This window comes from Hyla sarda, chromosome 1, assembly GCF_029499605.1.
Source record: "Hyla sarda isolate aHylSar1 chromosome 1, aHylSar1.hap1, whole genome shotgun sequence".
Taxonomy (NCBI): domain Eukaryota; kingdom Metazoa; phylum Chordata; class Amphibia; order Anura; family Hylidae; genus Hyla; species Hyla sarda.
In genome coordinates this window covers 398,629,306-398,701,394 of record NC_079189.1, presented here as the reverse complement: position 1 = coordinate 398,701,394, position 72,089 = coordinate 398,629,306, and the positions used below count along the sequence as shown (strand labels likewise).

Sequence of the window (72,089 nt, the reverse complement as noted above, 5' to 3'; positions counted from 1 at the left end):
CCACTGAACTCTCCTGGAAAATACAGTGACCCCCCCGACCCCGATCCGACAGTGATATGAGAAATCTCCTGTGGTTACTCTTTGTTATAACAGCTCTACAATGTAAGTAACCTTTGCTTTTAAGCAATGGTTTTCTTGTTCTTTTGAAATACTGTCTCTTTATGTTATTCAATGTATAACTCTTAATTTCCAGGTGTCACTTCACAGATCTCTATGGTGGAGTCTGGTCCTGAGACTGTAAAACCATCAGACATATGATAATTTCAACATGCGATGGCCTCTCAGAGAAGGCAGCATCAACATACAATGCTTTTATATGTCGGGGCCATCGCATAAACGGCTATCTGGCAGCGCAGACTGCTTCAGCTGCCACCGGATAGCTGTTTACGGTGCCCCGTGTGCGGTGACGGGTCCGGAGCGGTGGGGACAGGTGAATATAACTTCCTATACTTTACATTGCACAGATCCCTCAACATATGATGGTTTCAACAAACGATGGTTAATTTGGAACGGATTACCATCATATGTTGAGGGACCACTGTAATGTGCTATAGTATCTTTCAACAATCAATTTCACAGTTGCTCAGCTATTTATGTGAAATAATAATTTAAATTCATGGTTATGCACCATTGCATATTCATTTTTATTTGGTTTATTTCTTGTTGCATATTTCACAGCGTATTCCATGGTTACACACAGGTTACTCACAGGAGTTCCCAGAGACAATTTACCCTTCAATATGTTTTTTTTTTCTGTAAGAGGGAGGAATATGGAGTACCCGGAGAAAACCAAACATATATTGAAAATATGATGCATTTATCTTGTGTAAAACTAATAGTCAGCCATTTCCTTTTTCTTCCCAAACTCTTTCATTTTACACTAGAGGCCTCAGTTGTCAATGTCAAGATTTTATGTATTGTATAATGTTACATAACACATAAACACTGTTCTTATAACATGGGTTGTGCCAGTGAGAGGATACTTTAATTCAAGTTTGCAGTGTTTATGTAAATATATTCAAATTCCTTCTTATTTAAATGGAGAACAGTCTCTAGAATATCTTCACTGAGCAGTATCCCTCACATTAAATCCTGATCAGAGATCCCCCGGTACCACAGACCAGATATGAGAAATCTCCTGTGGTTACTCTTTGTTATATCAGCTCTACAATGTAAGTAACCTTTGCTTTTTAGCAATGGTTTTCTTGTTCTTTTGAAATACTGTCTTTATGTTATTCAATGTATAACTCTTCATTTCCAGGTGTCACTTCACAGATCTCTATGGTGGAGTCTGGTCCTGGGATTGTGAGACCATCAGAGACTCTGGACATGACCTGTAAAGTGACTGGAGCCTCCCTGACTGATAGCGCTACCATGTATGCTGTAGTCTGGATCCGCCAAACAAATCAAGCAGGTTTAGAATGGTTGGGAAGACTAGATTATGATGAGTACAAAGCATACAATCCATCGGTTCAAGGTCGATTGACACTGTCAAGAGACACAAATAAAGGAGAAGTTTATTTCAAACTCACTGGAGTGAAACCTGAAGAATCTGGGAAATATTATTGTGCTAGAATGAAACACAGTGTAACAGATGAACTGAGGACATGTACAGTAACTAATGCATCCCTAGTATCTGAAAGTGAATATTCACCCTTTTTGTAATATTTAAATCTGTAGGTAGTAAGTCCTCAATAATGCCCTGATCTATTTTGGAACACATTTTTAACTGTTGAGACTCCCCATGGTTCTACCTGCCGATAGGTTCGATAAGCTTGGTTAAGTGTACCTATATTTTTCTGGTAACAATTATGCAGAAACAAAAGCAATCAGGCACTGCTGCGCTCCGCTAGCCAAAGGGTTAAGCTTCCTACACACTGAATTAACGAGTGAACCTCTTTGAGGGTGCAGACCAGGTATGGGCAAGCAGAATGACTTCAAAGTGAAAAAGGAATAAGTCACACTCACCCGACTGTAGTGAAGTTTAAATTCATAGCTTTATTCAAAGTGTGTCCAGATGTACAATATTGCAGATGTGGGGAGGGAGAGGAGACACTCTCGGACACGGGGGTCTACCACAAAAAGCTACTAGTTTCACGTCATGGAGACGCTTCTTCCGGTATACCTGGGCAGGAAGAAGCGTCTCCATGACGTGAAACTAGTAGCCTTCTGTGGTATACCCCCGTGTCTGAGAATGTCTCCTCTCCCTTCCCGCATGTGCAACATTGTGCATCTGCACGCATGCTTCGAATTAAGCAATTAATGTAAACTTCACTACAGTCGGGTGAGTGTCATTTTTCACTTTAAAGTGATTATATTTTCAGGTAACTTTCATGATAAGCTCTTAAAGGGGGTATCCAGCATAAGGTGATTTTAGTGCGTACCTGCAAAGCAGTAATGGACATGCTTAGGAAGGATCTGCGCTTGTCTTGGGCTGAACGGCTATGTTTTGAAATTACCAGAACACTGTGTCTAGCTTTCTGTGAACTTGTATTTCCTGTTTTCAGTTTTCTTGTTTGCCTACAAATCCCATGATTCCATTTTCCTCCTTCTCACACATCAGCTACCCCACCCTTTGAAACATAAATGAGCTGCAGACCTGTGGTCTTCAATCAGGATGCCTACAGCTGTTGCATTAGTTGCAGACAGGCTCCCTGTCATCAGCTGACTAGTGAGTCAGGTCTCTACCGCATTGCAAGCTGGGAAAAATCCGAGACAGCAGTCATTTTGTATGCTGTTAAAAATAAATATTGGGGTGAAAATCACATAAGAATTGTGAGAAAACCGTCGCACACAGGCAAAGACACTATATTATGAACTACACTAACTTTACAGCCCCTGTAGCATAGTCAAATAAAAAAAAATTCCCGGAATACCCCTTTAAGTGTGTATACATGAGGAGAAACAATGTTTCTGGTCATTATGTGTCTTATATATGGCAATATTTACCAGTGTCACATAGTACATAGTTACATAGTTGGTATGGTTGATAAAAGACACATTTCCATTAAGTTCAACCAAGGAATTGAAGCTTTGAATTTAATTTTAACCCCTTACTGATTAAGAAAAGTTACATTTTTCCTCCATTATCCTTCGAATTGCCATAACTATTTAATATACAGAGGTATATGAGGGCTTTTGTTTGCAGGACTATTGTACATCCTTCTTTTCACAGTAAAATATACTGAAGAAGAAAAAAAATACTTGTGAATTAAAACAAACATTTTCTTTAATTTGTGGGGGTTTTGTGTCATTCACTTTGATTCTTCAGGCTGGTACAATTACAATGATACCCAGTATATATAGTTTTCTCTATACTTTACTACTTAAACTGCCATATTCTGACCCCTATAACCATAACTCACCCCTATAGCTGCATATAACTGGCTGTATTAGTAGAGTCTATAAAAGACCCAGAGGCCTTCAGAAAACTTTTGGCGCCCATGATAAGCAATCAGCTCCCGGCAATTGCATTTTGGTGTAGTCAATCTGAACCCTGCAGCACCTGTCAAATCACCCTCTGCATGCAGAAAATTCTATTGATTATGACATCTAAAGGGGTAAACCGAAGTCTGATCCTGGCAGTTGCCGGCAAGTTTGTGCTATATATATATATATATATATATAGTGAGAAGGTGAAAGGTATGGTGGTGGTTGATGGGCAATATGTATCACCAAGGCTCCTGGCCTTGGTGAAGTAAGAGCCGGTATTTATTCAGTGTATGTGCTGTGATGCAGACTGACACTATGGCCGTAGTATGGCTGGAAGGCCAATCCAGGATGGCTCTTACTGGGAATGACCAAGTGCAAGGTGAGGATCATTCCCCACAATCAAGGCCGCCTTTTGTTTGCCTTAAAGGCAGCCTGTTTCACCAGCTGAGTGGGATTTTGCTAGTTGCAGTTCACACTGCCAGAGAGAGCTGAAAGTGGAGTTCTTCCCTGTGTTTGCTCCAAGGTTGGAAGCTGGTGAACAGTCTGCCTGGAGGCCTGGAAAAGACTTGCTTGATGCCGCATGGCATGGACTCAGGTGTGAACAAAACGCCTAAGGAATACAGGTGTACTTTTGTTACGGTTTCCTCTGTTCTGCATTTAAAGACTGTTTGCTGTGTGCCGAGTGTGAATAAAACATTGAACTTTGATTTGAAAAGTACTGTTTACTTATCTCTATACTACAACCGCACCTATCTGCAAGAGCGAGTCAGTCATCACAATATATATATATATATATATATATATATATATATATATATATACCGTATTTATCGGGGTATACCACGCACAGGCCTATAACATGCACCCTCATTTTACCAAGGATATTTGGGTAAAAAACAGTTTTTTACCCAAATATCCATGGTAAAATGAGGGTGCGTGTGTGCGTGTGAATACCCCGATACACCCCCAGGAAAGGCAGGGGGAGAGAGGCCGTCGCTGCCCGCTTCTCTCCTCCTGCCTTTCCTGGGGTCTAGAGCCCTGCTGCCGGCCCTTCTCTCCCCCTGGCTATCGGCGCCGCTGCTCGTTCTCTCCCCCTGACTATCGGTGCCGGCGCCCCATTGCCGACGCCGATAGCCAGGGGGAGAGAAGCGGCGCCGACAGCCAGGGGGAGAGAAGTGGCAGCGGCACCCATTGCCAGTGCCGCTGCCCTGTTGCCTCCCCCCATCCCCGGTGGCATAATTACCTGTTGCCGGGGTCGGGTCCGCGCTGCTTCAGGCCTCCGGCGTGCGTCACCTGCGTCGTTGCTATGCAATGCACGGCGCGGTGCACTGACGTCATGCGCCGCGCCATGCAGCGCATAGCAACAACGCAGGGGACGCACGCCGGAGGCCTGAAGCAGCGCGGACCCGACCCCGGCAACAGGTAATTATGCCACCGGGGATGGGGGGAGGCAATGGGTGCCGCTGCCCCTTCTCTCCCCCTGGCTCTCGGCGCCGCTTCTCTCCCCCTGACTATCGGCGCCGGCAATGGGGTGGCGGCACCGATAGTCAGGGGGACAGAACGGGCAGCGGCGCCGATAGCCAGGGGGAGAGAAGGGCCGGCAGCAGGGCTCTAGACCACAGGAAAGGCAGGGGGAGAGAAGCCGGCAGCGATGGCCTCTCTCCCCCTGCCTTTCCTGGGGGTGTATCGGCGTATAACACGCACATAGATTTTAGGCAAAAAATTTTAGCCTAAAAAGTGTGTGTTATACGCCGATAAATATGGTATATATATATGTATATATATATATATATATATATATATATATATATGTATATATATAGCCAGCACCTTCTGCATATGAAGCAGGTTCAGCTATTGAGCCTCCATATGCAGTGACCACCCAGGAATCCTAATGGGCAGTTACTAAGGGGTTAAGCTTTCCAAATGCATTTTAAAATCTGTCTTTCTTGTATTTGTATTATCCCATGTAATTGAATTTTTAAGTCATCTAAGTAGTTAATGTTATCTCTATAGGAGGAGGGTGAAAAACCAGTGTAGAGCAGTGCAGAGTAAGAAAAGATTGAGTCAAGACCTCCACTGTGTGACAGGCTCAAGACCAAGTTGCCAGAATCAGTGTAGTAAGAGCCACTTCACTCTTCAATAGGTCCACTTTACACTTAGGGGACAACAGAAGGGTCTAATGGGCCCCATAGTAACCACGGATAAAGGAGTGAAGATCCTTTGCTGCCCCTGTCCACTTAAGTCCACCCTGGCGGTGAGCACTCAATTTGGATGCTTAAGTCCTATAAAGCCCTGTATTGCATATGTGGTTCCTGAATTGAACTGTCTGTATAACCTTTCTGCAATTGTTGAAATAAAATTCAAGTGGTCACCTTAACCTGGCATTGGAGGTATTCTTTACCCGGCTCTTGACAACGGCAACCAATTCATCTTGGAGTGTGGTAGGTTAACACTCCTGGTGTCACTAACATTCACCTCAGCCTACCACATGTGCATGATACACTTGAATCCACTTCTGCACGTGAAATCGTGCACAAGCATTCTAGACCCGAGAATTTCCTGCAGTTATGACTTTAAGCATGAGAAAATCCTCCCTGTGGCCACTAGATGTCCCTCAAATAACATGTTCCCTGTATTAAACAATTCTATCACTTTATATTTCTAATACAACTCAAGATCCGCTTTATTAAAACTTAGTACAACACCCAATATGACTAATAAATACATAAGATTATTATTATTTGCACAACATTCTATATATTATATAATTAATTAATAGAAATTGCATAATTTTCAAATTATTAGACAAAAAATCTCCGGACAAAGTGCTTTATCCATGAAACACATGTCAGGTTGTGCGGGGTTTCTCCAAATGGTCACGAGCGGGATGTCTGTCACAGGTTATGGCCCTTTTGATTCTATGTGATTACAATGACTGCTTGTTATTTGTGATACCAATGCACTTTGCATTATATGCTGACAGATGTACCTCATGAGCCAAGTGCAATATAACAACCTGTGCAATATATATATATATATATATATATATATATATATATATATATATATATATATATATTATATATATTACATTTAGCTTTGTGATCTAATCCTGGGCTCTCTTACCTGGCCCTATACTAACAGAGACTTATTTACATATGGTGCACTTCCAGTTTTGGGGTTATATGCATTTTATGGGTTAAATTATCTTTTCCTTGTCTTGTATTTTGTGATAGTTTTAATAAAAATTCTAAATTTGTATACTTTGGTGGGTATTAGTAGCAAAATGTACTTTGAACACTGTTTATGTGGCTATAGTCACAAAGGTTACTGCTCTGTCTAGTCTGTCTCTTCACAGCTAAGGTCTATCTCTCTGAAGTGTATTACGTTATATGGCAAAGTTTCCACCTTAAATTTTTGTGCAAAAATGCTCAATTAAACACCAAATCTGTTGCACAGCGATACCTGATTGCACTGGAAGACTAGCTGTGCTACAGTCATGGCCGTAAATGTTGGCACCCCTGAAATTTTTCTTTCTCACAGAAAGGGATTGCAGTAACACATGTTTTGCTATACACATGTTTATTCCCTTTGTGTGTATTGGAACTAAACCAAAAAAGAGAGGAAAAAAAGCAAATTGGACATAATGTCACACCTAACTCCAAAAATGGTCTGGACAAAATTATTGGCACACTTAAAGGGGTACTCCGGTGCTTACACATCTTATCCCCTATCCAAAGGATAGGGGATAAGATGGCTGATCGCGGGAGTCCCGCAGCTGGGGACCCCCGGGATCATGCACACGGCACCCCGTTTGTAATCAGTCCCCAGAGCGTGTTCGCTCCGGGACTGATTACGGTCGACCGGCGGCGGCGTGTGACATCACGCCTCCGCCCCTGTGTGACATCACGCTCCGCCCCTCAATGCAAGCCTACGGGAGGGGGCGTGATAGCTATCACGCCCCCTCCCGTAGGCTTGCATTGAGGGGCAGAGCGTGACGTCACACGGGTCCATCCGGATTATCCTGTGTTGACACCTTTAATCAATTTTTCTCTTCCGTCCACACCCAGGAAGATTAGCTACAGTGCCATGGGTTGCAACGTCTTGATAATGTTGCACATTGGCCCTCATTTACTATTCTAAACCCGACCTCTTTTGTCGGGTTTTTTTGTCGCATATTTGTCTGCGCCAGTCTGCGACACGATGCAACATTTTTTCCCTACGGACCCGATGTGGATTCTCCCAAACCCGAAAAAGGGGCGTAACCCGACATTTCTGAGCTTTCCCACGTATTTATTAAGGTTTCCAACCCGAATTTGTTGAATTGTTGTGGATTTTTTCCCGAGAGCTCAGAGGAGTTGGAAACCAAAACCAACAAAACCCACGTGCCACAAACAGGATGCGACATAATAATAAATACCAGGGGAAAAAAGCAGTCGGGTAAGAAAGCAAGATAGACTTACAACCCGATTTTCTAAGTAAATGAGGACCATTGTGTACAAAGGCAAATCTAGTTTTCTGGAGATGGACATGTATCCTTGACATACTTATCCAAAATTCATACTTATCCACAATTTTGGTTCTCAAGTCCTTAGACAGTTCTCTTATCCTCTCTCTGTTGTCCATGCTTAGTGTGGCACACACAGACACACAATGCAAAGACTAAGTGAACTTCTCTCCTTTTTATCTGCTTTCAGGTATGATTTTTATATTGCCCACACCTGTTACTTGCCCCAGGTGAGTTTAAAGAAGCATCACATGCTTAAAACAATCTTATCCACAATTTTGAAAATGTCCCAAAAATTTGTCCAGCCCATATTTGGAGTTTGGTTTCACATTATGCCCAATTAGCTTTTTTTCCCCTCCCTTTTTTGGTTTAGTTCCAATACACACAAAGGGAATAAACATGTATACAGGAAAACGTGTTACTGCAATCCTTTTCTGTGAGAAATAATTAATTTTCTAGAAAAATTTCAGGGGTGCCAACCTTCACGGCCATGACTGTATTCCTACAGACCTGCTCTAGCTAGAAACATATTCATCCTTTCTGAATGTGCTCAAAAAAAGTTGTGTTTCAGAATACCCAAGGAAGGGTATGTAAGAGAAGGGATTCTTGCACAGTTCACCATGGACCACCTCCCCGAAGACCGCTGATAGCTTGCTCAGATAAATAGGACGTAAAGCTAGGAGAGTGTTCCAGTCACAAGTCAATTCTAAATCAATTTAACTAAGTTTAACCCTAAGTGGAGTAAAGAACAAGACAGGCTTCGCCAAAGAGGGAACATATATCACCCAGGGTTAACATAGCCTCTGAGTCTAGCACATACAACAAGGGAGAAACAAGTTTAAATATCAGTGGAACTACAAGTTTACCAATTGCTATTGTACTACAAAGTGTATTCCAAGTACTGTATCTCAAATCTGAACCTTTCCAAAGTGTTATTCTTACGTACTTAAATTGCATTTGAAGTAAAATTCAAGTTGTTTTCTATCAATTCTGCCTTTTTGAGTTATTTCCTAGGGCCTTGTGTATGGAGCTTTTTCGAAGTAGTGGTGTCACAAACTTTGACATTTGCGCAACCTAAACGTAAAGGCCTAATATTCATTCTACCTCACCACACATCATTGGACCAGGCCAGATTTCGGCAGTGAGATGACACTGTAAACACTTAAATCCCAAGTCTTGCTGTTAAATTATTTCTCAACCTTTACATGTTTTTAATGTGATTGAAAAGACAGCCACTAGGTGGCTCTGTTCTGTTCCCTGCGTCAAACAGTTCTGGCCAAGTCAAACAGTTGGTTTGGTCTCCTCCCGGCCTGGCGGGAGACCAAACTTAAGCACAGCTCTTGCAGGCTTCAGTGACAGAGCTTTTTAAAGCTCAGAATTTTTTTTAAGGGCAGGAGGGGTGTTAGGAGTAGTTAGGGAATATAATCTTAGTTTAGAAAATATGGTTTGATGACAGATACTCTTTACGTACTGGAATAACCCTTTAACCCCTTCCTACCCCATAACACAAATGTTCATCATAGTGATCCCCACCTGACAAAAACTTAGTTGCCAGTGGGTTTAGAGGTGGCCCAATAGGTCAAGATGGCAGGCGGAGGTAACCAACTTACCTCCATGACACCTATCGCTGTTCTTCTAATAAAGTCTGCCTCAACCAGACTATACTAGTAGAGTGCTGAGATAACTGATCAATGCTATGGTAAAGCATTGCACAGTAAAAGTAATTTAATGCTTGCTTATATTAGTCCTCAATGGGGAAAACTGCAAAATAAATAATAAAGTTTTCAAAAAATATACAAAAGCTCCTCTGCTAATAAATATTTAACCGCCTCCTCTTCTTTTCTCACTTTTCAAATAAAAAAATAAAAAAAAACAACAACAAACATTTGTATCACCATATGCGGAATTGTCTGAACTATTAAAATGGAATGTCTATGATTCCGCTTTGTGAACAGCAGAAAGCCCCCAAAATTGCAGGGTTTTCATAATTTCTCCCCACAAAAAACTATTTTGTTTATTGTGCTGTATATTTTATGGTAAATGTGTCATTACAAAGTACAATCACTGTGGATGGGCAAATAATAGAGTTGCCTCTTAAAAGAAACAAAATATAATAAAAAATTGAATATGGTTAAAACAAGCTGCGCCCTTGAAGGGTTAAGAAGTATGCATCTATGGCAGCATGCACATGAGTGTTTTTTTTATTATTATTTTGTCTTGAAGTGATAAACATAATTTCCAGACAGGCAAATTATATCTGGGAATGATATCTGGGAATCTCAAATTATATCTGGGAATTCCACTTGTACATGGAATGCTATAGCCCACATTCCCCAGGACCATAAAAATACCTAACACCTAAAATAAATACACATATTTAAGTTGGATAAAATACATCCCTGATCATTTTATTAAGGGGTCACCAAAGACAAGTTAGTTAATCAATACCTTTAAATAACTTATTCCATAAGTCCCTTTATTCCATATGTATTAAAACTTAGATCATGTCTAACCAATAGTGTTGCTCACGAATATTCGCAATGCGAATTTTATTCGCGAATTCGTGAATATTCGCGAATATAGCACTGTATATTCGTAATTACGAATATTCCTTTTTTTTTTCTCACAGTACACATCACAGTGATCATCCCTCTCTGCTTCCAGCTTGTGTGGTATAAAGAAGGCTCTAATACTACTACTGTGTAAGACTGGCGTGCGAATTTTTGCACATGCGAATTTTTGCTTATGCTAATTTTTATATATGATAATTTTTGCATACGCAAATTTCCGCATGCGAAAGTCAAAATCGTGCCATTTTTCTCCAGTAGAAGTCTATGGGAGTGAAAAAATGCCAAGAAAAACGATAAGTGGGTGTTTGCTGGGGGTTTATATTCTTTTTTGGACTTTAGCGATCCAAAAGAGTGATGGAGATACCTTTTTTTAATAAAATTCCGTAGGGTACCATAAAAAAAAAGATACAGTAGTAGAGGAAAAAATTGGATCTAACGAAATTAAAAAATTAATAAAAATTTTGTTATAAAAAAATAACTGAATTTTTATTAATTTTTAAAACAGGGATCAATTTATGTGGGCGGGTGGGGACCTAAAAATTTAGCTGACAATAATAAAAATGTAGTGTGTGTGTGTTTTTCACTTTTTTTCTTTATTTTTTATATTTTTTAGGTAGTACTACTACTCCCAGCATGGAACACACTGTTCCATGATGGGAGTAGTAGTACCTGTACTAATAGACAGATTGCCGTTGCGATCCTTCTGTATAATCTATAGATGCGGCCAGCCACTCTTCTATGGTCCCCTGCACTGCCGTATATATAAACATATTCATATTTCCCGCAGAGAGCTGTGATTGGTCAGATGGTTCCAGCCAATCACAGCTCTCTGGGGGAAATATGAATATGTGTATATATATATGTCAGTGCAGGTTACCATAGAAGAGTGGCTGGCCGCATTATACAGGAGGATCACAGTGGGTGTCAGGAGTGACATCCACTGTGATCTTTCCTTAACTGCAGGTACTACTACTCCCAACATGGAACACACACTGCTCCATGCTGGGAGCTGTAGTACCTGCATTAATAGACAGATAACAGCGGGTGTCAGAAGTTACACTCGCTGTGATCTGTCTATTGATGCCGCTACTACAGGTCCCATCATGGAGCAGAGTGTGCTCCATGTTGGGAGCAGTAGTACCTTCAGGTAAGAACAGATCTCAGTGGGTATCACTACTGACACCCGATGTGATCGTCCTGTCTATTGCAGAGATGTGGAGCGGCTTTCTCCTGCGTTTGTATCTCGCCATTATACTCCTGCCAGTGATGTGAATAGAACATGACTCATTCATATTTCCCGCAGAGAGCTGTGATTGGCTGCAAACATCCTGCCAATCACCACTCTGGGCGGAAAATATGTTCTATTCACATCACTGGCCGGAGTACAGAGCAGAGATGCGAGCGCTGTATAAAGCCGCTCCGCATCTCTGCTATATTATGGACGATCGCATTGGGTGTCACCACTGACACCGGGGGGGATATGTCTACTAGTACAGGTACTACTACTCCCATCATGGAACAGTCTGTTCCATGCTGGGAGTAGTAGTACCTAAAAAATTCAAAAAATAGAGAAAAAAAGTTTAACACTTTATTAAAAATTAATACAAATTTAGTTATAAAAAATATAAATTTCATTCAATACATATTTTTTCCATCCCTACTGCATCCTTTTTTTTTTTTTTTTGGTACCCAACAAATTTTGGGTACACAAAAAAACTGCCAAGGTGCAATTTCCACACAAATGAAAAAAACGCCAGAAAAAATGCCAGACGCAGGAAATTGCACTGGCATTTTTTCAGGCGTTTTTTCATGCATTTTTTTCAACCCAAAAAACGCAGGACAAAAAAACAAAGTAGAAACTTACGAACAATACACTGAAATACTTCTGTATTGTTGTGTATTATGATTCTATTGATCTACTATTATACCATACCTTTGGCATGGTGTTAAAAAAAAAGTACTATCATTGAGAGGCCTAGAGGTCCTCACTAGGCCTCTGCCTGCCATGATGATGAAATAGCTCCTACCACCATCAAATGGCCAAAATTGGTATTATTGGCTACCCCGATCCCTGATGACTACTGCTGTATAACATAGCCAGCATTCACTAAATTGGGAGTGGGCTCAACTTGATTTCCTCAGTGCTCCTCCATCATACATGTATGGTGAATGTCACTAAGAAGTTGGAAAAATCCCTGGATCAAAAAATATTTAAAGATTAGTAAAATGCAAACCAATGTATTACAGCTCTGCGTACATTCTGAGTTGTATAGGACAGTAATACAGAACCGATGGTTCTTCTGTACTATTGTGTGCTGCCAATGTTAGATGGTGTCAAAATGTTAGTTTTTTTTTTTTTTTTCAATTCCACAAGCATTGCTTTTAGGAGAGAATATTGGCATACCGCAGTGTCTTACGTTCTAGACACAGGTGTGAGAAAGAACGTCTGCGGCACACGTCAAAGGATCCAACAAAACTTTATTGACAGCTGATGCAGAGCACAGGCAACAATTGTTTCGCTTACAAAAGCTTCTTCACAGCCAGAGGCTGTGAAGAAGCTTTTGTAAGCGAAACAATTGTTGCCTGTGCTCTGCATCAGCTGTCAATAAAATTGTGTTGGATCCTTTGACGTGTGCCGCAGACGTTCTTTCTCACACCTGTGTGATTACCTCTGCTGCTGTTAGTCGGTTTTGAGCACCGCCCAGACCTTCGGAGCGACCACTCGCATATCTGCTGATTCCAACTTCTGACGGGGACTCTGACGGTAGTGCCAGCTAATCCTTTCTACATTTCTTTAGTTCTAGACATGAACCTATTTATTCAAAGCTCATATATTATCAGTTTTGACTTTACTTGACACATAATAATGTGCCTAAATATGTAAAGATATGCAAATGACCTTCACACTTTTTTTTATCTTAAACACAGTATATTAGCAGTTTTACCAGTATTGCTATTGAGTTCCTTCAAACAACACAATGCATTCTGGGACTTTGGTTTTCTTTGTGGTGTCAGCTCTACCATGTAAGTCAAGCTTATTTGTTCCCCTCTACTTGATCTGTATCCTGTTACTAACCATGTTACCATCTTCCTAGGTGTCCTCTCTCAGATATCACTATCATTCTCAGCACCTTCTGTGGTTAAACCTTCACAGTCAATGATGTTGACCTGTAAAGTGACTGGTGTTCTCATTACTGATGGAAGTAAAATTCACGCTGTTAACTTCATAAGACAAGACGCTGGACATAAGTTTGTATTTCTGGCTCACCTTAACTATGCTCAGGGCTCAGCTTACAATCCTTCACTAAGCAGTAGAATTACCTTGTCAAGAGACACAAACAAAAATGAAGTGTATCTACAAGTAAGATCACTGGAGACAGCGGACTCCGCAACATATTTCTGTGCTGGAGAGACCACAATATGTAAAAGGAAGGAAGAGACTGTACAAATCCCACATCTTGTGAAGGCTTCACACCTTATTCTTCATGCCTATTTTATTCACCTGTGGCTTATTCAAGTGTGGTCGTTATTAACCTTACATTATATTCACACGTTACATTCATATTACATTTTTGTAATTTTTTTGCAATTACAGTGGTACTTGAAAGTGTGTGAATTCTCTATTTTATATGTTTGAATATATTTAATCAGATTTGTATAGGGAAAATAGATAAAGAGAATCAAATGACGCAAATAATTAAATATATTACTAATTTATAAAGAATATGTAGGAAATCAGCTCACCAAAGGTTACAGAAGAAATCCCAGTGCACGGAATGCCACTGTGCAGGTGGTCAATCCAAATTAAGAAAGCAGTCCAGAGCTAGCAGGAATAGTGGTATAAAAGCTTCATTTTATTCTAAATGCAGTAAAATCAGCAAAATAGCAAATACAGGAACCAAGTGCAGGAATATAGCTTGACACGTTTTGTGGCAGCCCACTTTATCAAAAGCTTTTGCTATAACAAAACATGTCAAGCTATATTCCTCTCTGGTGACGTCTGGCGTGTCCAACCATCCGGCATCCAAATTTCCAAATTGAGACGCTGGATGAATGTAAACTGTCCCATTCAAATGAATATGATCAGTTGTAGCATCAGTTTCCCTCCGGTGCACGCCGGAGGGAAACTATGCCGGGTGCCAGACATTTGTGAACCCAGCCTAACAAAGTAAAAAAATTCTGATTTTTATTCATTTCATATGCCATAAAAAACTATTAAAAAGCTATAAAAAAGTCACTTCACAACGAAAATGGTAACAATAAAAAGTACAGATCACAACACAAGAAATTAGACCCCATATAGCCCTTTATGTAAAAAAAATAAAACCTATGCATGCCACACTACATTCAAATAGTTTTCTTAAATGAGTATGTAGTGCGCCACGGGTTTAGTGTAAGGTAGATGCGGGGCAAATGTTATGGCCCGAGGGGGAGATGGCATTAACCCCTTCTTTTCTTGACGACAGGGCGTGGTTTATCCTTATAACCACCAGAAGGTAGTACCGCTAATCCTAATTAGGCAGGGGCAATAAAGAGTCCAAGGCCAGGTTAAGGGTAATGATAGCTTTACTGAGGTAAGACAGGTGGTTCAGTCTATACAGTACAGCCAATATCCCAGAGAGGAGGCCAGTGACACAGAGAGACCTCGCAGGCTTGCTGGGACTTGCAGTGGTTAGACAGACTTTAGTGCAGGCTACAGTGTCTAAACAATAGACTTGACTTGACTGACTTGATGACTGACAATTAGATGGCCTCCAATGCTCTGGTCACACACACACTGAGACGACTGCACTGGACCTCAGGAACAAGAGAGAGAGTGCAGCTCCTCCCCTTGTTATAAAGGCGGGCTGTGCAAGGACCCATAGGTCACATGGGAGGTCACCTGGTCACTGGGGTTCTCTGGGTAACAATACAATCATGTGGTACAAAGATTTAAAGGTATATTACACTTATAATACACAACTGCACATAACTTGTAGAAATTATGGGATTTGCAGCAGGAGAGCCCCAAGGACACGCATGGAATCTGCCTGAGAGGGCAGAAATACAGTACAGAGCCACATCCCATACTGGGACATTACAAGTATAGATGCATTGCACAAAAAATGGTGACTTTTTGACCCATTGTGCAATTTTTTTTAACTTTTTACCACCAAAAGACATAAAACCATTGTGGATAAAATGGATGTGCGAATCCTGAAAGCAGCAGGCAGTCACTGGCGAGAATGGTAGCGGGAAGGTGGAGAAAAATGAGCCTCCTATCTAGGTGACAGAAGGTGGGTTGTCTGGAAGGCTAGTCCTGAACTAGACCACTAAAGTTTTCCAAGTTGTCACTTCAGGGTTGGCACTGATGCAGCAACACACTCCTGCTGACAAAGTGGGGAATGTCTACTCCTGTTATAAGTGGAATGGAAGTGTTGGGGAGACAGACAAGAGTTAGAGGATCAAATGAAGGTGGGTGAAAACTGTTCCTCATGTGACCACTAGTGTTGCTCGTGAATATTCGCAATTCGCATATTTGCGAATATTCGCGAATATAGCACTATATATTCATAATTACGAATATTTGTTTATTTATTTTTTTTTTTTTTTCCACAGTACACATCACAGTGATCATCCCTCTCTGCTTCCAGCTTGTGTGGTGTAAAGAAGGCTCTAATACTACTGTGTGATACTGGTGTGCGAATTTTCGCTTATGCAAATTTTTGTATATGCTAATTTCCGCATATGTAAATTTTCGCATACATGAATTTTCGCATATGCGAAAATAAAACGAGAATATTACGAATATGCAAATATTCGCAAATATATTACGAATATTCGTCCATATATTTGCGAATATTCGCGAATTCGAATATGGCCTATGCCGCTCAACACTAGTGACCACCCCACAGAGAAATAATGCAGTGACAATAAAGGGGAGATGTAGCAGATTCACAAAGGGAACGTTCTTAGCTACAATCAACAAGTAGAATGTTTGGTCGGTGGACAGCGAGTGCTGCTGTGCAATTCTATAAACCCAGGCCCTTGCATGTTGTCCTCCTCATGGTACTATTTCACAATTTTGTGTCTACATTGTGGGACAGCAGGTCACCTGTCAACCATCTGACCTAACCAAATGAAAAGTATTGGGAACCTGGTGTGGCACGGATAGGTAAGATGAAGTATATTAGTACAGCAGTGCCACCTAGTGGGAATAGATAAAATAGTGTATTCAAAGAAATACACAGGGCTTAGTGGGATTCACTAAAGGATGACTATGAGACCTTTCTGTTTCTAAAACAAAGGGGTGGGGTGTTAAATGCATTGAGAGAATTGGGAAGTGGGAAGTATTTATTACATACAGTATGCTATTCCTTACTACCTTATATTAATGCATATTTATCAAATTACCTTACAGCTTGAACACTTTATTTCTATCACTAGATGGAACCTGTGCTGCCTGTTTTATCAAGGCTGTCTTATAAGTGCATTATCAATGCCATTACTCATATATACAACATTTTCCCTTTACTTTACCTTTACTCTTGCACTTAGCTGCTTTGTTAGGCTGTGTTCACATGATGCAGTTTAATTGAATTGGCCACCAATAATCTAAACAGGCTCAGAAGGAAATAATTATCAGAATAATCTGTGTATTTTCTGAAGCAATTACCTTGTACTTGGTTAGTGGGTTATAGCTTCAGAAAATACAAAGACTATTCTAGTAATTGTTCAGGCCCATAAGACTAAATGTATTTTCCCCTTCTGAATAGCGGACACACCTATGTGGATGCGTCAACTTCCCCAAAGCGGACAACCAGGCTTATCCGCCGGCCCTACCTGTCTCTCTACTACACTAAAATGAATAAGCCTGCACGTGGAAATAGACTAGCCTGATAAAGCGGTGTTGGGCAGTTGGCAGCCACGTTAGATAGAGGAGAGGGGATGCAGTATGAATGGCATGGTGGGAAAGATGTGGGAGATGTGGGGTAAGGGACGCTGTGTTTTGCTTGCTGTAGTATTCGCGCCAACAACCGGATGAAGGAGAAACACAGAGGTCAACCATGCCCACCCCCACAAAAGTGATTAATGCTGAAGGAGAAGGTGAATATTATTTGAGAAAGTGAAGGTGCAAACATAACAAATCACTACTTTTCCTTTTAACTAAATAAATAATTGATAAGATTGTTGAGTTTTTTTGTTTGTTTGTTTTTCTAAGCCTTATTATAGTGACAAATTATCATTATTATTATTATTATTTTCATAATATTACTTTTTATTGTGTTTTATAGGTAACTACACTCTAGAGTGAGTACACTATTTGGTCATTTACCTCCCTGTGTTAAAGTTCTATTTTATTGCATTTATACTCATTATTTCTGTTAATGAACTCCCTCCATAGTTATTGCATTCTTGCAATGTTCACCCTCACTGTATCCCCACTTATGACTTTATACTATATACTGCCCTCCTCATCCAATGACTCACAAGTGACATCTTTTCTGATTGGAGTCCTCTTTGCCCTTTCTTCTGCTTCTGACATAGATGGCCATGATGACTTCTCCCAACTGTGACTTGTCTCTGCAGAGCATTGTGCTACCATTAGTGTACCATACAGTCATGAAGTCTTAATAAAGACATTTATTATAACCCACAACTATTGCCCCTACTGTAATCCTCTTCACAATAATGCTCCAACAGTACCCCCACTCATTACTAATGCCCTTGTGTCCCTGTGTAATGTCCTCCATACAGTAATAGTGCCCTGCTGTGCCTCTGTATATTTAAAGTGTCCCTATGCCTCCTTATTGTAACAGTTGGCAACTATGAGTGATGGCGGCGGGCTCCCACTTTGGCATTGGGCAGTGTCAGTCTGCTCCCTGTTCTAAGACAAGAGGTCAAAACAGGACCTATCCAATTAGCCAATCACTGGCCGAGACCGGACTCCGCTGCAGTCAGTGATTGGTTGAGTGGACAGGTCTTGTTCTGACTTTTTTTTATACGTATACTACCAGTTTGACTTTACTTCCCACATGATACTGTGCCCAAATATGTAAAAATATGCAAATGACCTTCACACTTTTTTATCTTAAACACAGTATATTAGCAGTTTTACCAGTATTGCTATTGAGTTCCTTCAAACAACACAATGCATTCTGGGACTTTGGTTTTCTTTGTGGTGTCAGCTCTACCATGTAAGTCAAGCTTATTTGTTCCCCTCTACTTGATCTGTATCCTGTTATTAACCATGTTACCATCTTCCTAGGTGTCCTCTCTCAGATATCACTATCATTCTCAGCACCTTCTGTGGTTAAACCTTCACAGTCAATGATGTTGACCTGTAAAGTGACTGGTGTTCTCATTACTGATGGAAGTAAAATTCACGCTGTTAACTTCATAAGACAAGACGCTGGACATAAGTTTGTATTTCTGGCTCACCTTAACCATGCTCAGGGCTCAGCTTACAATCCTTCACTAAGCAGTAGAATTACCTTGTCAAGAGACACAAACAAAAATGAAGTGTATCTACAAGTAAGATCACTGGAGACAGCGGACTCTGCAACATATTTCTGTGCTGCACAACCCACAATATGAGGAAGGAAGGAAGAGACTGTACAAATTCCTGCTTATTCTTCATGCCGCAGATTTTATTCATCTGTGGCTCTAGTGTGCCCTTTGCATTTACAGTGGTTCTTAAACATTTGTGAGCCCTTAAGAACAACTAAAACTAAATCAGATGTTCACAAAAAGGGATACAGACAATCTTCTTGACAAAGCCACAGCTCAGTGGCGAAACATGTTGAGGGGGGCAGTGTTGTGACCTTATCTCTTCAGGGTACTGTAGATGCATAGTGTTAAAGGAGTTGTCTGAGATAGATCAAAAAACAAACAAACAATAAAACAGGTTAAAGGGATACTTCGCCCCTAGACATCTTATCCCCTATCCAAGGGATAGGGGATAAGATGTCTGATCGTTGGGCTCCCGACGCTGGGGACCCCTGCGAGCTCCCTGCGGCACCCTGCGTTTGTTTATAGCATCGGGTGCTGCTCCGGAAGCTCGTGACATCATGATCACGCCCAGCTCATGATGCCACACCCCCTCAATTCAAGTCTATGGGAGTCACACTTGGCCGTGACATCACGAGCAGGGTGTGAGCATGACATTTAGAGCCTCTGCCTGACATCACCAATCATCCGGCATGGAGCATAGTTCACTCCGTTCGCTCCGTTCGGTGCCGCAGCCGACATAAGACCTCTTATACCCTATCCTTTGGATAGGAGATAGGATGTCTAGGGGCAGAGTACCCCTTTAAGTTCCAAACTAACCATATAGTGTGGCCTGCTGGCCAACACAGGACTATCATTCAAAATCCATGTCAGAGTTAAACTGAGAGGGCTGACACAATTTTTAATCTTGTGTGCAAAATTCAATAAACATAAATGTTTAAGTGGTGTGGGAAATATAGGTTTTTCTTTGGACTGTTATTTTGGGTCTATGAGTAAAAAGTGTAGCATTTACCCTCCATACCTGGTCTTATATTTGTTTTGTTGATAAAGACTCACCAACCTTGTTCCTGATGATATCATCACTAGAGGATGGGCTACACAGCAAGAGACTGGAACAGAAATGAGGGGGGTAGGTGGACATCTGCTCACTGTATACAGTATACAACCGTTTATATAATGTTTGTATATTGACAACCCCCTAAGCAGTTAACTAGCATTGCAAAGCACTGCTTGTTAACTCCTTTCATGCTGGACCAGTGCAGAGCTCTCAGTCCCACAAGACTGCCCAGAAAACAAGAACCTAAGGACCATGAATAACAAATGATAGACATAGAGAGGTTTTTCATCTTTTTGGTGGGTGAAGCTCAGCCACAGTTATTTATTACATAAACAATGTAAATATACTTAAAGGGGTACTCCAGTAGAAAACATTTTTTTTCATATCAACTGGCTTCAGTAAGTTAAACAGATTTGTAAATTACAAACAACAACAAAAAACGTGGTCTCAAATGGCTGGAGGTGCTCAACCCCAAATGCAGTTGTGCATATATACTGGGGGAGCAGATCCTGCCCTTGTAGTCCGTTGCTAGGGGCGATCCCCAGCATGAAAATGCATACAATGGAGGATGCCTGCAGCGGACTACAAGTGCCACAATAGAATCCTACACCAGATAAACGGTGTGGATGTGTAACAATTAGAATAATACAATACAGAAATTTAGGTGCACTACTGCATTTGGGGTTGAGCACCTCCAGCCATTTGAGACCACGTCTTTTGTTGTTGTTTGTAAATTTATATGTGGAGGTGTGTAAACTCCATATGTTAATGCGCCTTGAACATTTTCCAGGCAGCATTAGGGTTGCACCTTTGAGGCCATGCACCTATATCAGCCAACTTGGGTGGGGCTTGTAGCCTCTCTCCCCCCTTCCATTGTATGTGTGCTCAGTCACGCTGGAGGGAACTGGGAGCAGGCTGCATGTCGACCTAGTGCTGCTGTAATTGCCCACTGGCCCCTGGTTTTTTGCTTATTATGCACAGGTAGGTTAGCGTTAGGTCCCGTGCCATCTGAGAAACCTTGGCGTTGGTGTGCGGGCTCTGGTGTGTCCTTAATATAAGGATACACTGGCGAATGTCTCAATTTTAACATCAGTGTTGAGGGATTAGCCAATGTCATTGTATACATCTACCACAGTAGTGCACCTAAATTTCTGTATTGTATTATTCTAATTGTTACACATCCACACCGTTTATCTGGTGTAGGATTCTATTGTGGCACTTGTAGTCCGCTGCAGTCATCCTCCATTGTATGCATTTTTATGCTGGGGATCGCCCCTAGCAACGGACTACAAGGGCAGGATCTGCTCCCCCAGTATATATGCACAACTGCATTTGGGGTTGAGCACCTCCAGCCATTTGAGACCATGTTTTTTGTTGTTTGTAAATTTATACGTGGAGGTGTGTAAACTCCATATGTTAATGCGCCTTGAACATTTTCCAGGCAGCATTAGGGTTGCACCTGTGAGGCCATGCACCTATATCAGCCAACTTGGGTGGGGCTTGTAGCTAGGGTTGCCACCCTGACGGTATTTTACCGGCACAGCCGGTATTTCCATTCAGATTCCGGGCTGTGCCGGTAAGTTTGGATGAAAAATACCGGCCATGCAACTTCACCTGTGCAATGCTGTGCGGACGGATCTGCGGAGGGACGTTGCGGAAGTGACGTCACTCCGCAGACCCGGCAGGACGTCACGTCACTCGCCGAGACTGAGAGGAGATTGGAGAGGTGCTGCGGTAGTAGGTAAGTGTGTCTGTGTCTGTTACTATGTGTGTGTCAGTGTTTGTGTGTCTATCAGTCAGTGTTTGTCGGTCAGTGTGTGTGTGTGTGTGTCAGTGTTTGTGTGTCTGACACTGTCAGCCAGTGTGTGTGTGTGTCTCTGAATTCCACCCACCCCAATTAACTGCCTATACCTATGGGGAAGGGGGGGGGGGGTAACTGCCTATACCTATGGGGAAGGGGGGTGGGTAACTGCCTATACCTATGGGGAAGAGGGGGGGGGGTAACTGCCTATACCTATGGGGAAGAGAGGGGGGGTAACTGCCTATACCTATGGGGAAGAGAGGGGGGGGGTAACTGCCTATTCCTATAACCACCTGGGGGGGGGAAGAGAGAGGGGGGGTAACTGCCTTTACCTATGGGGGGGGGGTAACTGCCTATACCTATGGGGAAGAAGGGGGGGGGGTAACTGCCTATACCTATGGGGAAGAGAGGGGGGGGGGGGGTAACTGCCTATACCTATAGGGAAGAGAGAGGGGGGGGGGGTAACTGCCTTTACCTATAGGGAAGAGGGGGGGGGTAACTGCCTATACCTATGGGGAAGAGAGGGGGGTAACTGCCTATACCTATAGGGAAGAGAGAAGGGGGGTAACTGCCTATACCTATGGGGAAGAGGGGGGGGGTAACTGCCTATACCTATGGGGTAGAGGGGGGGTAACTGCCTATACCTATGGGGAAGAGAGGGGGGGGGGGTAACTGCCTATACCTATGGGGAAGAGAGGGGGGGGGTAACTGCCTATACCTATGGGGAAGAGGGGGTGTAACTGCCTACACCTATGGGGAAGAGAGGGGGGGTAACTGCCTATACCTATGGGGAAGAGAGGGGGGGGTAACTGCTTATACCTATGGGGAAGAGAGGGGGGTAACTGCCTATACCTATGGGGAAGAGAGGGGGGGTAACTGCCTATACCTATGGGGAAGAGAGGGGGCAACTGCCTATAACTATGGAGAAGAGAGGGGGTAACTGCCTATACCTATGGGGAAGAGAGGGGGGTAACTGCCTATACCTATGGGGAAGAGAGGGGGGTAACTGCCTATACCTATGGGGAAGAGAGGGAGGGGGTAACTGCCTATATCTATGGGGAAGAGAGGGAGGGGGTAACTGCCTATACCTATGGAGAAGAGAGAGGGTGACTCTGCCTATAGGGAATGGGGGGAAGGGGGTATAATTACCTTTCCTTTTGGGGGGCTACATAACTTTATACCTAAATGCCTAACTACTTACCTACATACCAGGCTATCTAACTATGTACCTGGCCTTCATACATGGCTGCCTAACTACCTACTTAGCCCCCTACCTACCTGGCTTGTCACCTACCTACATATCTGGCTTCCTGATCTACCTACCTAGTTACCTATTTACCTGGCTACCTACCTACCTGCCCTTTTACTGTGCAGGACACCAAGGAGGGCATTATTACAGTTTGTGGGCCTATAGATGGAAATATTGTAGAGGAGGGGAGGGCACTGAATATATGCAGAGTCTGACATGTTTTTCCTGCAGATGTTAAGAGATCCACATGGTGGTCTTATCCGGACGGAGAAGAAAAGGAAAGAGGACGCCGCTGATCAGAAAATATGTAATTGTGAGTCCCAAAATGTAACTGTAATCACTTTTATGGTATACACATCCTGTGTACAGCTGTTATCTACCACCATATGGTCCTGTATATAGTCACTTATATGGTATACAGATCCTGTGTACAGCTGTTATCTACCGCCATATGGTCCTGTATATAGTCACTTATATGGTATACAGATCCTGTGTACAGCTGTTATCCACCGCCATATGGTCCTGTATATAATCACTTATATTGCATACAGATTCTTTATAGTATACTGGTCTGTATATAGTGGTTTTATTCAGTACAACATTTTCAGTTTTCTACCTACAGAGCTATATGAGGGCTTTATTGGCATCAATTTGGTTTTGATGATTTTTTCATCCTCTTTTTTGTTGTTGGTAGTGCGTATACAGAGGAGCTGTTAAAATGTTTGCATTTGCACTATTTGGTGAGGTTGTCAAATGTATTTATATTATATTTATATTTTCTGGGTAACCCCTTAAATTTATTGCCTGTTGTTAAATAAATGTTATTTACAATTGTAAGTTTTACTCTCTAAATGTAATTTTTTTGTGCAATATAGGAAAGTTCCCCCCGCATATATATTGTATCCATCCCATCCCCCATGCCATTTCTTTACCCCCCCCATCCCCCATGACATTTCTTTACCCCCCCATCCCCCATGACATTTCTTTACCCCCCCATCCCCCATGCCATTTCTTTAACCTGATCCCTCGTCCTCTGTGCAATCGGCCCCTCCCCTTTTTTAGCTCCACCCCCACATAGCCACACCCACGGCCGGTATTTTTCTGAGGGAAAGGTGGCAACCCTACTTGTAGCCTATCTCCCCCCTTCCATTGTATGTGTGCTCAGTCACGCTGGAGGGAACTGGGAGCAGGCTGCATGTCGACCTAGTGCTGCTGTATTTGCCCACTGGCCCCTGGTTTTTGCTTATTACGCACAGGTAGGTTAGCGTTAGGTCCCGTGCCATCTGAGAAACCTTGGTGTTGGTGTGCGGGCTCTGGTGTGTCCTTAATATAAGGATACACTGGCGAATGTCTCAATTTTAACATCAATGTTGAGGGATTAGCCAATGTCATTGTATACATCCACCACAGTAGTGCACCTAAATTTCTGTATTGTATTATTCTAATTGTTACACATCCACACCGTTTATCTGATGTAGGATTCTATTGTGGCACTTGTAGTCCGCTGCAGGCATCCTCCATTGTATGCATTTTTATGCTGGGGATCGCCCCTAGCAACGGACTACAAGGCCAGGATCTGCTCCCCCAGTATATATGCACAACTGCATTTGGGGTTGAGCACCTCCAGCCTTTTGAGACCACGTTTTTTGTTGTTGTTTGTAAATTTATACGTGGAGGTGTGTAAACTCCATATGTTAATGCGCCTTGAACATTTTCCAGGCAGCATTAGGGTTGCACCTGTGAAGCCATGCACCTATATCAGCCAACTTGGGTGGGGCTTGTAGCCTCTCTCCCCCCTTCCATTGTATGTGTGCTCAGTCACGCTGGAGGGAACTGGGAGCAGGCTGCATGTCGACCTAGTGTTGCTGTAATTGCCCACTGGCCCCTGGTTTTTGCTTATTACGCACAGGTAGGTTAGCGTTAGGTCCTGTGCCATCTGAGAAACCTTGGCGTTGGTGTGCGGGCTCTGGTGTGTCCTTAATATAAGGATACACTGGCGAATATCTCAATTTTAACATCAGTGTTGAGGGATTAGCCAATGTCATTGTATACATCTACCACAGTAGTGCACCTACATTTCTGTATTAGATTTGTAAATTACTTCTATTATAAAAAATGTAATCCTTCAATTACTTACCAGCTTCTGTATGCTTTTGAGTTGTTCTTTTCTGTCTGACCACAGTGCTCTCTGCTGACACCTCTGTCTGTGTCAAGAACTGTCCAGAGTATGAGCAAATCCCTATAGCAAACCTCACCTCCTCTGGACAGTTCCTGACATGGACAGAGGTGTCAGCAGAGAGCACTGTGGTCAGACAGAATAGAACTGCATAACTCCCTCAGTAGCATACAGTAGCTGATAAGTACTGGAAGGATTAAGATTGTTTAAAAGAAGTAACTTACAAATCCACCGGAGTACCCCTTTAACATACAGTATATAACACAAAAATATCCAGATTCACCCTTCTCCAATGGACCACCACCACCAAGGAGCCTGTGTAGGCTTACTGACGCAACAGAAAGAGGACCATCTTGAAGGCCTGACAGAAAAATGTCAAGCCTTATTTCGGTTAAATGAACCCCATCCAGACACATTAAATGGGAGTTGTCACCCTCCAGTTGACGATGCCTCACTACAAACCCAGACCTGAAATAAAAAAAACAGGACACACAGGCACTAACTGTATGGGAAGCCAGCTACACCACTGCTGCATCATGAGCACCGCTACAGAGATGATTACCCCCGGCATAGACTAATAGTAGGACCTGTGGTGGACCTGCCAATACTGATGCTTGGGGAAGCATCTGGGACCACTGAAGGCCTCTATCAGTCTGCCAGGAGATGTTAACATTCCCGAATACAAGGTTCCAAAATTCCTCCAGGCCTGCAACCGTCCCTCTGAGAGGCTTAAAAGATGTAGAAAAGCCCTAATACCTATACGGCAGGATGGGATAGATCTGGAGAAAAAAAAATTCAGAGAAACAATTAAGAGCAAATGTAGCAAGCACAACATGCATAACCCCCACTTCCGACAGATCAGCCTGAGCCGCCTCAGTAGCAATAGCAGGGCGGAATGAGTGGTTGCCAAAATCGCGCCGTTCCACTCCCACGACCCCAAACAGCAATGAAAATCTGCTTTACATTGAAAATGGGTGAGAGGAGACCCATCTTTGTTCGAAAGAAAAAGAGGACTCTGGTCGAACAGCAAAAAATTCAGAGGTCAAGCAGACCAGGCACATTACACCCAAAACTGGTATTAAAGCTGTATAAAGGGTAGGGGGCTTGATAACAGCCTAACATGCAGAGGAGAAGAAGGCAACCACCATACATTTCAATTAACCTTTTATTAGTTATGAAAGCTCAGTTTGACGAAAGTGAATAGAGCCAAGCTGTAATACCACTCACAACCTGAGGACAGGTGTGGCACTGCTTTAAAAGAAGATAGCTCTGTTTTTCTTATACCAAATAACCTCTTTAAGTGGCAGAGTTAACCTAAAATGGTGCCATGGGGATTTTATATCCCTCATTGCCAAGTGAAGGCACCACATAAAAAAAACGAACCATCAGCATAACTCGACACACAAATACCAATAGGCCAAGCAGGGACTGCAAATCCTGAAGAGTAACTCTCACAACAGAAACCAATAATCAACTCTATAAATTTGAATAATTTCTGAGAATGCAGAAACAGCATTGGTACAGTATCAATTTCAATCCCCCAAAAAAGTGATCAAAGGACTAAAGGTCCTTTCTCTGGACACTGGAACGCCAGAATGATCCATTAAAATAAATAATGTATAAAGCAAAAAATTACAATAAATGTACATCCAAAAAGAAGGAACAACGGAGCACATACCAATGTTGCTGAAAGTCGTAGTCACTTTATTTCATATCTTCGGTTTCGGGGTATGCGATAGAGGGATAGGAAGGGTGGACCCGTGGCAGGAGGGGGAGCGAGCCGGACGTTCCCCCTCCTGCCACGGGTCCACCCTCCCTCTACCACATACCCTGAAACCGAAGATATGAAATAAAGTGACTACGGCTTTCAGCAACATTGGTATGTGCTCCGTTGTTTCTTCTTTTTGGATATACATTTATGTTATCACTTCATTGTTGTAACGTGAGCACTACCTATGCATGCCGAAGGGGTTTAGTGTCTAACTAGGTGTTAAGGATCCAGCAGCTTGATCACAGCAGGGGATCCACCTGTGTAGTGGTGCCGCTTGCATTTTATGCTATGCTTTAAAAAATTACAATAGCTTCCAGAGGCAACAAAAAAAAAACCATCCAAGTAATGGGTAAGAGACCTAAAGCCAGTCTCAATACACACCAACCACTCCAGAAAAGTACTATATATTTCAAAGTAATGGCCTGACCTATACAAGTTCTAAAACATGTCCATGTAAATAAACAACTCTATACAATATTCCGGATGCTTCTGGCCCGTCATGCATCCCAAAACAGAACAGGCCTTCCACCAATTGTACATTGATTTAGTCTGGTTTGGTTTAATTTGACATGGTCTATCTTCTTGTTGAGGGTGATGCTCCTTGTCTGCAGTGGATTGGTTAACTGAGCGAGGCGATGTCCACATAGTCATTATTCTATATTTTAAGAACAGGTAAAGAAAACAGGTAAGAAAACAGTTTGTGAAGTATGTATGGGACTCTAGTGGATTAAGGGATAGCTTGGTGAGCTGCTTCCATGAAACCTTAGTGGTGCTCTGACTTGACGTATAGCAATGGTCATATAGCAATGAAAAAAGAAAGAAGTTGGCGACTCACCGGAGCTGGTTTTCAGGCAATTTCTTCTTTATTAATACTCACATTCATGGGGAGAGAAAAGACGTACAGGGGGTGCAGCTGTCTGGCAACGGGGCCGTTTCACATGCTTAACATGCTTTGTCTGGCCTCAAGCATGGCCAGACGAAGCATGTTAAGCATCTGAAATGGTCCCGTTGCCAGACAGCTGCACCCCCTGTACGTCTTTTCTCTCCCAATGTATGTGAATACATATAGTATTAATAAAGAAGAAATTGCCTGAAAACCAGCTCCGGTGAGTCGCCGACTTCTTTCTTTTTTCATTGCTATATTCTATATTTTAACATACCTTCATCATCCAGATGAGCCCCCTAAGGACTCACCTCTGTCCTGATTGGGAGGGTTCTTGGCTACAACAGAAAATTATGAAGATGGAGATGAGATCTTCCCTGATGAACCTCCCACTTGAGACATATTGGCTTTTGACAAATCTCAAAGGTTCTGTGGGCCTTTTCTATGACTTAAAGATCTTCAGTTCTTTCCATAGATGTTCAATAGAATTTAAGTCAGATAATTGGCTGGGCCATTCTAGCATCTTTATTTTCTTTCTTTAAAACCATTTGAGAGTTTCCTTGGCTCTGTGTTCAGGATCATTGCCTTGCTAATTCCAGACTCTCCACAAGTGGTCCTAGACTCTTGGACAACACTTCTGATTATTCTTTTTTACATCTCTGTCAGAAATCTTGAAAGGAGCACCTGATTGAAGAAAATTTATGGTTAAATAATTGTCTTTCCATTTCTGGATTAGGGCACCAACAGTGCAACAATAAGAAGGTTAGAAAAGCTCCTGTAACCAATGCCATCAATATGTTTTGTAACAATTAGGTGGCAAAGTTCTTGAGACAGCTCTTTCCTTTTACCCATCATCACATGTGTCTTGTGTGTCACATTGGCAATGAAGTGGTGAGGGTCTTGAGACAGCTCTTTGCTTTTACACATTATGAGATGTGTCTTGTGTGGCACCTTGGCAATGAGACCTTTTTGTAAGTCATCAGTAGGGACTGAAGCAGCTGATATTAATTTGTACTAAAAGGGTGATGAATTGTTTTTTAATTACTGATAGATTTCAGTTGTGTCTTGGCTTTCCATGCCTTTTTATACCTTTCTTTATTAAGTCAATCTCTGTGTCATGTCACATTATTACTCAAGGGCAATTTCTGAGCCTATTTGTTTTGGTTTCTTTGTATGTATGGATTACTTGGATGGTTACCAACATCTGGCAAAAATTTGATGTCAATAGTATCTTTGGAAATATATTTAGTGGGAAAAATGGTGACGCATTCAAACACCCACTGTATAAAGGATAGGGGTCTTGATAACATCCTCACGTGCAGAGGAGAAGAAGGCAACCACCATACATTTCATTTAACCTTTTACTAGTTAGGGAGCATAACTGCAAGGAAAGGGTGAGGGATAAGATACACTGTAAACCCACACCTTGTAACAAAAAACTTAAAGGGGTTTTCCGGTGCTTAGACATCTTATTCCCTATCCAAAGGATAGGGGATAAGATACCTGATCGCTGGAGTCTTGCCGCTGGGGACCCCCTGGATCTTGCACACGGCACCCTGTTTGTAATCAGTCCCCGGAGCGTGTTCGCTCCAGGTCTGATTACCGATGACCACAGGGCCGGCGGAGTGTGATATTGACAAAAGAGTTAAGTTGCAATGCACAGCATCACAATTTAACTAGCTCTTTTTTATGGGATGGTGTAGAGTGTTCAGTCCAGCAAGGGGTTTCACAAAAAAAAAAAAAAAAATTTGAAAACATGAGTTTTTCTGGCTTTTTTTTTCCATGTGGAAAAACACCAAAATCTTGTCTCGCACTAGTAAAAGAATAACATATATAATATCTATAAGGACTACTTCTCACACATATATTTTTTCAGCATTTTTAAAAGCTAAAGTGGGCTTTTAGAAGCTATGTTTTGTAGCAATAACTCATAGAGGATGCATGGCATACAGGTATGCAGAGGCGTACCAAGGGGGGGGGGGGGCGGTCCGCCCCGGGTGCCACTCTCAAGGGGGGTGCCAGGGGCGGACTGACCCGCCGCCGCCGCTGCTGAGGTCCGGGACACTCGTCCCAGATCCCCAGCTGACAGCGCTACATTCTCCTGTATGCGCGATACACGCACATACAGGAGAAGGCGTCCCCTCTGTGTGAGCCGCATCTGCAGCTACACAGAGGAGACGTGACCTCCGCCCCCACGCAGCACGCAGTACAGGCGCCGGTGACATCACTCATCGGCGCCTGTACTGTGGAGGGGAGAAGATGCGGGCCCTGCAGCTGAGAAGATCGCTGCGTGGGACGTCAAGTGAGCATCCTTTTTTTTTTCTTTGCATATACCTACAGGGAAGGGAGGGGGGGTGCTCTGCATTTACCTATAGGGGGGGGAGAGGGGGGGTGCGCTCTACATTTACCTATAGGAAAGGGGGGGGTGCTCTGCATTTACCTATAGGGAAGGGGGGGAGAGGGGGGTGCGCTCTGCATTTACCTATAGGAAAGGGGGGGGGGTGCTCTGCATTTACCTTTAGGGAAGGGGGGGAGAGGGGGAGGGGGTGCTCTGCATTTACCTATAGGGAAGGGGGGGAGAGGGAGGGGGGTTCTCTGCATTTACCTATAGGAAAGGGGGAGAGGGGGGGCTCTGCATTTACCTATAGGGAAGGGGGGAGAGGGGGGGTGCTCTGTATTTACCTATAGGGAAGGGGGGGAGAGGGGGGTGCTCTGCATTTACCTATAGGGAAGGGGGAGAGGGAGGGGGTGCTCTGCATTTACCTATAGGGAAGGGGGGGGGTGCTCTGCATATACCTATAGGGAAGGGGGAGAGGGGGGGTGCTGTGCATATACCTAGGGCTGGGCGGTATGACCATATATGTGTATCACGGTATTTTTTTTAAACTTACGGCGGTTCCACGGTATATAACGGTATTCCCCCCCCCCAAAATCATGTGACCCGCCAGCGCTATTCTGCTCCCCCCAATTAATGATTAGCCCAGCGGGGTACTACTCACATATGTCAAGCACTGCCCTCCTCCTCTTTGTTGGGGGCCTCCGGCGATGGAACTCACTGTACGCCAGTGGTCTCCAACCTGCGGACCTCCAGTTGTTGCAAAACTACAACTCCCAGCATGGCTGTCCGGGCATGCTGGGAGTTGTAGTTTTGCAACAGCTGGAGGTCCGCAGGTTTGAGACCACTGCTGTACACTGTATACCTATGCCCGGGCTGCAAAAGATACAGAAAATAAACTTAACTCACCCACGTCGGCCGCACGCTGGGGACGGGAACGCCGGACAGCCGTCAGCCTATCACCGGCCAGAGCGATGTCCCGACCCTGCCAGTGATAGGCTGAGCCCACTGTCATGTAAGAAGCCGGCTTCATACATGACAGTGGGCTCAGCCTATCACTGGCCAAGGCGGGGCATCGCTCTGGCCGGTGATAGGCTGACGGCTGTCCGGCATTTCCGTCCCCAGCGTGCGGCCGACGTGGGTGAGTTAAGTTTATTTTCTGTATCTTTTGCAGCCCAGGCATAGGTATACAGCGTACAGCAGTGGTCTCAAACCTGCGGACCTCCAGCTGTTGCAAAACTACAACTCCCAGCATTGGCTGTCCGGGCATGCTGGGAGTTGTAGTTTTGCAACAACTGGAGGTCCGCAGGTTGGAGACCACTAGCGTACAGAGAGTTCCATCGCCGGCTGTCCGGGAATGCTGGGAGTTGTAGTTTTGCAACATCTGGAGGTCTGCAGGTTGGAGACCACTGGCGTACAGTATAGAGTTCCGGCGCCCGGCGGCCCCCAACAAAGAGGAGGAAGGCAGTGCTTGACATATGTGAGTAGTACCCCGCTGGGCTGATCATTAATTGGGGGGAGCAGAACAGTGCTGGCGGGTAACATAGGATTAGTTCCCCGATGTGGGGACAGCGCTGTGCTAGGCTGATAATACATTCCCGAGGGGAAGGGGCCCAACCGGTATTGCGGTATGGGGGAAAATCCATATCGTGCAGCCCAAAAAATTTGGTATTCGGTATGAACCGGTATACCGCCCAGCCCTAAATATACCTATGGGAAAGAGGGGGGGGGGGGGGGTGTAGCTCTGCATATACCTATGGGAAAGAGGGGGGTGTAACTCTGCATATACCTATGGGAAAGAGAGGGGGGGGGTGTAACTCTGCATATACCTATGGGAAAGAGGGGGTTACCTGGCTACCTACCTGCCCTTTTACTGTGCAGGACACCAAGGAGGGCATTATTACAGTTTGTGGGCCTATAGATGGGAAGATTGTTTAGAGGAGGGCACTGAATATATGCAGAGTCTGACATGTTTTTCCTGCAGATGTTAAGAGATCCACATGGCGGTCTTATCCGGATGGAGAAGAAAAGGAAAGAGGACGCCGCTGATCAGAAAAGATGTAATTGTGAGTCCCAAAATGTAACTGTAATCACTTATATTGTATATACATCCTGTGTACAGCTGATATCTACCGCCATATGGTCCTGTATATAATCACTTATATTATATACAGATCCTTTATAGTATACTGGTCTGTGTATAGTGGTATTATTCAGTACAGTATGGCGGTATTATCCAGTTATTGTGTGGTGGTATATATTTACTCCTTGTATACCAGTATTATTGGTCATTGAAATTTACCTACGTTAAAGTGTTTCTTATATATATAAATTTTAGTTTATTGTGTGTGGGATTTGGGTGGAATAGGAGCGTGGCAGAAGATTGACGAGCTGCAGAGCCTAGCAGGGGACCTTGCCTTTTTTTGGTCCGGGGGCCCCGAGTGTTGTCAGTCCGCTCCTGGGGGGAGGGGAGGGAGGGGGTGTAATTAAGGGGGGGTGCGTGTGTGTGTGTGTGTGTGGGGGTGCCAGACAAAGGGTCCGCCCCGGGTGCCAAATGCTCTAGGTACGCCCCTGCAGGTATGTCCGGTCCTGTACTTAGAAGCATGCTCACGAGCTGAAAAAACATCATAATAGGTGGGTTCTGGTTGCTATCAGCAACATTGATCACAGCATCTAAATGTGGGAAATTAGCTTGCCAGCTAGCTCAGCAGGCTGATCAGGACCACCGTGACAAAATCACAAGGTCCCAAACAGCTGAGAGGATGGCAGGAAGGTCCTTACCTACCTTCTTGCCATCTGATCGGTGCTCCAATGCTCCAAAGCCTCAGCAGCCTGGAGCAATGGAGCTCCCTTTAGGGACATTAAAAAATGTGTAAAAAAATGTAAATAAATGTGAATAAGCCCCCTCTGTAATAAGTTTTAATCGCCCCTCTTTTCCCAATTTATATATAAAATAATGTAAACAAAAATAAAGATATTTTGTATCACTGCGTGCGTAAATGTCCGAGCTAGAAAAAATATAGCATTAATAAAACCACATGGTCAATGTCGTACAGATAGAAAAACACCAAAGTCCAAAATAGAGCATTTTTGGACACTTAATATACAAGAAAAAAATGTATAAAAAGTGTTCAAAACTTAAATTGGACTGATAAAAATGTGCCCTCATATATGCCTGTATAAGGGGAAAAAAAAGTTATGAGGGTCAGAATAGGACAATTTTTAGCATACTAATTTTCCTATATAAAATTTACCGTATATACTCGAGTATAAGCCGACCCGAGTATAAGCCGAGACCCCTAATTTCAACCCAAAATCCCAGGAAAAGTTATTGACTCGAGTATAAGCCTAGGGTGGGAAATACCTCATCCCCCCCTGTCATCATCCAGACCCGTCATTAACCTCCTCATCATCATCCCCTTGTCATCATCCCACACATCCCCCCTTCATCATCCCCTTATCATCCCACACATCCCCCCTTCATCATCCCCTTGTCATCATCCCACACATCCCCCCTTCATCATCCCCTTATCATCCCACACATCCCCCCTTCATCATCCCCTTGTCATCATCCCACACCCCCCCCTTCATCATCCCCACCCCCCTTCATCATCCCCACACCCCCCCTTCATCATCCTCTTCTCATCATTCGCCCTCAGTGGTCTTCAACCTGCGGACCTCCAGAGGTTTCAAAACTACAACTCCCAGCAAGCCCGGGCAGCCATCGGCTGTCCGGGCTTGCTGGGAGTTGTAGTTTTGAAACCTCCGGAGGTCCGCAGGTTGAAGACCACTGCGGCCTTCAACATCATCCAGCCCCCTCTCACCCCCTTTAGTTCTGAGTACTCACCTCCGCTCGGTGCTGGTCCGGTCCTGCAGGGCTGTCCGGTGAGGAGGTGGTCCGGGCTGCTATCTTCACCGGGGGCGCCTCTTCTCCGCGCTTCCGGCCCGGAATAGAGGCGTTGCCTTGACAATGACGCAGAAGTACGTTGGCAATGAACGCACCTCTGCGTCGTTGTCACGGCAACGTGACTATTCTGAGGCCGGGCCCGAAGCGCTTAGAAGAGGCCTCCCCGGTGAAGATAGCAGCCCGGAACCACTATCCCACCGGACCACCTCCTCACCGGACAGCCCTACAGGACCGGACCAGCGCCGAGCGGAGGTGAGTACTCAGAACTAAAGGGGGTGAGAGGGGGCTGGATGATGTTGAAGGCCGCAGTGGTCTTCAACCTGCGGACCTCCGGAGGTTTCAAAACTACAACTCCCAGCAAGCCCGGACAGCCGATGGCTGCCCGGGCTTGCTGGGAGATGTAGTTTTGAAACCTCTGGAGGTCCGCAGGTTGAAGACCACTGCGGGTGGGGGAGTTCACTCGAGTATAAGCCGAGGGGGGTGTTTTCAGCACGAAAAATCGTGCTGAAAAACTCGGCTTATACTCGAGTATATACGGTACCTTGTTTTAAAGTAGTAAAATAAAATAAAACCTATATGAATTGGGAATAGTTGTAATCATATGGACCTACAGAATAAAAAATAAGGTGTCATTTTTACCAAAAAGTGCACTGCGTAGAAGTAAAAGTAATAAATTGGATTTTTTTTCAATTTCTCCCTACAAATTATTATTTTTTATTTGTTTTGCCATAGATTTTGTTATGTAATGATTAATGTCATTACAAAGTAAAAATGGTCTCACAAAAAACAAGCCCTCATATGGGTCTGTAGATAGAAAATGTAAAGCGTTATGGTTATTAGAAGGGGAGGAGGAAAAAACGAAAGTGCAAAAATTAGTCCTTAAGGGGTTAAAAATAATACTCTGAAAACAACCAACCGGCATATAAAGAGGATTCTGTACAGCAAAAGGTTAACCCTTTATAGAGATAAATCGAAACCTTTATTCAATTGGATACATTTATCGGTAGCGTTTAAAGCAAGCATTTGTTTGGAATTTATCATGTCCTATCAAGAAGCCTTTAACAAAAACACCATAGAAACACCACTAACAAAGGGATGAACACAAAATAAGTTTAAAGGGGTAGTCCAGTGGTGAAAAACTTTTCCTCTATCCTAAGGATAGGGGATAAGTTTGAGATTGCGGGGGGTCCGACCGCTGGGGCCCCCTGCGATCTCTCTGTACGGGGGCCAGGCTCTCCGGCCAGATAGCGGGTGTCGACCACCGCACGAAGCGGCAGCCGACACGCCCCCTCAATACATCGCTATGGCTCCGGCTCTGCCATAGAGTTGTATTGAAGGGGCGTGTTGGCTGCCGCTTTGTGCGGAGGTTGACATTCCCCCTTCCCACAGGCTGTCGGGCCCCGTACAGGAGATCACGGGGGGCCCCAGCGGTCGGACCCCCCGCAATCTGCAACTTATCCCTTAACCTTATTTACGTCCTCCGCGGTGTCCCCGATCGCGGTGATGCCCTGTATTAACCCTTCAGATGCGGCGATCAAAGCTGACCACCGCGTCTGAAGTGAAAGTGAAAGTATCCCGGCTGCTCAGTCGGGCTGTTCGGGACCGCCGCGGTGAAATCGCGGCATCCCAAACAGCTTACAGGACACCGGGAGGGCCCTTACCGGCCTCCTCGGTGTCCGATCGACGAATGACTGAGATCCAGGCAGGAGCAGTCAAGCGCCGATAACACTGATCACAGGCGTGTTAATACACACCAGTGATCAGCATGAGAGATCAGTGTGTGCAGTGTTATAGGTCCCTGTGGGACCTATAACACTGCAAAAAAAAAGTTAAAAAAAGTGTTAATAAAGGTCATTTAAACCCTTCCCTAATAAAAGTTTGAATCACCCCCCCCTTTTCCCATAAAAATAATAAAACAGGTAAATAAAAAAAAAAATAAACATATGTGGTATTGCCGCGTGCGTAAATGTCCGAACTATAAAAATATATCATTAATTAAACCGTACGGTTAATGGCGTACGCGCAAAAAAATTCCAAAGTCCAAAAAAGCGTATTTTGGTCACTTTTTATACCATTAAAAAATGAATAAAAAGTTATCAAAAAGTCCGATCAAAACAAAAATCATACCGATAAAAACTTCAGATCACGGCGCAAAAAATGAGTCCTCATTCCGCCCTGTACGTGGAAAAATAAAAAAGTTATAGGGGTCAGAAGAGGACATTTTTAAATGTATAAATTTTCCTGCATGTAGTTATGATTTTTTCCAGAAGTGCGACAAAATCAAACCTATATAAGCAGGGTATCATTTTAACCGTATGGACCTACAGAATAATGGTAAGGTGTCATTTTTACCGAAATATGCACTGCGTAGAAGTGGAAGCCCCCAAAAGTTACAAAATGGCGTTTTTTCTTCGATTTTGTCGCACAATTATTTTTTTTTCCCGTTTCGCTGTGAATTTTTGGGTAAAATGACTAATGTCACTGCAAAGTAGAATTGGTGATGCAAAAAATAAGCCATAATATGGATTTTTAGGTGGAAAATTGAAAGGGTTGTGATTTTTAAAAGGTAAGGAGGTAAAAACGAAAGTGCAAAAACTGAAAAACCCTGAGTCCTTAAGGGGTTAAAAGGTAAGGAGGTAAAAACGAAAGTGCAAAACCTGAAAATCCCTGAGTCCTTAAGGGGTTAAAGAAGAGAAATACAGTGTTCCAATGATCTGTAAAAGCTTTGTACTTGATTGTAAATTCATTAGAGATAGAGAGTTATCATGTTTTGTTTCTTTTGCTTTGACTGAAAAGCAAATATGTAAATATATGCAATGATTTTGCATTGAAATAGGGAACAGAGTGCAGGAAATGTTCACTGAGCAGCATCAGTGCCCACAGATCCGGAGAATATAGCTCCAGATGACACCAAATATGAAGACTCTCCTGGGGTTACTCAGTGCTGTCCTGTCACTTCAATGTGGGTCTTGTTTAATACAAACTCTTACGATTGTTAGTATGATAATATCTTTATAAAGTTTTAAGTTGTGTTTTCCTTTTGTGTGTTTTTCTTATTCAGGTGTCACTTCACAGATCTCTATGGTGGAGTCTGGTCCTGGGATTGTGAAACCATCAGAGACTCTGGACATGACCTGTAAAGTGACTGGAGCCTCCCTGACTGACAGCACTAACATGCATTGTGTACACTGGGTCCGACAACCTGCAGGGAAAGGTCTGGAGTGGTTAGGAAGAATATGTCATAATAATCACATAAATTATGCTGATTCTCTTCAGGGACGAATAACTCTCTCAAGAGACACAAATAAAGGAGAAGTTTATTTTAAACTCACTGGAGTGAAACCTGAAGAATCTGGGAAATATTATTGTGCTAGACAGAAACACAGTGTAACAGATGAACTGAGGACATGTACATTATTATTTATAGAAGGAAATTTAAAATAACTGTGCAATGAGACATGTAGACATGTTTATTTCCCCATTTTTCTAGCATCTGTCATCTGTACTCACATTTAAAATAGGGGCACTGATAGTTACTACTGATCTATATATTATGATTTTTTATTTATTTTTATGCATAAATATCATTAAGCTGCAGTTTTGGCTAAAACCACATTTAATTCAGATACAGTAGATAAATAGAAGGTCCAAAAAATATTGTAAACTGAGGCCATTGTAAAGTTGAGGGATGACTAAACATGTAATGTATATATTTAGTGCCATTGTAAATATTAGTGCTGTGATTGATTAAGAATCCTGATCCATGTTTCCCTCTGCTGCTGATGTTGATTATTTTGCAATACAAGCACACTTGTCATCTTATTACAGAAGGTCCAACAATGGATTTAAAGGGGTAGTCTGGCGCTAAACATCTTATCCCCTATCAAAAGGGGATAAAATGTTAGATATCGGGGATCCCGCGATCTCTCCTGCAGCACCTCCGTTTCTCAGCTGCACAGAGCGAGGATCACTCTGTGGTTGATGACAGCAGTGCAGGGGACGGCGTATCGGGATGTCATGCCCCCTTGTGATGTCACGCCCCACCCCGCCCCCTCAATGCAAGTCTAAAGGAGGGGGCGTGGCAGCCGTGGCGGCAGGTAAAAACGGGGTTCTGGATAGCATAAGGTCTGGATGCAAACAGAGAGAACGTGCTACACTTTTCTAACAAAAAAGCTTCTCAATTCACAGATGATCCAATATTTAAACTTATGATACATGTGCTTAAATGCTATGAAATTGAATACGAAAGAACTATAGTTGAACTGGTAAAAACAAAATCCGAATTGAAATCGCGTCTCACAGAACAACAATACAATCTGTGCCTGAAAAATAAAATTATTATACAACAATTTAATAAAAAAATATCCATATACAACCAAAAAAACTAAGAAATAATTGGACTACCAATTCGGATTTAAGTGTAGCAGAAGAATTAGAACAAAAAACACACACACACAAAATAAACCAGTTTATACTACTGTACATCTAAGGCAATTGAGAATATACAAATTAGTAACAGCCTACCTTTAGAAGATACACCCAAAGAGGTAGAAGACGACCCTATAAACACCTGGAAGAAACACTAAACAAACCTCTACAAATCATAAACCTTAGTAATGAAACCCTAATACAGCCACCATTACACTTCTGTCAAAAAGTTTAAATTACTGTCTTCCTTCCAAATTTAATCTAGTGGGCTTCGAGATCGATCTGTACAAGAACAGAAAAATAAATCTTCAAAAATTCTTTAAAACAAAGAGAAAAAATGCAAAATGTGAAGAGAACATCAGAATTAAAATATATTAATCAAGAAAAAAAATTTCTGCTCAAAATATCTATGCAGATATCGATCAGAATGACATCCGGTTATTATTAATCTCTTAAGAACGCAGGGTTTACCTGTACTCCCTGAGTCCACTCCCTTTCTATAACGCGGAGCCACAGCGTCATAGTGGGTCGGGCCTGGCTGGGACCCGTGGCTAATAGCGCACAGCACTGATCGTGGTGCCGCGTGCTATTAACCCTTTAGACGCAGCATTCAAAGTTGATAGCCACGTCTAAAGTGAAAGTAAACTACTGCCGGTTAGCTCAGTGGGCTGTTTTGGGACCACCACGGCGAAATCGCAGCATCCCGAACAGCTGGAGTACACCAGGAGGATCTCTACCTGCCTCCTGCGTGTCCGATCGCCGAATGACTGCTCCGTGCCTGAGATCCAGGCATGAGCAGTCAAGCTGCAGAATCATTGATCAATGTTGTCCTATGGGATAACAATGATCAATGTAAAAGATCAGTGTGTGCAGTGTTAAAGCCCCCTATGGGGGCTATAACATTGCAAAAAATAAGTGAAAAAAAGTTAATAAAGATCATTTAACCCCTTTCCTAATAAACGTTTGAATAACCCCCCTTTTCCCATAGAAAAAAAAAACTGTATGAATAAAAATAAACATATGTGGTATCGCTGCATGCAAAAAAGTCAGAATTCTAAAAATATATCACTAATTAAACCACACGGTCAATGGCGTACGCGCAAAAAAAATCCAAAATAGCGTATTTTTGGTCACTTTTTATATCATGAAAAAATTTATGAAAAGCGATCAAAAAGTGCTATCAATACTAAAATGGTACTGCTAAAAACTTCATATAACGGCACAAAAAATTAGCCCTCCTATCATCCTGTACGCAGAAAAATAAAAAAGTTATAGGGGTCAGAATATGACAATTTTAAACGTATACATTTTCCTGCATGTAGTTATGATTTTTTCCAGAAATACGACAAAATGAAACTTATATAAGTAGGGCATCATTTTAATTGAATGGACCTAGAGAATAATGATAAGGTGTCATTGTTACTGAAAAATGTACTGCGTAGAAACGGAAGCCCCCAAAAGTTACAAAATGGCATTTTTTCTTCAATTTTGTCCGTTTGTCCGTTTCACCGTAAATTTTGGGATAAAATGACTGATGTCATTACAAAGTAGAATTGGTGGCGCAAAAAATAAGCCAACATATGGATTTCTATTTGCAAAATTGAAAGAATTATGATTTTTTTAAAGGTAAGAAGGAAAAAACGAAAGTACAAAAACGGAAAAACCCTGAGTCCTTAAAGGGTTATGTTTGAATGAACAAGCAAAACAAATCCTGGCAAGTAACAAGTCATCTTTTTGCCTTCCTATTGCACCAGGCTCCAGCTTAGATATCTTTTATCATCATTCTATCAAGTCATTAATGACATCAAGGTACTCATTTACTCTGAAACCCCCTAATTTGGAAAAAGAAGAATACAAAGCACCCCTAGAACTAAAGACCGTAAAGATCTTATCATTAAAAGATCAGACAACGGGGGAAACATTGTCATAATGACACATGAAAAACCACTTGGCGTTTTTCAGTTTGGCTTTTTTTAATCCTTTTGGCATTTTTTCACTCTTTTTTAGCTTCTTTTTGAGCCAATGGCTTTTTTTTCATAGAAGTCTATGGGAGTGAAAAAACGCCAAGAAAAATGCCATGTGGGTTTTAACTTTGGCGTTTTTGAAGGTGTTTTTTATTCTTTTTTGGACCTTAGCGATCCCAAAAAAATATGTAGATACCTTTTTTAATAAAATTTTGTAGAATACCATAAAAAAAATAAAAATAAAAAGATACAGTAGTGAAGGAAAAAATTGTACCTAATGATATTTATATTTTTTATTACAAAATTTGTATTCATTTTTAAAACAGGGATCAATTTAGGTGGGCGGGTAGGGCACTAAAAATGTAGCCGACAATAATAAAAATGTAGTGTGTGTGTTTTTCACTTTTTTTTCTTTATTTTTTAATTTTATTTAAGTAGTACTACTATTCCCAGCATGGAACACACTGTTCCATGATGGGAGTAGTAGTACCTGTACTAATTGACAGATCGCCCCCGGTCTGTTGTGATCCTTCTGAATAATTTATAGATGTGGCTGGCCGCTCTTCTACGGTCCCCTGCACCTATTCATATTTTCGACAGAGAGCTGTGATTGGCCAGATGGTTCAAGCCAATCCCAACTCTCTGTGGGAAATATGAATAGGTGTATATATACGTCAGTGCAGGGGACCATAGAAGAGCGGTTGGCAGCATCTATACATTATACAAGAGGACCACAGCGGGTGTCAGGAGTGACATCCGTTGTGATCTTTCCTTAACTGCACATACTACTACTCCCAACATGGAGCACACTCTGATCCATGCTGGGAGTTGTAGTGCCTGCATTAACCTCTTAACGACAATGTACGTAAATGTACCTCATGGTGCCGTGGTACTTAACGCAACATGGCGTACATTTACGCTCCGCCATGACCGCAAGCATCGGACCAATGCTTGCGTCATGCGCGGCAGGTCCCGGCTGCTATCAGCAGCCTGGGACCCGCCGGTAATGGCGTACATCCGTGATCATGCGCATGTCCGCCATTAACCCCTCAGATGCTGTGATCAATACAGATCATGGCATCTGCGGCAGTGCAGTACTTTAAATGGATGATCGGATCACCTGCAGTGCTGCCGCGGCGATCTGATCATCCAGCATGGCTCCCGGAGGTCCCCTCAAGTGGCTCCGGCCGTCTCCTGGGGTCTTCTGCTCTGGTCTGAGATCGAGCAGACCAGAGCAGAAGATCACCGATAATACTGATCAGTGCTGTGCCCTATACATAGCACTGAACAGTATTAGCAATCAAATGGTTGCTATAAATAGTCCCCTATGGGTACTATTAAAGTGTAAAAAAAAAATTTTAAAGTTACAAAAAATGTGAAAAATCCCCCCTCGATAAAAATGTTAAATGTCCCTTTTCCCATTTTACCCCCATAAAGTGTAAAAAAATAATTGCATACACATTTGGTATCGCCGCATGTGTAAATGTCCAATCTGTTAAAATATAATGTTATTGATCCCGTACGGTGAACGTAAAAAAAAAGTACAAAAAATTGCTGCTTTTTTGTCACATTTTATAAAAAAAATAAATAAAGATCATGTTGCAAAAAATTATCCCTCATACCGCCGCTTATTCGGAAAAAAGAAAAAGTTACAGGTTGTCAAAATAGATGGATTTTAAACATGCTAATTTGGTAAAAAATTTTGCGATTTTTTTATAAGCGCAACAATAATAGAAAAGTATATAATCATGGGTATCATTTTAATTGTATTGACCCACAGAATAAAGAACACATGTCATTTTTACTGTAAATTGTACGGCATGAAAACAAAACCTTCCAAAATTAGCAAAATTGCGGTTTTCATTTAATTTCCTCACACAAGTAGTATCTTCTTGGTTGCAATGAAAATGGAAAAATAAAATTCAGAAGTTACACTCGCTGCAATCTGTCTATTAAAGCAGGTACTAGCAGGTAGCAGAATGGGCTCCATGTTGGGAGTAGTAGTACCTGCAGTTAGGAACAGATCGCAGCAGGTATCACTCCTGACATCCGCTGTGATTGTCCTGTCTATTGCAGAGATGTGGAGCGGCTCTATACAACGCCCGCATCCCTGAACTATACTCCGGCCAGTGATGTGAATAGAAATAGAATTCATATCCCTCTGAGAGCTGTGATTGGGAGTAGTAGTACTACCTAAAAAATTTTAATAATAGAGAAAAAAAAGTGAAACACAAACACACACTTTATTAAAAATGTATAAAAATGTTGTTATAAAAAATATAAATGTTGTTAAATACATTTTTTTCCATCACTACTGCATCCTTTTTTTTTGTACCCAAAAAATTTTGGGTACCAAAAAAAACGCCAAAGGGGTCAAAAATGCAATTTACACTCAAAAGCAAAAAACGCCAGAAAAAAACGCAAGAAAAAAATGCCAAACACAGGAAAATGCTGTGGCGTTTTTTCTGGCATTTTTTTCTGGGGTTTTTTTGGGCCACAAAAAAAAATAGTAGAAACTTAGCCTAAGGAAGAGAGGGAGGGGCGAGGACAGAGCACAGTGCTGCCTGTGACTGTAAGCAGGGGAAAGCTCTGCAAAGGCTGTTCAACATGGGGACAAAAAAGAGGATTTTTTTTTATCTGTTGTGGTAGCCCTTGGGGGGTGTATGGTAGTTGGGGTGTTGTTTAGGTAGATGAGGGGTTAAGGTTAACCCTATAGTTCGTGACGCCAGGCTGAGGGCTAGTATGCTGAGGTAATTCTCAGGCCTATCGCCGCCCTTCCCAGTAACGATAGGTGCATGCACAAAATGACTGAAGGTCCACAAGGTAGTTGAATTTGAACTTAGATAACCTTACTTAAATGCTTGCGGTACATCCAATGAACAGTAACAGTCTCATGCAAACAGTCTCTATATAGGCCAGTGACTGATAGTTGTTGCGGACCATGACTAGTAATACAAGTCTCAGAATTTAGGGTAATTTGCGAAGATCCATCTGGATTTAGGGGATAGATAAGGTCCGGTAATCTTGCAGAGTGCTTAGGGATTGACACACTCACGATTTTGAATAGATCAGCCGTCGCCGCAAGGCTCGGGCCTAACTCACTGCGGAAGATAGCTGCACAGATCCTGCTCGTTTGACAACCCGGGAACAAGAGAGATGCTTACTGCTTGGCTGCACAGGAACAAGAGAGAGATTAATGGCTGCAGCTCCCTTATATGGGCAGGGGCTGAGCCGTTTTGGATTGGTCCAATCAGCTGTCACTCACTGTTACAAAGCATGGTGGGTGCAATACATCACAGGGACCTCCAAAGGTCCTTAAGCAAAAACCATAGAGTTTACCTGATCACATGACCCGCAGGTCCTGCTACGCTCCGGACAGGTAATTAACTAGTTATATACATTAGTACTAATATATTTACATAAATCCTGAATAAACTATTAGTTTAATGACTATTTAGATGAGAGGTGACAAGGGGCAGACCAGACAAAAAGGACACGGGGTCCTAGGGACTCTGGCTATGGGGACCTATATACACAGGTACCGGATAGGATGCGGTATCGGGACACCACACTGTTAAGGACCCATGACGTACCCGTACGTCATGAGTCCACTCCCGATCTATAACGCGGGGCCACGGCCGGGACCCTTGGCTAATAGCTCGCTATTAACCCTTTAGACGTGGCATTCAAAGTTGAAAGCCGGGTCTAAAGTGAAAGTGAAAGCATGCCGGTTAGCTCAGGGAGCTGTTCGGGATAGCCGTGGCGAAATCGCAGCATTCCAAACATCTTACAAGACAGCTGGAGGATCCCTACCTGCCTCCATGCTGTCCGATCGCCGAATGACTGCTGAGTGCCTGAGATCCAGGCATGAGCAGTCAAGCGGCAGAATCATCAATCTGTGGTTTCTTATGAGAAACCACTGATCAATGTAAAAGATCAGTTTGTGCAGTGTTATAGGTCCCTATGGGAGCTATAACACTGCAAAAAAAAAGTGAAGAAAAAAGTGAATAAAGATAATTTAACCCCTCCCCTAATAAAAGTTTGAATCACCCCCCTTTTCCCATTAAAAAAAACTGTGTAAATAAAAATAAACATATATGGTATTGCTGTGTGCGTAAATGTCCAAATTATAAAAATATATAATTAATTAAACCGCACAATAAATGGCGTATGCAAAAAAAATTCCAAAGTCCAAAATTGTGTATTTTTTGTCACCTTTTAGATCATGAAAAAATTAATAAAAAGTGATCAATAAGTCCTATCAATGCAAGAATTGTATCGCTAAAAACTTCAGATCACTTCAGATTCAGAAAATGAGCCCTCATACCGCCCCATACGCAGAAAAATAAAAAAGTTATAGGGGTCAGAAGATGACAATTTTAAACGTATTAATTTTCCTGCATGTAGTTATGATTTTTTCCAGAAGTACGAAAAAATCAAACCTATATAAGTAGGATATCATTTTAATCGTATGGACCTACAGAATAAAGATAAGGTGTAATTTTTACCAAAAAATGTACTACATAGAAACGGAAGCCCCCATAAATTACAAAACAGCGTTTTTTTTTTTTCTATTTTGTCTCACAATGATTTTTTTTCCGTTTCAACGTACATTTTTGGGTAGAATAACTGATGTAATTACAAAGTAGAATTGGTGGTGCAAAAAATAAGCCATCATATGGATTTTTAAGTGCAAAATTGAAAGAGTTATGATTTTTTAAAGGTAAGGAAGAAAAAACGAAAATGCAAAAATGGAAAAACCCCGGGTCCTTAAGGGTTAAATAAGTGTCCCTATATGTATATATGTGTGTGAGCATGTGTGTGTGAATATAAATGTATGTGTGCATATTTGTATGTCTATGTAATGAGCCTATTTGTGTGTGTGTTAGGACTCTGGATGCATATATAAAGTGCATGTGTTCTACACAAAGTGTGTGTGTATGTAATGTGTACAGTATGTGCATTATTTGTGTTGTGTGTGTATATGATGTATGCATGTACAGTATGTAATGGGTACAGTATGTGTTGTGTATATAATGTATGCTTGTATAGTATGTAATGCGTATAGTATGTGTGTTGTATGAATATGATTCATGCATGTACAGTATGTAATGTGTACAGTAGAGCCCTGCGCAGGACTGATTTTTCTTTTTTCAATTCAACGAGAAGTTTATTGAAACATCATATGCAAACAGAGTAAAGTACAGGGATAACAGAAAAAATACGGCCTTGTGGGCCGATACAGCAAACCAAATGGATTATCAGATGGCATGAACATCAAGTGCATACACATAAAAAGAAAACGAATTGCGTTAAGTCTAAGGTACTGGTGCAGACTATCAATGCACAGTCGTACCGCATCTGCAGGGACACAAGAATGGGTGATGCTCAACGCAATACAGACAACAGTTATGGTATGCAGTGACCATATGCAGTGAAACAAACAAGGTAGGCAGGGGAACAAGGCAGGGGGGAATACCCCAGGTGAGGACAAAAGAAAACATAGGGTTGACGATTATTCTAAAGACTGAAGAAGGGGGGCACAGGAGATAGAGTACAGGCAAAGAGACAGATCACAAATAGACAAACCTTGAAAGACGCAGCCGAGGCGGAACAGCGGGAAACCTTAGGCAGGCGAACATCTCCAGCGAAGCACAACCCCATGGACACAGATATGGATCCCAGTGTGCTAACACAAGGAACGGAATGCAGGTGAGGAGCAAAATTCAGACCACGGGAGCCAGGTAGCTCCAAACCTAGCGACATCATCGGGCTGAACCGCAAGGAGTTCTTCCATGCGGTGCACCTGGGCTATTTCCCCAATCCAGTCAGACAGGGAGGGGGGCTCTGGGGACTTCCAGTTCCTGGGAATGATTGTTTTGGCTGCTTGAAGTAAGTGACAGGCCAGGGAATTTTTGTATTTCGCCTGCGCCATTGGGAACATGAACAGGAAGTCACCTCCGGGCACCAGGGAATCTGAACCCCGGTGGTCTCCCGAACAACACAGAAAAACGCAGTCCAGAAGGGCTGCAGTTTAGGGCATCCCCACCATATATGGACCATCGTCCCCTCGCCAGCACCACACCTCCAGCAGGAGCTCGGCACGCTAGGGTACCAGCGATGGAGAACCGCCGGGACTCTGTACCAGCGGGCCAGAATTTTATAACTGGTTTCCTGAAATTTCGTGGCTATGACTGCCTTGTGAGTCAAGAAGAAGCAACGGACCCACTGTTCAGGGGGAAAGGATTTACCTAGCTCGGTTTCCCAGGCACGACAAAATGTCGGGAGGGAGTCTGTCTTAACAGACAGTAACAGGCCATAAATGGAGGAGATGGTGTGGCGGGGAGCCGATGAGGCCAAGCATAACTGTTCGAAGGGAGTTAATGAGCGGTGTAGCGATGGGCGGTGTTGGAGGTGTACGTAAAAGTGGCGCAGCTGTAAATATGCAAAGGGGGCCCGCCTAGTGGAAGGGCGATCATGTAGAAGAGCGTGTAAGGGTTTGAGTTCCGCACCGGTCAGCACGTGGTGAAAACGGAGAGGTTCTAGCAGGGACGCACCAAAAAAGCTTCCGGAGGAGGAACCCGGAGGAAACCCAGGGTTATCCGTGATGGGGAGCAGGGGCCAGTACAGTCTACCAGGGCATCCGAAAGCCCAGAGTTGGCCAAGCCGGCTAGGGTGTGGCGGGTGGAGAATGACAAGTGGGAAGGGAATTGAGCAGGCGTCGTCATAGTCCATGGTAGTGTAGAAAGAGCAAGGGGGCATATGTCTTGCGCTAGGCGAACCCACAATTTGGAGGAAATATTATGAAAATAATCCAAGACCCGGGCATGGACACAGGCCAGATAGTATGAGCGACAGTCTGGGAGTCCCACCCCCCCTTGCGACTTGGGGCGCACCAGGGTGAGTCTATTTAACCTGGGGCGAGCACCAGCCCACACAAAGGAGCCAAAGCATGCCTGCATCTGCTTCCAGTAGGAAGAGGGGATGTATAAAGGGAGTGTCTGAAGTAGGTACAATAGGCGTGGCAGCAGAGTCATTTTGAGAATTCTTTGGCGTTCCACGCCGCCAGGTCTGTACAGAAACGGGCCAGCAACGGGGAAAAATTGAGGGAAAAAAGGCGCGAGAGGTCCGAGGGGAGTACAGTTCCTAGGTAAGAAATGCCACCAGGGGGCCATCGGAAGGGGAATAGAGACTGGAGCTGGAATACTGTACGTTCTGGCAGCGAAACATTCAGAGCTTCAGATTTAGAATAGTTGATTTTAAAGTTCGAACAGTGGCCAAACTCAGATAAGCGGGCCATGAGGCTTGGGAGGGACGTTAAAGGATAAGAAATGTAGACCAGGAGGTCATCGGCAAAAGCCGAACATTTGTAGGTATGGGGTCCAATCGTCACACCATGAATGTCAGGGTCCGCCCTAATACTAGCCATCAAATGCTCCATCACCAGAACGTACAGGAGGGGGGAGAGGAGGCAGCCCTGACGAGTACCATTATGTATCGAGAAGGGATCAGACAACGAACCATTAATTTTAATTACGTGCAGAGGGGGCGTGGTACAGTGCCATAACTTACCCTATAAAAGAGGGGCCAAGGCCAACATTCCGTAGGGTTTGTGCCAGGGAGGACCAGGAAACCCGATCAAAAGCCTTTTCGGCATCTAGGGAGAGGATCATGAGAGGTAATTTGCGAGATTGAGCATAGTGTATAATGTCAACCGTTTTGATCGTATTGTCCCTGGCTTCCCTCCCGGGCACAAAACCAACCTGATCAAGATGGACAATGGATTGGAGGATTAAATTGAGCCTGTTGGCTAACAATTTAGAATAGATTTTCAGGTCAACGTTCAGTAGGGAGATAGGTCTATAGCTACTGCAGGTGTGAGGGTCTTTGGCCGGCTTAGGCAAAACAATGACATGGGCTAGGGTGGAAAAAGGGGGCAACGGGTGCTCAGGGGAGACCGAGTTGAAGGCCCTCAACAAGAAGGGCAGGATGGGCTCTAGCAGACACTTATAAAACTTGGCGGTAAATCCGTCCGGGCCTTGACTTTTACCACCTGGGAGACCGCGAATCACAGAAGCAATTTCCTCAGAGGAGAAGGGGGCGTCCAGCGCCTCCCGCTCATACCGGGAAGGGGGGGGGAAAGGAGAGGAAGGGGCTACTGGGGTAGGTGACACGGCCGGTGGTAGATGGTACAAATCAGAAAAGAAAGATTGAAATACGGATTTAATTTCCTCTGTGGTGTGTACTATCGGCCCAGCGGGGGATTTAACGGATGGGATATGTGTTTGGGATAAATGGGTCCTCAAGGCCCTGGCAAGCATCCGACAACTCTTGTTCCCATATTCATAAAACTTACTTCTACCCATTTGAAGCCAACGACCCCAGGAGGCCTCTAAGAGCGTTTAACCTCCAGGCAGGCCAGCTGTAGATCCTGCAAGATGGGTTGCGAGAGTGATCGGTTGTGCGCCAGTTCCAACGAGGAAACCTTCGCCAGAGCCTACCGAAGAGCGTGGGCCTTTTCCCGTTTTAGACGAGCGCCATGTCTAATCAGGATGCAGTGGAGAACGCACTTTAGTGCCTCCCATTGGATAAAGAGAGCCGTGGGGTCCGAGGTATGAGTGGAGGCGAAGTCAGAAATGCACCTGGTCAGATCTGCTGCACATGCCGTATCTAAAAGAAGAGATTCATTCAACCTCCACAACCAGGCCGACTTAGTCAGGGATGGAACACGGAGGGAACAGAAAACAGGGGCATGGTCCAACCACAGGATGTTTCCGACACTCGACCCAGTCAACCAGGGAAGGGCATCATGGTGAACTAAAATGTAGTCCAGGCGACTGTAGGAATCATGCGGAGAGGAATAGAAGCTATAATCCTGATAGGACTGATTTTTTAAACTCGCTCCCGCTGCATTTTTGACCATTGCTGCCCGCTCCCGCAAAGTGTGTGTTTCACTCCTGCCCGCTCCTGCATCATATGTGTCAAATCCTGCTCACTCCCACTAACGTGTATGTCCTGTCCTGACCACTCCTGCTTAAATGTTCCCCATATCCCCCCTGTGCTATTTTATTTCCCCCACCCCCACTTTACTATGCCATTTTAATGCCCTCCGTGCCATTTTAAACCTTCCCCTCCCCCTGCCATTTTAAACCTTCCCCTCCCCAATGCCATTTTAACCCCCTTCCTATGATCCTCATGCTGTTACCTGTGCTTTCCTCTCCAGTGGGCTGCCGCAGGTTTAGATGCAGGGCAGGATCTTAGCGGCAGACATCCTCTGCCATACCCGCCGTGTCCCTGCCCTGCATCTAAACCTGCAGCAGCCCACTGGAGAGGACAGCACAGGGAAGTAACAGCATGGGGATCAGAGGGAAGAGAGGGTGTGTGTGGGAACTAAAATGTGAGTGCGGCATTGATTTAAATCTGCGGTGTGGGATTTGCGGGACCCACAGTCATAGCGCGTGACTGCCCACTCCCACCCGCAGCTGCCACCTGACTGCCTGTGCCCACATGATTTTCATTGGGTCCCGCGGGATCCCAATCCCACTGCAGGGCTCTAGTGTACAGTATGTGTGTTGCGTGTATATGATGCATGCATGTACAGTGGGTAATGTGTACAGTATGTGTGTTGTATGTGTATATGATGCATGCATGTGCAGTTTTGTGTTGTGTTTATGATGCACGCAATGTACATAATGTGTTTGGTATGCGTGTTGTGTGTGCAGTGCTGCAGTCAGGTAGTAAAAGTGTGGTAAAGAGGGCACTTTTTTACTGTGATTTGCATAATTGTGGTAAAATATCACATTTCACATTCCCAACATTTTCCACAATGAGAAATCACAGCAAAAACACAGGCTCAGAGGAGGTGTATAACAACTATATGTTTTCTGATTTCATAGATATAAAGTCGGGATCAAAAGTTTGGGCACCCCAGGTAAAAATTTGTATTAATGTGCATAAAGAAGCCAAGGAAAGATGGAAAAATCTCCAAAAGGTATTAAATTACAGATTAGACATTCTTATAATATGTCAACAAACGTTAGATTTTATTTCCATCATTTACACTTTCAAAATAACAGAAAACAAAAAAATGATGTATGCAAAAGTTTGGGCACCCTTCAAAGTTAATATCTTGTATCCCTTTGGCAAGTATCACAGCCTGTAAACGCTTTTTGCAGCCAGTCAAGAGTCTTTCAATTCTTTTTTGAGGTATCTTTGCCAATTCTTCCTTACAAAAGTCTTCCAGTTTGAGATTTCTGGGCTGTCTGTCATGCGCTGCTCTTTTAAGGTCTATCCATAGATTTTCAATTATGCTGAGGTCAGGTGAAAAAACTTTCAGTTTACGCCTCTAGATGTAATCCCCTGTGGATTTCGAGGTGTGTTTAGGATCATTATCCATTTGTAGAAGCCATCCTCTCTTTAACTTCAGCTTTTTCACAGATGGCATCAAGTTAGCATCCAAAATTTGCTGAAATTTTATTGAATCCATTTTTCCTTCTACTCGAGAGATGTTCCCTGTGCCACTGGTGCAATACAAAATTACAACCAAACCCCACACCTAAAGTTACACTCCAGGTGGGGGTGCAAAACCCTACAAAGAGCACCCTCCCTAAAACTTCACTTTTATTAAGAATTCATGTTAAAATATTATTGGGGTATAACAAAAAGGTTTAAAAACCCAGCAGATATTGTCAACCATCTATTTGTGTTGTTCTGTTTAGTGTAACAGATAGGATACTGTCCCGTGCCTGCAGTGCTACAGGACCTGTACTAAAGACACTCTGCTGTATATTAAAACCATACACACACTGCCTCCCCTACATGTTTCGTGACACCAGTCACATCATCAGGGGTGTGAGGCATATGACACGCGGTGGCCCTTTGTTTGTCCTTTTATAGATGTCAATGAACCCTCCTACCCAGAGCGCTCCAATCAATTCCAAGTTTGTTCCCAAGGTAAATCCCTCTATCCAATCCATAAAAAGTTTCTAGGATTGTCCTGCTTACCTCACATATGCGCCTTGTTGCACCTGGCTCCGTTCTTCCTGTCCGTCATCTCATACTTTCCCCTCCGGTGTCACATAAGACCCGTACTTCCTGTTCGGGCGGTCACGTGATCTCTCTCAGTGACACTTCATTCACTCATTGGATGGACCAGTCACATGGTCCAGCCTCCTCAGGATTGGTCCATTCTCTATCAAAACAAACCACGTAATAGTTTCTGACACCTCCGCTCCTCGCGCATGCATGCAGACTTAGAAAAATCTATGCTTCTATAACAAACTTGTTCCAGAGCCTATCAACTGCTCGCGCAAGCGTGAGAACTTAGACATTTGTTTAATATGACACCTGATTCACAGGTTTATTCTCTCTGTTGTTGGGCAAATTTATCACTAACAATTAGTGTAATATATGATTCTGAATAGTAGTTAAATACACTTATCACAACATATATCACATTTAGATGCTAAGTCCACAGGGGTCACCCATATCTTAATTTATATGTGTGTTAACATCATAATATTATTTATTTATCTACTTATTTACTGGTGACAGGTAAGTAACAGGTAAGTCAGGTGCAGCATACTTATGGAGTTTGAAAAACCAAAACAATTGTATATTCCATAGGTCAAGCATTTAGAGGGATATCAGCTTTTTTTTATTATTTCCTATAGTTTTTACATATATCTTTTTATGGAGAGGAATAAGTCTTGATGTAATTGATAAATGTTGGGATTATAATTCACTTATTTTGTTATATAATTGGAACAAACTGGAAGAATATTGTACATTGTATAATTTCTATCAACAATTGTATCTTAATGGCAAATAGGGCTATATACTGAACATTGCCAAATAGGTAGAAGCAGGGTTGATTAAAAGTATTATCCACATCTCTGTTAGAAATCTCTATTTAATATATATTCATATATATATAAATCATATTAAACTCTTCTTTATTAAAACTTGGAACCATTTATAAAAATGTAGAAAAAGAAAAATCCTCATTAAGTCCGAAAGGGCTCTTGTTCCCCAATCTAAAAATCCATCTGGATTCCTCCTTTAGTAGCAATTTGTCCATGTTTCCTTTACGTTGCCCCAGATGTTTTTGACAGATACCCAAAAATTTAATATCGAACATGTTATCTCTGTGTACTGTCCTCATATGCCTTGCCAGTGGTGTTTCGATATTTGTCCGAATTGTACTCAGATGTTTTGAGATACGTCTTTTAAACTCTTGGGTGGTTTTGCCTACATATAATTTTGGACATTGGCATTGTGCTATGTATACAATGTTTCTTGAGGAACAGTTCAGAAATTGGCATATTTGATATGTTCGCCCATCTGTTGGATTAGTAAATTCTTTAATTTTGGGTATGAATCTGCAAAATTCACATTGGCCACACGGGAATGAACCAATCACTCTGGTACACCCCCCTCTGTCTATATCACTTGGATTTCCCTCCGGACTGAAGTGGCTCCGTACTAAAAGATCCCTTAAGTTTGGGCCATGTCTAAAGGTCAACATGGGTCTATCTCCTACTACCTCTTGTAAATCATGATCCGCCTGGAGTAAAGGTCAGAATCTCCGCATGATGTTCGTGATTCTCGTTGCATATCCATCATAGGAACCCACACATTTGATGATATTCTGTGTGGGGGCTTGTCTACCTGGGGAGAGAAGATCCCTTCTCCCACTCTGGGTAGCCCTCTTTTCAGCTCTCTTCACATGGTTTTTGGGATAACCCCGGGCTTCGAACCTCCCAGATTATTCCCTACACTCCTCTCTAAATGTCCTCTGAACAGTTTATTTTGGCCCTTAGAAACTGTCCCACGGGGATACCTTTCTTAAGTGAAACAGGATGCCAGCTCTGCCAATGTAAAAAGCCATTTGTGGATGTCGGCTTTCTATAAACCTGAGTCTGAATTTTATTCTCATGATCAATATAAATGGATAAATCCAGAAAATTAATGTGCCTACCCCCTATTTCATGTGTGAAGTGCATCCCAATTGTGTTGTGATTGAGAGCTTCCATAAATAAGGTGAATAAAGTGCTATCCCCATCCCACAAAATCAAAACATCATCTATAAAATGCCCCCAAAATAAAATGTGCTCAGTGTATTGTGAAAACTCTTCAGAAAAAACAATTGTGTCCTTCCACCACCCCAAAAAAAGATTTGCATAATTTGGTGCACAAGTGGACCCCATAGCAGTGCCCTGTGTCTGAAAATAAAAAGTGTTGTTAAATAAAAAATAATTATGTGTAAGGACAAATAATAATAAATCAATTACAAAGTTGGTGTGTTCTTTAAAGTGAATATCCCCAAATCGTGTCTAATATTTGAGTATAGACTTTCCACGTCTATACTCATTAACATGGTGGTGTTAGTGACTGTGATATCCTGAAGTTTGTTCACTGTGTCTTTTGTGTCTTTGAGATATGAGGGTAATGATGAAACTAATGGGGCAAGAAAAAAATCAACATATATGCTGGCACCCTGTGTCACATTGTCGCTCCCCGAGACTATCGGACGCCCTTTGAGGGGGCGTGCACTCTTATGAGTTTTCGGGAGAGAGTAGAAGGTAGCTATGGTTGGATGTTTATTATATATGAATTTAAATTCATCCATTGAGATTAAATGCTTCTCTCTCGCTGCTGTAAGTAGTGTTCTCAATTCATTAAGGAAGGACACTGTTGGATCTGATCTCAACCTCTGGTATTTCTCTGTGTCATCTAGGAGGGTCATGGTCATCCCAATATACTCATCCTTATCCATGATCACTATATTGCCGCCCTTGTCTGAGGGCTTGATTATTGGTGCAATACAACCCCAAAGCATAATTGATCCACCCCCATGCTTAACAGTTGGACAGAGGTTCTTTTCATTAAATTCTGTTCCCCTTCTTCTCCAAACTTACCTTTGCTCATTCCGGCAATAAAGTTCAATTTTAAATTCATCGGTCCACATAACTTGTTTCCAAAATGCACCAGACTTGTCTATATATTAATTTGCAAAGTTAAAACGCAGATTTTTGTGGTGAGGACATAGAAGAGGTTTTCTTCTGATGAATTTGGTATCTCCAAAATTTAAATAGAATAACTAAATTTAAGCTGTTAAGGGCCCAGGGCGTACGGGTATGTCCTGACACCCTGGTGCTTAAAGGTCAACTGTAGCGGTACACTTTTATATATGCCCGTGCCCGGGCCTCAAAAATAAACAAAATAAACTCATACATACCTTGCTACGAGCCCCCTTTGGTCCGGCAGTGCTGACGTCATTCCACTTCCTGGGGACGCCGCAAAGCTGTCAGCATATCACCGGCCGTAGTGATGTCCCGCCCCGGTCGGTGATAGGCTGAGCCCACTGTCATGTAAGGAGCTCTGGCTGGCTTCTTACATGACAGTGGGCTCAGCCTATCACAGGCTGGGGCGGGACATCGCTATGGCCGGTGATACGCCAACGGCTCTGCGGCGTCCCCGTCCCCAGGAAGTGGAATGACGTCAGCACTGCCGGACCATGAGGCCTGTGCCGGACCAACGGGGGCTCGTAAGAAGGTATGTATGAGTTTATTTTGTTTATTTTTGAGGCCCAGGCACCCGCATATATAAAAGTGTACCACTGCAGTTGTCCTTTAAGGACCCAGCACGTAACTGTACTTGGGAATTTCGGTCCCCGCTGCACGCTGGGCGGGGAATGGACTGGGGTGACTGCTGATATCGATCAGGGGTCATCAGACCCCCCCATGTCGGCGATCGCCGCAAATCGCCGGTGAATTCACGCGGTCAATTTGCGGCTATTCCGGGTCAAACAGATCTATGGTGACCCGGAAAATAAGGGGGATGGGGGTTGTCCAAGACACCCACGATCTCCCTGAAGGGATAGGAGTGAGGTGGCAGGGGTGCCACCCCTCCTATCCCTGCTATTGGTCATCTAGAAGCGACGATCAATAGCAGATCGGGGGTGGGGGGTTACCTTTCAGTTTCCCCATTCTGCCCACCCACAATAGGCCGGGCAGAATGGGAAAACCGTTGAGGACCGGCACCGAAGTCCACTTACCCATCGGCGGCGGCGGAGGCGGCGATCAGCTGCGGTGATCGGTGGGCGGCGATGTCGTGCGGCTGGCTCCCTGGATCCTACAGAAGCCGGTGAGTTGCCTAGCAACATCTGGAGGGCTACAGTTTGAGACCACTATACAGTGGTCTATAAACTGTAGCCCTCCAAATGTTGCAAAACTACAACTCCCAGCATGCCCTTGTTACAATCCTTGAGGGGTGTAGTTTCCAAAATAGTATGCCATGTGGGTAATTTTTTGCTGTTCTGGCACCATAGGGGCTTCTTAAATGTGACATGCCCCCAAAAACTATTTCAGAAAAACTCACTCTCCAAAATCCCACTGTCGCTCCTTCCCTTCTGAGCCCTCTACTGCGCCCGCCGAACACTTGACATACACATATGAGGTATTTTCTTACTCGAGAAACATTGCGGTACACATTTTAGGTAGATTTCTCTCCTTTTACCTTTGTAAAAAATAAAAAATTGGGTCTACAAGAACATGCGAGTGTAAAAAATGAAGATTTTGAATTTTCTCCTTCAATTTGCTGCTATTCCTGTGAAACACCTGAAGGGTTAACAAACCTTTTTAATGTAATTTTGAATACTTTGAGGGGTGCAGTTTTTATAATGGGGTCATTTATGGGGTATTTCTAATAAGAAGGCCCTTCAAATACACTTAAAAACATGTCAACTTTATGATGGAAACATAAAGTAGACATATTGCATATGTGAATCAGTATATAATTTATTTGGAATGTTAATTTTTCTTGTAAGCAGAGAGTTAAATGTTCAAAAGTTCAAAGTAAAAATGTTCAATTTCTTCATCAAATTTAGCAATTTTAGCAATTTTTCACCAAGAAATGATGCAAGTATCCGCCTCCTCATCCTCCACCATGTCCTAAGCCTCCACTGCCCAGACAAGTCTCAGTGGCCCTTCATCGTACCATGTGTGCAGGGCACGGCGGTGTCACGCTGTTCTTCACATGGTTTGCCTTGGCGAACGGAGTCACACAGGGGAGGAACTGCTAAAATGAATTTGTCAAAAAAACGGAGCATGGCTTACTCCTCAAAAACTGGAAATGGGAACCATGGTGAGCGACAACGGGAAGAACATTGTGTCCACAATGTGACAAGGAAGTGTGAAACATGCGCCATGCATGGCACACGTGTTGAATCTGGTTGTCAAAAACTTCCTGAAGTCTTCACCCCAGGGGAGGAAAAGTCATTCATAAAGAAATCGGAGCATGGCTTAACGAAAATTGGAAATGGGAACCATGGTGACTGACAATTGGAAGAACATCTCTTATGCGCTGCGACTGAGAAGGCTGAGTCATAAGCCCTGCATGGCACACGTGTTCAATATGGTTGTGAAGTGTTCCCCCCATTTGCAAGACATCCTAACAATGGGAAGGAAACTTTGCATGCCCTTCAGCCACTCGTACACCGCAAAGCACACCCACCTTGAGCTGCAGTGTCAGAACAATATCCCCCAACATAGTCTGATTTGTGATGTTGCCACACGTTGGAATTCCACCCTCCATATGTTGGACTGACTGTGCGAACAGAGAAAAGCCCTCACCAATTTCTTGATTATCCAAGCGGATAGGGGTGCTTCCCTGTGTAACTTCAATGTGAACGAGTGGCAGCTCATACGTGACACCTGCCGTTTGCTAAGGCCCTTTGAGAAAGCCACATGGTATTAACAATTAAAGGTACATTACACTTTTAATACCAAACATATGTACAATGGGGGTAACACTGCAGGGGGCCCAGGTGACACGAAGGGACACCACTGCCTGACAGGGCAGGGAAGGTGCGGAGACAACACCACACCATACTGGGCCACCTCAATTTTTTGTATTTTTTTTTTATTTTATTATTTTATTTAAAAAATGGGATAAGGGGGTGGTATTCAAACCTTTATTAGGAAGGGGTTAATTCACTTTTATAAAAAAAAAAAAGTAACACTTTCATTTTTTAGCTCCCATAGGGGGCTATACAATGCAATCTTTTGATTGCATATACTAATCAATGCTAGGGGTACTCTGCCCCTAGATAAGATGTCTGATCGCGCGGTTCCTGACACTTTGGATAGGGAATAAGATGTCTAAGGGCGGAGTACCCCTTTAAGATTCACCTCTTTCCCCAGGAGAGGAGGTTGGACTGGCTCCTGCAATGATTGGAAAGGAGCTTACATGTGACCAAATCATCATTCAGTTGTACAATTAACTAATTAGCAATATTAACCCTCTGCAACTTAGTATATGCTTTGTGTTTCGATTTTAACTGTAATGCAGAAAATATATTTGCATTGTAAATATACAGTGCATGTTTTACACAATATGCATCTAGTAAACCTTTTGCATCTGAGCCAACTGACATCTCTCTAGTGGGTAGCAGCAGAAAAAATGTATATACAGTTGAAACCAGAAGTTAACATACACTATATAAAAAGACACATATTCATGTTTTTCTCATTATCTGACCCGAAATAAGATTAAACCTTACCTGTTTTAGGTCAATTAGGATTACCAAAATTATTTATATTTGCCAAATGCCATAATAATGAGGGAGAGAGAATTTTGTAAGGTATTTTTATTACTTTCTGCAAAGTCCAAAGTTTACACACACTAGGATTACTATGCCTTTAAAAATTTGGAAATAAAAAGGGGAAGAGCGCTCCTTGGTGTAATAAAAGAGACAAATGTAATATAAAATGTAAGTAAGTAGCCGCTCACCCCAAGTAGTTGTGTAACAGCATACACAACAATGGCAAGCACATCAGGTAACAAATGGTATCCGCTGCTCTTCGGCTGAACAATAGTGGAAAATCGGTATGGCTTCAAGGTAAACGCCGGTTCCACGAGGCGCAGGATACAATCAAGGTGAAGAAGTAAAATAAATAATTTGACATGTGGATACATAAAATACATGCACAATACATATACAATATGTATATATTTATATATGTTTGTATTTTATGTATCCACATGTCAAATTATTGAAGTTTTCTGATAATGGTATATCACTATTACCTTTTTTAGGTAATGATATTGTATGTATACTTTCTATGATATTAAATATGGAATTTATTATATATGTTAACTTTTTCCCCATTACTTTACTGACAAGGTTAATTGTTATCCCTGTAAAGTAGCAACTCACATGCTTCTTGTTATGCCTGATGAAGCTGCGAACCTGCAGTGAAACGTGTTGCATCTTGGGAATTAAACTACCTATGATTTTACTTCTCCTTGATTGTATCCTGCGCCCCTTGAAGCCATACCGATTTTCCACTTTAAACAATTTGGGACAGTCCCTATGATGACGTCTTTGGAAGCGTCTGATTTATTGGCAACATCTGAGTTAATTAGAGATACACCTGTGGATGCATTTTAACGCACACAAGAAACCTACTTCTTCTGTGTGTAACATTATGGGAAAGTCCAAAGAAATCAGAAAATATATCAGTAAGAGAACTGTGCACAAGTATGGATCATCCTTGGGTGCAATTTCCAGATACTTGCAGGTGCCTCGTTCATCTGTACAAACAATTATATGCAAGTCCAAACAAAATGGGAATGTCCAGCTATCATATCGCTCAGGAAGAAGACGGGTTCTGTGTCTGAGAGATGAATGTTCTTTGGGCCGACAAGTGCATATGAACCCAAGAACAAAAGCAAATGACCTTGTGAAGATGCTGGAGGAAGCTGATAAAATTGTGTCATTATCCACAGCGAAATAAATACTGTATCAACATGGGCTGAAAGGCCACTCTGCCAGGAAGAAGCCATTACTCCAAAAGAAACATATAAAAGCCAGATTAATGCTTGCAAATGCACACAGGAAAAAAAAACCTACATTTTTGGAGACATGTCCTGTAGTTTGAAGAAACTAAAATTGAACTGTTTGGTCATAATGAGTATCATTACGTTTATAGAAAAAAAGGAAAAGCTTGGAAGCCTAAGAACATCATCCCAACTGTGAAACACAGGGGAGTGGCAGCACCATGTTGTGGGGTTGTTTTGTTGCAGGAAGGACTGGTGCACTTCACAAAATAGATGGCATCATGAGAAAAGAAGATGTGGCAATACTGAAGCAACATCTCAAGACATCAGCCAGGAACTTAAAGTGCAACTGTCATGATTTTTTAGCCCCCCAGACTACTACAATGTTATTACAGATGTCCATCACATGAGTGTAATCATACCTTTATCGCTTCTCTTCCTTCTTTTACAACTTATAAAATACATTTATCCAGCAGTCAGGCACAGTTGGATAGGTGTGGCTTGGGGTTCGCAAAGCCCCACTGCCACGCCTATCCTCTCCTTTCAGCACTGGGATCGCTGTGTAGTAAGAAACAGCGCATCCACAGCGCATGCGCCCCTCCTGACGTGTGCGCGCCACCACCCTGCATTGACAGAGAGAAAGGGAAGGGTGCATGCACTGCGTCTTAATACACAGCAGTCCCAGCGCTGAAAGGAGAAGATAGATGGCAACGGCGGGGCTTTGCGAACCCCAAGCTATGCCTATGCGATTGTGTCTGACCACTGTATAAATGTATTTTATAAGTTATAAAAGAAGGAAGAGAAGTGATAAAGGTATGATTACACTCACGTTATGGACAGTAACATTGTAGTACTCTGGGGGCTAAAAAATCATGTCACTTGCTCTTTAACCCCTTAAGGACTCAGAGTTTTTCAGTTTTTGCACTTTCGTTTTTTCCTCCTTACCTTTTAAAACTCATAACCCTTTCAATTTTCCACCTAAAAATCCATATTATGGCTTATTTTTTGCGTCGCCAATTCTACTTTGCAGAGACATTCTCCTCATTTTACCCAAAAATGCACGGCGAAACTGAAAAAATAATCATTGTGGACAAAATCGAAGAAAAACGCCATTTTGTAACTTTTGGGGGCTTCTGTTTCTACGCAGTGCATATTTCGGTAAAAATTACACCTTATCTTTATTCTGTAGGTCCATACGGTTAAAATGATACCCTACTTATATAGGTTTGATTTTGTCGCACTTCTAGAAAAAATCATAACTACATGCAGGAAAATTTATACGTTTAAAAATGTCATCTTCTGACCCCTATAACTTTTTTATTTTTCCACGTACAGGGCGGTATGAGGACTCATTTTTTTTTCACCGTGATCTGAAGTTTTTATAGGTATGATTTTTGTTTTGATCGGACTTTTTGATCACTTTTTATTAATTTTTTAATGGTATAAAAAGTGACCAAAAATGCGCTTTTTTTGACTTTGGAATTTTTTGCGCGTACACCATTGACCGTGCGGTTTAATTAATGATATATTTTTATAGTTCGGACATTTACGCATGCGGCGATACCACATATGTTTATTTTTCTTTTTTTTACACTGTTTTATTTTTTTTTATGGGAAAAGGGGGGTGATTCAAACTTTTATTAGGGAAGGGGTTAAATGACCTTTATTAACACTTTTTTTTAACTTTTTTTTTGCAGTGTTATAGGTCCCATAGGGACCTATAACACTGCACACACTGATCTCCTATGCTGATCACTGGCGTGTATTAACACGCCTGTGATCAGCGTTATCGGCGCTTGACTGCTCCTGCCTGGATCTCAGGCACGGAGCAGTCTTTCGCCGATCGGACACTGAGGAAGCAGGTAAGAGCCCTCCCAGTGTCCTTCAAGCTGGTCGGGATGCCGCGATTTCACCGCGGCGGTCCCGAACAGCCCGACTGAGCAGCCGGGTCACTTTAACTTTAGAAGCGCCAGTCAGCTTTGACCGCCGCTTCTAAAGGGTTAATACCGCACATCGCTGCGATCGGCGATGTGTGGTATTAGCCGCGGGTCCCGGCCGTTGATGAGCGCTGGGACCGACGCAATATGGCGCGATCCCGCTTCATATCGCGGGAGCCGGCGCAGGACGTAAATATACGTCCTGCGTCGTTAAGGGGTTAAAGCTTTGGCAAAAATGGGTCTTCCAAATGGACAATGACCCAAAGCATACTGCCAAACTGGTTACAAAGTGGCTTAAGGATAACAAAGTCATTTAGGGAGATTTATCAAAACCTGTGCAGAGGAAAAGTTGACTAGTTGCCTATAGCAACCAATCTGATTGCTTCAGGGGCCTTTTTAAAAATTAAACAGGCAACTGGTCAACTTTCCTCTGCACAGGTTTAGATGAATCTCCCCCAATGTTTTTGAGTGGCCATCACAAATTCCTGATCTCAATCCTATTGAAAATTTATGGGCAAAGCTGAAAAATCAGGTCCGGACAAGGTGACCTACAAACATGGCCCAGTTACACCAGTTCTGTCAGGAGGAATGGGCCAAAATTCCTACCAACTATTGTGAGAAGCTTGTGGAAGGATATCCAAAACAAATGACCTAAAATTTTTTCTTAGCTCATTCCCCATAGCCTTCGTTATGGGTGCACCGTCTGTGCCGCCCTTCTAAATGCAGAAAATAAATCACATTGCAGCTCAGATAATCAATGGCTGATGTAGGTTGGGGTGTCCTTGAAGCTAAGGTGTAAACAATAAGCAGGGGACTAGGTTAACGTAAATGATTGAAATCATGATACTCTTTACTTTTGGCAATCAAATGTAAATTTCCATTTTCAACATGGAGGCAAAGAGCCTTTAGCAAAATATGAATAAAGCTTTGCTGCGGCTGGAGCAGGTTTTCAAAGGCCAAATCTGTTTCTTTCCCTCTCTACCTTTAGTAGTTTCCAAAATGTGGGGATACACATTCCGAGCTCGCAGTTTCTCTCCAATCACTTTCTACTTGTGTAATTCCCACCCACAGAGTGCAATAACGTGCAGCGCTGCAATTCCCACCTATGTGGACAATCCCTATATATACAGAAATTTGGCTGCCAGGTTGCTAAGCAAGGCATGAGGCCTGTGACCTAATCCAGGGCTGTGAGGTTCTTGTCCGGCATCTCCTCACAGGCTCTGCTGTATGTTCCTATAGACAGATACACTCCAGCATCTCACTCCTAATTCCATAGCTGTGGACTAGATTAAGCTTTACCTCCGTTCTAGAAGGTTTTAGTATACGAAACACTTTAATCAGCTTTTGCATTTTCTGTGCACAACATAATACATATTGGTACATTGTAAGAGCATGCCAGCATAAAATTGTATTAAATATAACAGAAAAGTATAAAATTAATAACCATTGCTTATGTAGGGGCTCATTGTTACACTTTACTTTCAATTCTTAAAGGTCCCAGAAAAATGTGTTGGAAATGTTGTTACAAATACCAAGTCATTATGAAAATAAGTGTCTTTTAACAATTGAAACAGTTTGGGGCTGTGTAAATACTACTTTATAAATGTTGAGCTCCCTCTAGTGTTGGCTGCCAAAATTTAGAAGGGGGGGGGGTTTACAGCAGAATGACCCTTCCCCTGTGTGGAGGACGTATCATAAAGGACAAGAAATTTAAAGTGGTTTCATTATATTTGCCCGAAAAAAAAATATGTAAATATATACAATTTAAATAGAGAACAGACTGTAGGAAATGACCACTGAGGATCATCAGAGCACACAGATCCCCAGCACAATATCTCCACAAATATTCACTTAACATGAAGACTCTCCTGGGGTTACTCAGTGCTGTACTGTCTCTACAATGTGAGTCTCATTTAGGGAAAAATTTTATGTCAGAATAATTACTAGCTTTCTGAAAATTTTATAATTGACATTTATTTTTATCTGTTTTCAGATGTCACTTCACAGATCTCTATGGTGGAGTCTGGTCCTGGGATTGTGAGACCATCAGAGACTCTGGACATGACCTGTAAAGTGACTGGAGCCTCCCTGACTGACAGCACTAACATGTATTGTGTAGTATGGATCAGACAACCTGCAGGAAAAGGTCTGGAGTGGTTAGGAATGATATGTTATAATAATGACATATATTATGCTCAGTCTCTTCAGGGACGAATAACTCTCTCAAGAGACACAAATAAAGGAGAAATTTATTTTAAACTCACTGGAGTGAAACCTGAAGAATCTGGGAAATATTATTGTGCTAGACGGAAACACAGTGTAACAGATGAACTGAGGACATGTACATTATCTGATTAACCCATTCACTCTCCATCACATGCATTTACATCATGGCAGAGGTTATTTTTAGTGCAAAAAGGGACAGCAGCATCTAAGGGATTTGACGGAGGGATTATCACCCCTATTGGTGCCCCCCAATTCAATCAGAAGAAGTTCAAGCTCTCAAGTAGGAAAAAAAGTTTAAGAAAAAATAGCTTTAAAATTTAAAATGTAGCTCTCTGTGTTGTTCACTGCTTGACCTCTTGGGGACGAAGGTCATACCGTGTAAATGCCTGGGGGAGGGGGGGGATTCTAAGCCCCCCATGTCTACGATCAATTCAGATCTCTGATGACCCGATAGCCCGGAAAATAGGGATGATCGGAGCTCCGTGCCACCTCCTCGTATCCCTCTGCGATTAGCCGATCAGGACTGACCAGCGAATCGCAGGTCAGAGGTGTGGGGGGGGGGGGGGTATGAAAGTTCTTTTCCCCCGCTCTGCCTGCCCCTGGATGTTGGGGCACAGCAAAGGAAGATGGCGGCGAGCTGCGGGGGCTGTGGATGCAGGGGGGGGGGCGACCTGGCAGTTAACTGGGATCATGCCGGGACCAGGGACCGGCGGCAGGCAAGTGGTGCAGCGTAGACGGTTTCAGATGCCTTTGGCTGTGTAGGCATGCTAGGAGTTGCAGTTTTGCAACATCTGGAGGGCCACAGTTTGGAGACCACTGTGCAGCGGTCTCCAAACGGTGTCCTTCCAGATGTTGCAAAACTACAACTCCCAGCATGCCTGGACAGTCTCAGCATGCTGGGAGTTGTAGTTTTGCAACATCTGGAAGGGCACAGTTTGGAGACCACTATACAGTGGTGTCCAAACTGTAGCGCTCCAGATGTCAATTCAAAGCATGCCGAGACTGTCCAGGCATGATGGGAGTTGTAGTTCGGCAACATCTGGCCCTTCAGATGTTGCAGAACTACAACTCCCAGCATTCCTGGGAAGTCTGGGCATGCTTGGAATTGAAGTTTTGCAACATCTGGAGGGCTACAGTTTTGAGACCACTACACAGTGGTCTCCAAACTGTTCTCCTACAGTTCTTGCATAACTACAACTCCTAACATGCCCTTTGGCTGTCTGGGCATGCTGGGAGTTGTAGTATTACAACAACTGGAGGCACACTGATTGGGAAACACACTGGTTTCCTAACTCAGCTTTTCCCAACCTGTGTGCTTCCTGCTGTTGCAAAACTATAACTCCCGGCATACACTGACAGACCATGCATGCTGGGAGTTGTAGTTTTGCAACAGCTGGAGGCACATGGGTTGGGAAACACTGAGTTAGGAAACAGACAGTGGTGCTGAAACACTGCAGTAGTCTGTTACCTGCAGTGTTTCCCAAACAGTGTGCCTCTAGCTGTTGCATAACTACAACTCCCAGCATGCGCTGTCAGTCAGTTCATGCTGGGAGTTGTAATTTCCCCCCCCCCCCCATGTGAATGTGCACAGCAAGTTTCCTGCTTCAAGTTTGAGATGCGGCAAATTTTCCACTGCAGCGGGAAACTCACTGTAAACCCCGGGCCGTGTGAATGTACCCTAAAAACACTACACTACCCCTAATTAAAGAGTAAAACACTACATATACACTACACCCTTACACGGTGCCCCCCCCCCCCCCCCCCCCACAATAAAAAACGTCTTGTACGTCAGTTTTTCCAAAACGGAGCCTCCAGCTATTGCAAAATAACAACTCCCAGTATTACCGGACGGACATTGACTGTCCAGGCATGTTGGGAGTTTTGCAATAGCTGTAGGCACCCTGTTTAGGGAAAACTGCCGTACAGTACTTTTGGTATCGGAGACAAGTGTAATGCTTGCATCCGGGTACACCCCTATGAAAATTCCTAATTTAAGCCCCAAATGCACATGGCGCTCTCTCAATTCGGAGCCCTGTCGTATTTCAATGCAACAGTTTAAGGCCACACATTGGGTATTTCTGTACTCGCTACAAATTTTTGGGTTGCTTTTTCTCCTTTTACCCCTTATGAAAAGGTAATGTTGGGGTCTACACCAGAATGTTAGTGTAAAAAATATAATTAAATTTAATTTAATTTTTTACACTAACATGCTGGTGTTGCCCCATACTTTTCATTTTCATAAGAGGTAAAAGGAAAAAAAGACCCCCAAAATTTGTAACACAATTTCTCCCAAGTACGGAAATACCCCATATGTGGACGTAAAATGCTCTGCGGGCGCACAACAAGGCTCAGGAGTGAGAACGCACCATGTACATTTGAGGCCTAAACTGGTGATTTGCACAGGGGTGGCTGCTGGTTACAGCGGTTCTGACACAAATGCAAAAAAATAAATACCCACATGTGACCCCATTTCGGAACGTAACAAGGTGTAGAGTGAGACTTAACACCACACAGGGGTCTGACAGATTTTTGGAACAGTTGTCCGTGAAAATTTTTTATGTGCACATCCCACTGTTACAAAGATCTGTCAAATGCCAGCTGGGTGTAAATGCTCACTGCACCCCTTACGTTCCTTAAGGGGTATAGTTTCCCAAATAGTGCGTCATGTGGGGGGCTTCCTAAATGAGACATGCCCCCCAAAAACCATTTCAGCAAAATTCACTTTTCAAAAGCCCAATGTTGCTCCTTCCCTTCTGAACCCTCTACTGCACCTGCAGATCACTTTACATCCACATATGATATATTTCCTTAATTGAGAGAAATGGGGTTTCAAATTTTGGGGGCCATTTTCACCTATTACCACTTGTGAAAAGGAAAAATTTGGGGTAACATCAGCATTTTAGTGAAAAAATATTTTTTTTCATTTTCACGTCAAACTTTATTGAAAATTTGTCAAACACCTGTGAGGTGTTAAGGCTCACTGTACTACTTGTTACGTTCCTTGAGGGGCGTAGTTTCCCTAATAGTATGCCATGTGAGGTGTTTTTTGCTGTTCTGGCACCATAGGGGCTTCCTAAATGCGACATGCCCCCCAAAAACCATTTCAGCAAAATTTGCTCTTTAAAATCCCATTGTTGCTCCTTCTCTTCCGAGCCCTCTAGTGCATCCACAGAGCACTTAACATCCATTTTTGAGGTATTTCCTTACTCGAGAGAAATTGGGTTACAAATTTTGGGGGGCTTTTTCTCCTTATATCGCTTGTAAAAATAAAAAGAATATGAGACTACAAGAACATGTTGGTGTAAAAAATGAAGATTTAGAATTTTTGCCTCCACTTTGCCGCTATTCCTGTGAAACACCAAAAGGGTTAAAGGGGTACTCCAGTGAAAAACTTTTTTTTTTTTTAAATCAACTGGTGCCAGAAAGCTAAACAGATTTGTAAATTGCCTCTATAAAAAAAAATCGTAATCCTTCCTGTACTTATTAGCTGCGGAATACTACAGTGGAAATTATTTTACGTTTGAAACACAGAGCTGTCTGCTGACATCATGAGCACAGAGCTCTCTGCTGACATCTCTGTCCATTTTTGGAACTGTCCAGAGTAAAAGGAAATCCCCATAGCAAACATATGCTGTTCTGGACAGTTCCAAAAATGGACAGAGATGTCAGCAGAGAGCACTGTGCTCATGATGTCAGCAGACAGCTCTGTGTTTGAAAAAGAAAATAATTTCCGCTGTAGTATTCAGCAGATAATAAGTACAGGAAGGATGAAGATTTTTTAATAGAAGTAATTTACAAATCTGTTTAACTTTCTGGCACCAGTTGATTAAAAAAAAAAAAAGAAAAAAAAAAAAAGAGTTTTTCACCTGTGTACCCCTTTAACAAACTTTCTGAATGTCATTTTGAATACGTTGAGGGGTGCAATTTTTATAATGGGGTCCATTATGGGGTATTTCTAACACAAAGATCCTCTAATTCATTTCAAAGTTGAACTGGTCCCTGAAAAATTCAGATTTGGAAATGTACTTGAAAAATTGGAAAATTGCTGCTGAACTTTGAAGCCCTCTGATGTCTTCCAAAAGTAAAAACAGGTCAACTTTATGATGCAAATATAAAATAGACATATTGTATTTGTGAATCAATATATCATTTATTTGGAATATCCATTTTCCTTACAAGCAGAGAGCTTCAAAGTTATAAAAATGCAACATTTTCCCATTTTTCATGAGATTTTGGAATTTTTCACCAGGAATTGATGCAAGTATTGAGGAAAATTTACCACTAACATAAAGTAGAATATTTCACAGAAAAACTATCTCAGAATCAAATTTATAAGTAAAAGCATTCCAGAGTTATTAATGCTTAAAGTGACAGTGGTCAGATGTGCAAAAAAAATGCTCCCGTCCTTAGGGTCATAATGGTCTCCGTCCCCAAGGGGTTAAGCTTTGTGCAGAGGCTTCTATGGTGGTTCTTACATCACCCTATACTGCCTCCTGATCAGCTGGGAGAGCTGTTTACAAGGCACAAGGCTACCCTGAGGATATATATATATATATATATATATATATATATATCCTTTCTTCTCCACCTTTCAGCCATGTATTATTTTAGCAGGTTCATCCAAACCGCCTGGAAGTTTGACTTTATGCCCAAACTAAACTTTTTTGCAGCTCTGATCCAACTGGGTAGTACAGGTTTGATTTGCAAATTTCTAGTGAAGACCGTAAAAAAAAAACTACTTAATTACTGTTTTTGTTTGTGGTCACTTCACATCTAAAAAAAAAAATGCAATAAAAAAAGATCCCAAAGTTGTATGTTTCTCAAAATGGCACAGTGAAAGCTCTCCAAAAGACTACCTTTTAAGAAGGACACCCCTGAGCTAGATGAGATTTCCTTGGCAGATTTTCAGTTCACCCTGTAGATTTAGCAGTTGCCAATAAGAGTTTGGTGACATGACATCCCGGTGCAACAGAAAGTGCTAGTTTATGTGATGAAAATTGGTTTTCCATGTACTTTAGCAATTACATATTTATTCTAATATACCGGGAATTTATATGGCAGGGAGTTTCCGAATATTGTGAACCTATAAATTTTATGAAATAACAGGAATCTTTATTTTCTAACTTTTTGAACGAACAATTAGTGCATTTAAGAGGGTTATGCTGGGTGTAGTAGTTCTTGATGTATATGTCAGAAGGCAGAGTTGTAGACAAACTAAATGTACCTCTGAAAAAAAAACACAAAAATCTATTTTTTTTTTTTCAAATAAAGCTGTGCATGAATGCAGAAGCATAGAATGAGACTTCTGATGCTGGGCTTCAGTCAAAACATTGGCCCTCATTTACTATTCTAAACCCGACTTGTTTTGTCGTTTTTTTTTGGCGCATCTTTGTCTGTGACATGTCGCAGACATCGTGCGCCAGTCTGCGACAGGATGCAACATTTTTTCCCGACGGACCCGATGTGGATTCTCCCAAACCCGAAAAAGGGGCGTAACCCGACATTTCTGAGCTTTCCCACGTATTTATAAAGGTTTCCAACCCGAATTTGTTGAATTGTTGTGGATTTTTTCCCGACAACTCAGAGGAGTTGAAAACCAAAACCAACAAAACCCACGTGCGACAAACAGGATGCGACATAATAATGAATATCAGGGGAAAAAAGCAGTCGGGTAAGAAAGCAAGATAGACATACAACCCGATTTTCTTAGTAAATGAGGGCCAATGTGTAAACTTTACTAAACTTCTTTTAAAATTCCAAAGATATACAGAGGCTTGAACATGACTTTGTCAGGTACAGCTTAGGAGTCAGTAGAAGGGAGATTTGGTCGCTGTCCCTTCAATTGAGAGCTTGTTTGACAGATATACTGAGAGAATCAATTTTGTTGATTTCAAATCAACTGGTGCTAGAGCGTTATACATATTTGTATAATACTTCTACTTAAAAATATTAATCCTTCTAGTACTTCTCAGCTGCTGTATGCTCCACAGGAAGTTATGTCATTCTTTTTAGTCTAACCACAGTGCTTTCTGCTGTCACCTCTTTCTGTGTCAGGAACTGTCAAGAGCAAGAGAAGATTGCTATGGGAAATTTACTCCTGCTCTGGACAGTTCCTGACATGGACAGAGGTGTCAGCCGAGAGCACTGTGGTCAGATTGAAAAGAACTACACAACTTCCTCTGTAGCATACAGTTGCTGAGAAGTACTGGAAGAATTAAGATTTTTAAATAGAAGTATTATACAAATATGTATAACGTTCTAGCACCAGTTGATTTGAAAACATTTTTCTCCTCCGGAGTACCCCTTTAATGTTTCTTTAGCACATATACTGAGAGAATCAATCTTTAGTGCTTCCTTTGCATGTGTAAGTGTGGTGCAGTTGTATTTGCGGAGTTTAAAGTCCAAATTACTGAAACTACTGGACATCTATGGATGGATTAACCATGGTGCAAGAACTTCACTTCACTCACTCTTTTGGCAGTTACAAGTGACACGACTCTCAGAAAGACATAGCCAAGGATGTCCTCCTAACTTTGCAGACAGGCTGGTACTGACTTTGACCAGAGAGATCAGTGAAAGCAGAAAGACTTTTGTTCAACTCTATCTTTAAATGAAAAGATGAAATCTCCCTCTTTGGTGGTAAATGTAATGGACTGTAACCTTGCAGCACGGACTGGGAACAGGGATGTAAGTACAGTGACTTGTTAACAGTTACATGGGGCCTGTGTGGATGTAGACCTAGAAATGATTGGAAAAACCCAGACCTGACTAGAACTGGTTTAGGTCCACCTCTTTCCCCAGGAGAGGCAGGTTGGACTTGGGACTGGCTCATGCAATGATTGGACAGGAGCTGTCATGTGATGTAATCATCAATTACCTGTACAATAAATACAAAATGTATGAACAAAATTAACCCCCTGCACCCGGGTTACCTCAGTGTATGTTTTGACTTTTAGTGTGATACAGAAAATACATGTGCAATGCAGTACTTGTTTCCAGCAAACCTTTAGAATCTCAGCCACCTGACAACTCTGTAGCACAGGGGTTCCCAAACGGTGTGGCCCAGCGCCTTGGGGTGCCAGGGAAACCCGTGAAAAAAGATATGCCAAATGAGCGCTTATAAACTGCAAAGCCTTGCTAACAGTGCTTGTTTGCAGTTTATTAGTGCCCCCTAACAACAAGAGAGCTATTTATTTATTTATTTGGGGGGGGGGGGGTTACAATATTACGCCAATGCTTTTGTGGGGGCCCATATTAAACTGGGGGCAATAATAGTATGATGGGAGACCTTATAATTCTACAGGGGAACCGAGTAAGGCTGGGTTCACATTACATTTTCAGCAACACGGAACCGAATACGGCTTGGGGGAGCGAAAACTGGGCGCTCCCGTATCCCAGCCATATGCGTCCCGTATGTTTTTCATTTCAGTGATCCGACCAGAGTGAAACACTGTCTCCGGTTGGCTCATTTTTGCCCCGTATGCGGTTTTCCCACCGGACCTAAAACCGTAGTGTACAACGGTTTTAGGTCCAGTGGGAAAACCGCATAAAGGGCAAAAATGAGCCAACCGGAGACAGTGTTTCACTCCAGTCGGCTCATTGAAATGAATTACATACGGGCTGCATACGGCTGGGATACGGGAGTCCCCGGTTTTCACTCCTCCCAGCCATATACAGTGGGGATCAAAAGTTTGGGCACCCCAGGTAAAAATTTGTATTAATGTGCATAAAGAAGCCAAGGGAAGATGGAAAAATCTCCAAAAGGCATCAAATTACAGATTAGACATTCTTATAATATGTCAACAAAAGTTAGATTTTTTTTCATCATTTACACTTTCAAAATAACAGAAAACAAAAAAATGGCATCTGCAAAAGTTTGGGCACCATGCAGAGTTAATATCTTATACTGCCCCCTTTGGCAAGTATCACAGCTTGTAAATGCTTTTTGTAGCCAGTCAAGAGTCTTTCAATTCTTGTTTGAGGTATCTTTGCCCATTCTTCCTTACAAAAGTCTTCCAGTTCTTTGAGATTTCTGGGGTGTCTGTCACGCACTGCTCTTTTAAGGTCTATCCATAGATTTTCAATTATGTTGAGGTCAAGAGATTGTTAAGGCCATGGCAAAACCTTCAGTTTACGCCTCTTGATGTAATCCCCCGTGGATTTCGAGGTGTGTTTAGGATCATTATCCATTTGTAGAAGCCATCCTCTCTTTAACTTCAGCTTTTTCACAGATGGCATCAAGTTAGCATCCAAAATTTGCTGATATTTTATTGAATCCATTTTTCCTTCTACTCGTAAGAGGTACCCTGTGCCACTGGCTGCAATACAACCCCAAAGCATGATTGATCCACCCCCATGCTTAACAGTTGGACAGAGGTTCTTTTCATTAAATTCTGTTCCCCTTCTTCTCCAAACGTACCTTTGCTCATTCCAGCCAAAAAATTCAATTTTAAACTCATTGGTCCACAGAACTTATTTCCAAAATGCATCAGGCTTGTCTATATGTTCAT

At 42.7% G+C, this 72,089-nt stretch overlaps 2 long non-coding RNA genes and 4 gene segments (V, D, J or C); 5 read left to right on the top strand and 1 right to left on the bottom strand.

Annotated features, from left to right (window-relative positions):
• Positions 1-56: 56 nt before the first annotated feature.
• Positions 57-1,665, top strand: LOC130364146 (Ig heavy chain V region 3-6-like). The segment is given in 2 exon segments: positions 57-102; positions 1,262-1,665. Coding segments are annotated over 2 exon segments (450 nt in total).
• An 11,823-nt stretch (positions 1,666-13,488) lies between these two features.
• Positions 13,489-17,801, top strand: LOC130363990 (Ig heavy chain V region 1B43-like). The segment is given in 3 exon segments: positions 13,489-13,536; positions 13,608-14,029; positions 17,787-17,801. Coding segments are annotated over 3 exon segments (483 nt in total).
• Positions 17,802-18,636: 835 nt separating this feature from the next.
• Positions 18,637-19,089, top strand: LOC130363837 (Ig heavy chain V region 1B43-like). The segment is given in 2 exon segments: positions 18,637-18,689; positions 18,761-19,089. Coding segments are annotated over 2 exon segments (375 nt in total).
• Positions 19,090-28,321: 9,232 nt separating this feature from the next.
• LOC130277093 (uncharacterized) lies at positions 28,322-55,721 on the bottom strand. Its single transcript, XR_008845367.1, has 3 exons — positions 55,632-55,721; positions 51,578-51,764; positions 28,322-28,623 (listed from the first exon to the last, which is right to left on the bottom strand). It is a non-coding gene; the product is annotated as an uncharacterized LOC130277093 (long non-coding RNA).
• On the top strand, positions 34,322-37,556 carry LOC130277091 (uncharacterized). The gene is made up of 3 exons (XR_008845366.1): positions 34,322-34,433; positions 37,018-37,143; positions 37,243-37,556. It is a non-coding gene; the product is annotated as an uncharacterized LOC130277091 (long non-coding RNA).
• Positions 55,722-63,159: 7,438 nt separating the features above from the next.
• On the top strand, positions 63,160-63,711 carry LOC130363681 (immunoglobulin heavy variable 4-30-4-like). The segment is given in 2 exon segments: positions 63,160-63,255; positions 63,347-63,711. Coding segments are annotated over 2 exon segments (411 nt in total).
• The last annotated feature ends 8,378 nt before the right edge of the window (positions 63,712-72,089 follow it).